The 72,089-nt window shown below is 37.9% G+C and overlaps 2 protein-coding genes and 1 long non-coding RNA gene across 5 annotated transcripts in view; all 3 read right to left on the bottom strand.

The window, feature by feature from the left end:
* LOC140335871 (uncharacterized) overlaps positions 1-12,792 on the bottom strand; it is a 15,313-nt gene extending 2,521 nt beyond the window's left edge. The window contains exons 1-3 of one of the 3 annotated variants that reach the window (XR_011921766.1): positions 12,682-12,792; positions 2,072-10,155; positions 1-480 (exon numbers count right to left, since the gene is read on the bottom strand). The exon at positions 1-480 is cut by the window's left edge and continues 2,521 nt beyond it. This is a non-coding gene — a long non-coding RNA (uncharacterized lncRNA). The remainder of the gene's footprint in view (positions 481-2,071; positions 10,156-12,681) is intronic. The other 2 variants (XR_011921768.1, XR_011921767.1) reach the window with 2 other exon arrangements.
* A 4,945-nt stretch (positions 12,793-17,737) lies between these two features.
* LOC140322082 (gap junction alpha-2 protein-like) lies at positions 17,738-19,617 on the bottom strand. Its single transcript, XM_072398724.1, has one exon. It carries the CDS (start codon positions 18,916-18,918, stop codon positions 17,902-17,904), a length of 1,017 nt encoding a protein of 338 aa, XP_072254825.1. The 5' UTR covers positions 18,919-19,617; the 3' UTR covers positions 17,738-17,901.
* A 6,330-nt stretch (positions 19,618-25,947) lies between these two features.
* LOC140335863 (gap junction beta-3 protein-like) lies at positions 25,948-40,125 on the bottom strand. Its single transcript, XM_072418854.1, has 2 exons — positions 40,042-40,125; positions 25,948-28,887 (listed from the first exon to the last, which is right to left on the bottom strand). Exon 2 carries the CDS (start codon positions 28,871-28,873, stop codon positions 28,067-28,069), a length of 807 nt encoding a protein of 268 aa, XP_072274955.1. The 5' UTR covers positions 28,874-28,887; positions 40,042-40,125; the 3' UTR covers positions 25,948-28,066.
* Between the last annotated feature and the right edge of the window lie 31,964 nt (positions 40,126-72,089).

Raw genomic sequence — 72,089 nt, 5'->3', positions numbered from 1 at the left:
TGGAGTTGTGCTGAGGCTAATGAGCAGAGTGGTTCCTGATCTCAGTCTTGCGCTGCCATTGGCTTTTAGGACTTTATAGCCTCTCTGCTCCCTGTAACCTCTGCCTGTTGTAGTGTTTACTCATGTTGACTTGCTGCTGGAGTGTGATTTTGTTTGTTTTACTGTTGCTGACTTTGCCTGTTCCTGACCTTCCGAGTGTATGCTGCCTGAACTGACCTCTGGTCTGAGACCTTAACTCTGTTTTTTACTTTTCCCTTGGATACCTTCTCTGGTGGACTGATTACCTGTGAAAAACCTCTGGGTTAGTTTTCTGAACTTGCCTCTGCTGGAATCTTGGTACTGCTTTATTTGTGGGCTCCTGGTCTTCCGTCTGTCCTTTGTCAGACACCATCCCTTGAGCACAAAAGTCCTGGGGGCAACTAGGTGCTGGGACAGTGCAACTGGCTTCTAGGTCTCCCATCATAGTCGATCTTTTCCAGTCTAGGAAATTAATATTAAATCAGGCTCATAATAATACACCCATTAGATTTACCCATTTATTTGAAAATTAAATCACATTTACCAGACAATATTATGTGATTTCTTACTCTTAAAGAGAAATTCCCAAAGATTTACTTATTTTGATTTGTCTGAATGAAAAGATACAAATAATGTTTCTCCGCCTATCATTAGTATAAAGCGCCTTAACATAAAAATAATTCTCCATCCAACTTAAGCATGCAAAGCTTAAAACTGTTTACCTTATCAGATGCCTCAATAAAGTAGGACCAAAAAACTGTTCTGGAAATGATTCTGGAAGGTCAGAGCTGAGATATGGACCTATTCTGAGAGGGAACACCCAACCACCCCTGTCATCTGAAAACTGGAGAAGGTAAAGAGAATAGAAGCCTCCAGTTTTTTGCTTTTTTTTTACTTTTTTGTATTCCGCCAGATTGACGGATGCAATCTTCTTTTTTCACTTGCCCTTGTGACGTTCTAAGGGAAAAATGATAACCGAAACATACTGTTTTTTAGTGAATACACCCCATGGGATCACCAGAATTGGCTTTCATTGTGATTCCATGATTGAGATCTTAATTGGTTAACTGACCATTAGTGTACACAAGTTACTGACAGTACTTAGCACAGTTTCTTAGCACCCGTTAACATGTTCATTTGTTTTCTAACATGCATTAGAAATATAACGGATCTTGTTATAGATACTGCATTCACTTTGCATACTCAATTTTCTTTGCCTATTTTTATATATACACTAAGGGTTCTATTTATTAAATCAGGAATTGGCATTCTTGTACATTTTCTAGTCTTTGGAGAAGTAATTAAAAGTGTAATTTTACTGACAGAGGTTCATCTCCTTCCCTACTGTTTTTGAAACTATGAAATAAAAAATGGCTCGACACATAGATTAAATGCTGATCTTATGACTTTATTTTCTGATTCACTAAACAAGTATGCTAATAATAAACTCTGTCTTTACTCTGATTTGATATTACCTTCATCATCAGCCAACTGGCATTTTTATTTGTAGGTTAGCAATGGCAGCCCACACATTTTCACAGCACAGGTTACCCTTCAAGCAGGGCTAACATAGACATCAATGCAATCAGTGTATCTGTTTTGGTAATCTGCATATTACAGGTTTACCAAATATCACCATCAGACAGAAAACTGTTTATACATTAAATTTTCAGATCAAAACAGTTCTGTGTAACTTATTAGTTATGTGCTGTGCCGGATGTTAAGTTTCTAAAAATAAATGCAGTTTTACACTGCAGATTTAAATAGAATGTGCTATGTTTATTTCAACAGCTAATTATTTGCAATAACCAGCACTGGCTATATAAAGTGAGATTGGTCAGCATACCTTTGTAAATAGATCCTTTATAATACTAAAAAAGGTCTCGTAAGCAACCAGTTGGGTTTAAATTGTGGTTCTTCAGGGGAAGAAATGTAATTGTAAACTTTGAGCAAGTTCAATAGCACCTCCTATCCTGAATGTACAAATGGTTTTTAAGCAGAAACTTGTAGAAAATACATTGTCTGTTTTGAGATAGATTGATCTGTTACTTACGCATTACAGGTATTGTCTGGATGAGCAAAGGAACACTTAAAAAGAAAACACTGACGTGAATACTATAGCCCCAAGAGCGATTACTGAACAAGATTTCTTTCCTACTGAAGACCGTGTTGTGAATCTTTCCTTGGAAACTACATTGTATGTAGGAGGTACAGAGAGAAAACTGCAAGACCCTTAACTCTTTCCATGGCCAGTTAAAGTGCAAGTTAACCGTGGTACTTTGTGGAAATGTTAATATGGAATAATAGGTAATTAGACACTGTGCCTACACTGATGTGCCTAAAGCAATTAAAATCATGTCTGAAAAATGTTCTAATAAAAACATGTCCAAATAACTGCAACCGATAGGGAGTGTGACAACTAAAAACCCTTAATACAAAATATTCTCATAAAGGCACCACAAAAAAAGTCAAAATGCAGAAGTAGTGTGTGAAAAAATAGGCACATGCTTATTACTTTTGTAGGGATTAAGTGGGTAGGTAGTAACCAGGTGCTGCTAATCAAACACGCTTGATTCATTATTCAGAAAGTGTGACCACCTCTATAAAAAATAATGAAAACTTGATGAAACTAAGATTGAACTGTTTGGTCTCAATTCTAAATCTTATGCCTGGAGGAAACCAGGCACCGCTCTTCACCCAATGCCATCCCAACAGTGAAGCATGGTGGTGGCAGCTTTTCAGCAGCAGAGACAGGTCTGGGTTGAGGGAAAGTTAAACGGAGCAAAGTACAGAGATTTCCCCAATGAAACCTGTTGTAAAGCGCTCAGGACCTCAGACTGGGCTGAAGGTTCACATGACAATGACCCAAAGTACACAGCAAAGACAACACAGGAGTGGCTGTGTAACTGTGTAACTGTGTGAATTTCCTGGAGTGGCTCAGGCAGAGCTCTGACTTGAACTCTATTGAAGATCCCTGAAATATCTCCTACTCATAGAATGAATTCTAATATTTTCTTTATCACCGTATTTCATTGTACAGTACCTTACCTTAACATTCTCAACATATCCCCTGAGGAAGCCTGTTAGCGAAGTGTTTTAGAACTCGAGACATTATATGCGCTTCTATATATTAGTATTCCTTTGTAAAGATTAATGGTCACATTTCCCATGATGTTTTAATGGGACTATCCTACTTTAAATGTTTGTAATTTTGTTATCATCTATCACGATTGTATGTAACCTTTTGACACAGAATACACCTTTGAATGCCAAAAAACCCAATATTTTCCTTTCCTTATTTCATTTGCATTTTTCAAACTACTTTGGGGTTGGCAGTGTTTGATTGACTCAAAGGAAGGTCTAATAATTTATCTTTATTTTATCTTTATCTTTATTAAAATTTTAGGATATGGAAAATTGTTTTGTTTAAATGCATGTCAGGGTGTTGGATACTGGGTGATGTGAAAATACGTAGGGGGAAAGGAGCAAACATTATGAAATTAGGAAAACATTTGCTTATTTGGCAATATACATCAGTGTTATGGTAATGTACTTTATTTCAGTGTTTAATCCTTGTAAAGTGTACTGCATGTCCTAAAGTAGAATAATATTGTGGATAGACTTTACACAACAACTGGTTCAGACAGGATACAAATATAATATAAAAAGCCTTTAGTTCTCATTTTTAAAAATGATTAGGGTTTTGCTTTTTATGTTTAAATGATTGTTAAATAAATATGTATTTTCTTTAATTGAAGTATTCTAAAAAGTCCACGTTTGGTTATGCAATTTCAAGAAGGTTCATTGTTTGTGGATGGTGTGACTTAAGAGATTGTTTATTTGAAAAATCACTTACTTCACACTTTTTAAAACTTTATGGCTCTCCTGTTATAATGAATTCACTTCTATATCTATATACAAAACTATTACACCATCTAATCTGTTTATTTAGGAAGTTTCTTTGTCCATCCACATGTTTACTGTGTCTATTGTCAGTCATATGAGGGCTAGGATAAAGCAGCTAAATGCTCATATTTTTGTTTGTTGCTTTCTACAGAGCCGATGGGAAATATCTTTCTTTTCATTTCTGGTCAGTCACCACCCTTTTTTCCAGTTCATAAGGGTACAATTTACAGGGATAAGAAAGTTTTTTTGCTAGAAATGATTTAGTAAAAGTTCAAGGAAATCTTGTGCAATGCAGTACACAAATTTATCTCAGTATTATACAAATACTACAGGGTGAACATTCTGCTGAAAATTCATGTATTGTTAGTTCATGTAGATAAGTGGGCTGCAAAGAGAACATATGCAAAGTTAATCGGTGTATACAAGTCATTTTATATTTGCTATTTTGCTATTGACCAAGATGTACTTACATAGACACTTTTAGATATAACATATGTGTAAAAGAATATAGTAGGACTGTAGATAGAGAATATAGTGTTGAGAATGAAAATAGGGTTGTAGATACACTATTTTTGTTGGATGTATGGTCCTCTCTAACATGCTGGCACCATTTAAAGGTAGGTCTGGAGTATGAGGGAAAAAGAAATAGGGAGAAGCACTAAATGACACAATTAAAAGGGGGGTTACAGAATGTGAAGGGCTAAGAGAGGAAAGGAGAAGTGTATGAAAAACTTACTGTGGGGTGTCAGTGAGGTGAGAGGAGTCAGTTGAAGATTAACTTGGTGGGTGAGGGTGAAAGTTCAGTTGTAGCCGGGAAGTGCACTAAAGAGGTCACCCACCCTCCCTAACAGGCTGGTTTTGTTGGTAGTTTGCTGATGCGATTTGCTTGTCATGGTGACTTTATGTGGAGGGAAGGGGTTGCAGTTAGTAAGACAAAAAAGGAGTAGGAGTAAGGTATGATATTTTTTAGGAATGTGTTAGTTGGTAATACGGTAGAAAAAAGAAGAGTTATTCCATATGTCTTCATAGACCAATTATTATACATCTAGAAAAAGTTAGCAAAATGTTTGTCTGCTGAATATTACTTTTTTATTGTGATATTGTTGCTAACAAAAGGCCATTATGGCCAGTTTATTTCAAAACATGTTATAGTGTGGTATTATTTCGGGAAGTGTTAATGTAGGGGATGAAACCACAGGGTGATCCCCTTTTCTACCCTGGTCAAGAGGTAGAGAATTCATTATTTATGGGCTGTTTGGCGGAGAGCAAATCAATACAACAAAGTCCTAAATAAATAGTGTCTGCTGTTAAGTCCAAAAACTTTGCTCTTCAGCACTCATTTGTTGTTGGTGGCTTTTTGGTGCCACTTCAAGTGGAATTAAAGTTCCACATTTAGGAATCCATAATCAGGCAGGTCATTATTGCACAAAGAAACAGGTGAGGTTTCTTCTGCAAAAATTTTACCTACCTGCCTGATCGCTCTGGTTTTCTAGAGCTAAGCTAAGCTGTGTATGCGCAGTGGCAACTTTGGTTGCCAGTATACCTGGCAATCCCGGTTACCTCTATTACCTGATAAAATTCTGACTTTAATATGGTTAGGTTTGCCTTACCATATGTTTTCTCAAACTGATTGGCAGATGGTAGAATTTTCCTTCCTTTGAGCCATCCCCATCTTGTGATAAGAAAAGCAGTGTTTATACATATACAGGGGATAGTATGTGAAGTTGGGACTTGTAATGATTATAACAGTAGGCAGCATGTGCATAGGAGGGGAGTGGATAATAGGAAAGTGGTCAATTACATAACATAGGAGTATGAGTGGGGTAGTATGTACAGAAGAAGCTTGTGTAGTGTACAATGGTGCTGGTATGTACATAAAAGAAGTATAGAGCTGTATGCATATAGTAGAACAATGGACAGAAAGTTCACAATGGGTGTGTCTAGTTACCTGCCTTTGCAGCAGGTTTGAATCTTAGTTGGGGCACTCTTTGCAAGGAGTTTGTATGTTCTCCTTGTGTTTGCATAGGTTACCTCTAGACACTCCAGTTTCCTCCCACATCCCAAAACATGCTATTAGGTTATTTGGCTTCCCTCAAAGTTAGACTTAGAATGTGCTAATTACCAATTACAATGGTAGGAACATTAGATTGTGAGCCCCTAGTTACATGACTATGAACTTTGTAAAGCATTGCGTAATATCCTGGCATTATATAAATACATGTTGATAACAATAATAATATTATTACAGTGGCCAGTGTGTGCAGGAGAAGAATGAGGGTTTGACAGCAAGAGATAAGTTGAAGACCCTTGGGGTGTGATCCAGGGCCATATGTTCAGGAGAGGAGTGAGCAAGGTTTGACAGCAGGTAACATTTGAAGGCTTGTACTACATAAGAGAGTGAGCAATATATGTGCAGGTGAGAATTATGGAGGATAAGACAATAATATTATGCACAGGAGGGTATGGCAAGGAACAGTACAAGAGGCTAGAAATGAAGAGCAGGAAAAGACTGTAAAGCATATTAGATCAGTCAAAATGTGAGCGATAGAATTTGTGAGGTTATGACAGAGGTATGTGCAGGGGAGGAGGGTGAGGGTGTATGATGACAGGCAGTATGTGCAGAATGCAGAGAATATGTAACTCTGCAAAGCTCCATAGGATTATTATTAATAGCTACTACACAATACCACAATTTTCTACACACTATTATTAGAAAATGTAGAAAAATACTCCACTTTTTAGCAGTTCATTTCCCACTGCACATAATAACACAAGCCTATGCACTGCCATTATTTGTTGTATGAAGTTTTACAAAAAGTAGTGCATGCAGCATTGGGGTTACAAACCTAATTTTTAATGTTGTTTATGGACAAGAGGACAAAAAATTTTGGTCACTCAATTTTTTTATAGAGTCAGAAGGTGGAGGAATTGTAGGTGTGGCTAACTTGCATACATTTTATATTTTATTAGTCCTGCCTATGGTTGTCATAACTTTCCCTCCACTTTCAGGTTCTGAGTAGTGAGGCTGCCACAACAATTGTAATGTTATCATGTCTTTTGGCACCCAAAGGAAATAAAAATGTCTGTGCATAAATGTAGAGTCGGTTTTGTTGACCAAAATCAGACAGTTTGAAACTTTTTATGTATAAAGAATACCCATAAACTCAGCATTCCTTTATATATATTTAAAATTTGATATAATGCAATAAAAACCTAAAATACAGATTTGATTTGGAGGAAGAACAAAATATCACATAATTAATTAAATCAATTACAAATAAATATAGACCAAGTGTCTGGAGTGTATATGTAAGAATAGAGGGCTTTGTCATGAATACGCATTAACAATATTTGATAATCAGCATCACATCAGTTCAGTTGTATGTGTAAAGGTAGGTAAACAAAAAATATAGTGTAAAAAATGTACCTGATTCATTAAAGCTCTCCAGGATTGGAGAAGGTAGACTATCATAGGAGAAACTGGGTGATGCAGCAAACCTGAAATAAATCTTGTAAGGTCCTAGTCACCAGTCCTCCCCAGGCACCAGTGCTGCTAACCTTCTTTGTACCACAAATATTTTGCAATGGATACTTCCAGAGAAATGGAATTCATGTGACAGATAGCCAATGGAACATGTTCTTACTACTACATCTTCAGGTCCCTTCATCTCCCCGTTCCTGGGAAATTAGGGTTCACAGATAGTAGGTGGCCAGCTGTGTGTGACAGGGTAGCATGGCATGATAGGTATAGTTTTTCTGATCTTGTAATAGCGCCGAAGCAATAAAATTTTAGAGGGAGTTAGCCACAAGAGTCACATTTTTAGTTACCTTTCTCTTTTCTTACAGACAGATTGGGGTTCATAAAGAGTAAGGGGATAGCTATGTGTGACAAGGTAGCATGATATGATGGGGGGAGGTCCTATTGGCACCCACAATTCTAGTTGCTAACATCCCTCTGTTCTGGATAAATTGGGGTTCACTGAATGTAAGTTGACAGCTCTGTGTAACAGGCACCCCAGCAGTCCTTTGCACCACAGGGTCAGCAGATTTGACTCCAGGCAGCAGTGAACGGTACTGAGTGTCTCCTCCTAGGCAGGGCATGAGGAAGGGGTAACCACCGCAACCTCACCACCAGTCTGAACGTAACCTTGAAGTTTTGTGAATGAGCAAATTTATATTTGGACTACCAGAGCACAAACCGAATTGACAATACCCTAATGCTTGTTGCCTTTGAATTGGCCCCCCAGAGGTCCCTGAAATGTAAACTCAATTTGGGGACCCTGGTCTTGAAATAGCCCACCTAATGTGAAGATATCTGTTTGTTATTTTGAGTTTATGCTTGTGACCTAATATAATAACTTGGTATGTTTAGAGGGCTGAAATTTGGTTTACATGCAGCTCTTAAGGTCCCCTGTGTACCCTGAAAATTTCACTATTACAAATTACACTTTACTATGACACTGGGTATAGGGGATATGAAGGTTTATACATGGGGATAATACCAGCTGTATGGACAGACCCAGCTGTCATGCTGCTGCTGGGATTATCTCACAGTACAAGGTGGGCAGAGAGCAGCCACAGCTGATTGCCAGATCTATAGTACACGCCCACTCTCAGGGAGCTCTCACTGAGCATGCTCAGGAATCTCCCTCTCCTGATAGCACAATCTCATAGAGATACATAGGAGATGTGCGCGCCCCATCCCCCACAAGACAAAGAGCAGAGGGGGAATGAGGAGAGGGCTGGATCGGACAGGTCCGCGGGCCATAGTTTGGGCACCCTTGGTTTATCTGATTGTTTTCCTAATGTGTACCTTCATAAGACGTTGGTTATTTACATATATGATGTTATTGTACCCAAGCTTTAAGATTTTTTACCACTAAAATCATAGGAATTATACTCACATTACTGGTCTGTGGTAGTGTGCGGACAATGCCAACAGCCTTCCTGCTCCCAGTCCTAAATCTTGAAACACTTACGTTAACATAACATTGAGCAATGACAACATTGTCGGAGTTTTTTATGACAATTGCCACAAAAAGAGGTCTATATTTTGCTACGGGGTCCCAAGAGTGTAAGATCCAAGGCCCTCAGTATAACATCAGAACCCAAGTTTCTCAACTTTTCCAAACATTTTTATTAATAAAAAAAATAAAAAAAAATTTGGTTTAATAATTTTTATTTTTAGTGTTTGCAAAGCTTATAGAGAAAAAATATATTCTGAATGAACGTATAGTTACAATTACATTAATCAAGCCAATTCCCTACCCTGGATAATAGGATCTAAGCTTTATACCTTGCTGAATAAAAACCTGTGCTGGCTTTTTGTATCTCTTGGCTGCATTTGATAGGGTATTTTGAAAAATAAATGGATTATGCTTCAAAGTTACACATAGATATATATTCTTTAGATATCAAGCTATGTTTTTTTCTTTTCCTTAACTAGGACTTCTTAAGGTTTTCTGAGAAATATTTTTGCCTGTAAAATATGTGTAGTGGGCAGCTGAGTCATTCATTGAACTATGTATGCACAGACATGTCAGTAACTGATATATACTGGGATATAGACAGAATTTATTTACAAACTTTTTTTGCCACCAATAAAATTATTTCTAATATAAGAAGCAGAATAGACACTCCTGTTAGTGATGACATGATAAAGACAAAGATTTTTTTTCTAAAGGCATCTGGGTATATACAATCTACACTATGAGGACATGGACTTTTATAACAAGTATATATATCAGTTACAGTAAAACCAAAAATATACCATTGCCCTAATGAAAAAGCACCTTCTAGAATCAACTTAAATAGGAGGCTAAGAATATAGTATCTTTTAGAAACTGAAGACATTAAAAAAGGTGTTGCTGCAAAAGATTTTGCTTCTTGTGAAGATTCCATGGCAATCCAGTCATCACAATTTTTTTGTGATCCTTTAGGTTGTGTTATGGAATATGTCATCAAGAGTAAAGTGGGAGCAGTGACCATAATGAGCTGAAGGAACCAGTATTGTGGATGGGTAATAGGGTATAGCCGATCATAGCATACTGTGTTACAGCCTGTATAGACAGTGTTGCACACAAAATAGGATTCTTCATCCTTCCAAACTGATGTCTCAGCAATAAATGCCATCAGCACCCGGATAATGAAAAGGATAGGAAGCCATGCTCTGCCAACTGCAGTACGGTGTTTCAGCGCAAGATTCAGCCATGCTAACAATGACATTTCACTCTGTGGGATGAAAAAAATATGTATGTATATATATATATATATATATATATATATAAATATATATAAGAAAAAAACTTTATTTAATAAAGGCTAATCTCATTTAAAACATTTATTTTGTGTTAGATCGGATTAGGGTTAGGGGTTATGTCAGGTTTTCATTGGCATTTGTGTCCCTATTTCCAAAGAATAAAAAAAAACAAGTTCGTAAAGGAGTTAGAAAGGTTTAGTATATATCACAAAGTTTTTATCGCTTTGTCACAAAGACAACTAAAGAAAATTCCTTCTGATGGAGTCACAGATATAAATCTTTCAGAAATTGTAGCTCTTTCAACCTTTCCAGGTTAAAAAAGTAAGACATTTATATATATTAGATTAATTTATGTTTATTTATTAAAGTATGCAAAACATGTGTAGTCACCCATCCAATCTTTGTATAATTATTGCAGAACATCATTCCAGCAACAGGGTGGATGGTAAGGGTGACTAGTTTCTATACGCATATCTAGTATTTAGTATTTGCTACAGGTTTCATTAATCAGCCTCTGTCTAGAAATATGTAAAAGTAAATGTAAATATGAGTAGTAGTTATGTTTACAAATCTGTAAACAAAAGGCCTAGATTAAACCATAAATGTTATTGTTATTAATATTTGCAGTGAATATTACCAGAAATATTTTACCAATGTTCAAGCTACCAATAAAACTAGGAAGAACATATATGGAAATATTGTCCTCTTATTTAACCAAACTAAAAAAAATTGAGACAGTCAGTGGCTATTCTTCCATTAGCTATTTGGGATTCCCCCATCTCTTAGATTGTAAGCTCTTCGGGGCAGGGTTCACTCCTCCAATGTCACTGTCTGTATTCGTCTGTCATTTGCAACTGCTATTTAATGTACAGCGCTACGTAATATGTTGACGCTATATAAATCCAGTTTAATAATAATTTAATAACAATTTGCAGTTTAGGTGCCTGAACTATTATAATTTCCACTCCAACTTTCTGCTTTGGGAAAATGTTCTCTTCTCGAAAGCTTGTTCAGTTTTGAGGTAGTTACAAAGTTAAAGGTATTTTGTAAAGCATACTTAAAATGTTACTTTATAATTTACTGTGTCCTTTTAAGTGTTATTTACCAATTGCAAATCAGAAGCCATCAAATTGCATTATAATACAGGCTAACTTTACCAAGGTAACATTACAAAAAAATGATCTCTAGTTTCAATCAGTAATTTTTAGCCAATGAAGCTTTGACAATTAGTCATGACTGAAAATGAAAAATATTATCAATTTTTAAAAGTTTGTGAAGTCAGCCATTTGTGTTTAATGTGGATGCATCTTTAAGAATTAGAATTACAAACCTTGCAGAAAAATTTAGAACAGTAAGAAAAGTGAGAAAGAGAGGGTAACAGGTTTTTTTAAAACTGGCATCACATTTGTTCACTTTGGCTTTTGAAACAAATCTGCTTGAATTTACTAACTCCACTGCACCCCAAAGGCAAAATGGCACTCGTATAACAATACCATCAGACATGCTGTAATGTGGTATCACCGTACTGTTCTGCACAATAGATAAGAAATAAGTACTCCTTCTAAGGCTACGTACACACTTGCAATGGTTCTCGTCCAATATTCAGTTCAGGGCCGATATCGGACAAGAATCTGGCATGTGTACAGCCCCATCGTCTGAACGACCGTCCTGATGGATGCACAGACGATGGACGACAAACAATCTTATTGGAAGTGAAGGGGGAAAGCGCACAGTGGGGTGCAGCTCCGTCATTCCCCTCTCCCCTTCCTATAGACCGGAATGGTGCTGTATATACAGCACTCGTTCATACATTGTGCAGTAGTTTGTCGTTGAAAAGGATCATGAAATATATATTTCCAAAGACAAATATTGCACATCTGTACCCAGCCTAAGAGCCCTTAGTTATGATACAAGCTTTTGGTTGACTCTTGGTAGTAGTTATGAAAATATCTATATACCTTGATGGGTGGGAGCCAGTCTGGAGAATTATTAGATCCAGGGCAGACTTCATTTGCACACAGGTAAAACCCACATGTATTACTGAGCCCCTACTACTAAAATTACCAAAATACAATTAATAAAAACCCGATTCAAAGGGTTCTATCTGATGTGCTGTAGGCAGAAGCTAACAATAGAAGAGAATAAATAATTTCACTACAGAAGGAGAGCCACGTTGCCTGATTGTAAGGCTGGATTTGACTTTTAATTTAATTTTTAGACTCAACTACATCTCATTAGTCATTAGCATGAGAACAAAGCCTGGGTGACTAGCACCTAATATTCAGAACACTGAAATCAATATATAGAAAAGAAATGGTAAACAAGAAGATTATTTGAAAGGAGGAAGAGAGAGAGCAGAAAACTGTTAAACAGTTCCTAAACATTGTAAGCCATAATCATACTTTTTGATTTGATACATTGAGTTGTATTTCTAGAAAAGTGCCAATAAATATTATTCCTAGCACAATATATATTTAAAAACCTGTTCTTTTACTCACCCGAAGTGGTTGAAAGATGCAGGAATTAGATAGTAGTTGTGCTTAGCAGTATGTTTACTGGCTTAGTGGAATGGGAAGACTGTTTTCAGATGTCTGGAGGAGGGACAGGAAGGGTCTTGCAATGTGAATTTAACTCTTTCTAGATTTTGATTTAAAGCTAAAATTAGGGCAGACATAACATCTTTTAAATATTAATGCGTTTATTTAAAACATGCATAAATGTATTTTAAATGCAACTACAGCCCCTAGCAATATTGTTGGAATCAGTACTCTTGAAGGATGTACCTTCAGCTGTTTTAGTTTGCATTCAATCAAATCACAGATATATCATCATACTATTATATTTAACATCTGAGTATGTAATTCATGGCGTATGTTTTTGTTATTGAACCACTCAACGATAGGAAACACTGACTTAATCAAACCCAAACCTTCATAGTACTTTTTTGCATTTCTCTGTCTTTTATGATAGCTTTAATTATTTCAGGTATGGACTTCACCAAAAACAAAATTCTTTATCAGTCAGGTTCCAGCTCTCTTGTATATCAGTTGACAAATCATCTTCAGGATAGAGCCCTGTTTCAACTGACAATTCTCTTAATTGGGCTATGTTCTTCATTGTTGAGGGATTCCTCAATTTGCTTCTTCTCTTAGTATGAACACAAAATTTTCTAATAATTTCAACCTAATTTAATTTTTTGGAGGTTCTTTTTAAAATGCCAGAATGTTCAGCTGGTAAATAGTTGTGTGACAAACATATCTGCGATTTGTTTTTTCAATAAAACAGCTGAAAAAACACCCTCCAAGAGTAGTGATTCCATGTTTTTGCCAAGGGGTGAGGGGGGCAAGTTAAAAGTAAAGTGGCTAGGTATGGAAAATAGGGTAAGGTAAGGTGAGCTTGCATTTGCAGGAACTAGTCTTCCATGTTCTGGGCTGTGAGAAGGAATGATAGAATACTGGACTCTTGGAGGGGCATGTACAGGGTCTCTTGCATCAAGACCCAATGGTAAAAGTCGGTTCATGTCCATAGAAGGATAGTGTTAGCTTGTAGCTTTATCCATTTAGAGAACCTACTAAATGCTACAGAACATTGCATGGGTGCGCTGGCAGAATGTAGTTTAGGTTCTTAAAATGTGTGAATGCCATGTGTCACCTTCCTGGCTTGTCATTAAAGCACTACAATTGCCTGCTACTTCTTACAGAACTTTTGATGCACCTTCTTTGTCCAATTACAAGCTGCGAGCATGGAGGCAACCAAATATTATACTTAACTGAGAAATGTTAGGTTACCAGCAAAGCTTCAACCTCTGGCAGGGCTATGAAACCTTTCAGAACTGGTTGGAGAGAATAACAAATGTTTTAAACTAAAAAAAAAAAAAATTACCATTGTATAACCACTATGACCACTAATTCCTGCATGTTTGTTAGTTTTATTGTACCTCGCATCCAGGTCTATTCTCAATGCAGATATTAGAGCTGGGCTCTATATTTCATGAGGCAAGCACTGATCAGTAGAAACAAAAAATAAAAATGTACCAGGAGGAGGGGAAAGGGTTTTTTGGCAAAGGCATTGCATACCTCCTGTGCCAAAACATATTAACACCTGATGGCTTTTTGTTTTTTTGTCTTTAGTTCTGCTTTAACAGATGAACTAATAAAATGGTAACATGTAAAATGCTTTTCAATTGTGTATTTATTGACAATTGGCTCAAAAGTGGAACCCTGGTAAAAAAACACATTTAATTTATGTAGCTGGTAAAATAATAAATGCATTTTCATCTATCCACATATTTCCACAGAGCTCAGCCTCCTGTAATCCCTGCACAGCCTTAACAAATGAACATGAACAAATCATAAAATAGCTAGGAAAAGGATTTTGTAGGGTTTACACGTAACTCTTACTCCACTGGCAAAATGTAAGTCTAACAATCTTCGAATCTGCCAAATAAAGGAATTGTTTTATGTGTCTGTAGAGAGTGCTATCTAAGTAAGAATGAAAAATTGTAATAAATCAGTGGATCACAGACAATAACAAGTAAACGGCAAGGTTTCAGACTTCTCTACTGTATCCAACTAAAAGAAAATATTTTTTGGGGGGTGGAAAGTTGGCAGTGTATGGTAACACAGAATTAAACATAAATGGAATGCTTAGAATAAATAAATTACATCTGTAACAAAGAAATTTGTGCCTGCCAAAACCCGTGGTTGTGAAGATGACTTGATTCAGCAATCTCCTAATGGACCCAGACCCTCGAAGGTTGCGATGCAGCTACCACTTTTTCACGTCAGTGAACCTGGGGAATGCCACATGTAGTTTTAGCCCCATCTGCAAACCAGGTCTTCTGAACCTGCTGGTTCTTTACAAACCAGTGCTGCGGTGCCAGTGACCAACTTTCCTTGCAAGCCACTCCAGCACAGAATTGCTTGATCCTACTGCACATCTGAACCCAGCCTAGCTGTATTTTAAAAATTTAATACAATTTAGGATGCAAAACATAGCTCATGACTCCAGCTCATTGGCTCATGAGCTCATTGACTCCAATGCTAAGGATTATTATTGTGGTCACTGATACTGATGCTGGGTTCTAAAACATCACTATTATTAGATCTGGGTGTTTCCATTTATACCTATGTTGGGGGGCTGTATTACTTTCATTGACACCAATTCTTGGGTGTTGTTATTGTGGCCACTGACAGAGATGATGACTTGAGACTTGAGATGATGCACCTCTTTGTAGAACAACATTATACTTATCTGTACACCAGTGATCTGGTGTAGGTATGACCTGGTGCTATTTAACAGGCTTCAGTCTTGGAAATCAGCACTGACAACACAAAAACTGTGCAATTTTCCAACTGCAGTACAAACAGGCACAGCCTACATGAGTAACAATTCTGCCCTGAACACAAGAGAAGTGAAGCATTGTTGCCACACTATCATAGAAAGCTACATTAGTTATACCTAACTGGCAGGATCGAGAGGTATTTGTGGGACCTATGCAGGAAATGTAGGCGCCGTAATCAAACTAACATATATTTTTTTTTCCTAAAAAGGCCATAATTTTACTTTAAAGTAATTTGATAGGACTTTTTAGTTTTACGCAAATAAAATCAGAGGAATTCTTTAGTTAACTGCAGTTGCTCTTTTTGATTAAAAGTTTGTTTGCTAACCAGTATTATCCAGTTGCTGCTTTAGCAGGAAAATAGTTTCCCCAGCCAATAAACCAGTGCGTGTTTATAGACATGTTTTAACATTGTTGGCACCCACTTATAAATAAAAAAATAAAATAAATAAAATTGGTTTATAGCACCATCTGCTGGCTTTATAGTCAATGTATCTATGCACTACCAATGGAGCTCTTTTTCTTCCTAAGTAGGCATAACTAATGGTATTCAGTAAAATTATATTTCTGTATTGTCTAACCATTACTAGCAGATTTAAGGAGAACCTATCATGAGTGACCTTAATAAATTATCTGTATATTGAGTCCTTATTCCATAAAAAATATTAAAGTATGGTGGGGAAAAGTAACAATTTAGATTTGTGTTCCTTTTTCACTGTCCTAGTTTGTACTATTTCTTCTCTCCTTTCCTGGAGCCTTCTCTCTTCTTCCTTGGGTATCTAATTTGTTGGGCACTTCCCTGTCTCCTTCAGTTTTCTGCATGCACTGCTGCTGTTTTTTTTTTTTTTGTATCATTATATTCTTTTTCACACCAATGCACTGCCACCTATACATTGTTGTTTTCTCAAGCCCCAGAATTCATGCTGTACTGTGCAAGTGTCTTCGATCTTGCTCAGTACAGAGCATTTGAATCAACAGCGACAATGCTTATAGTCTGCAATTTTTACTAGACTGTAGGGTAAGCAGGCACAGCCTGCAATACAGAGGAAAATCTGCTCCAGGTTCAGAAAAAGTGCAGCATCATTGTGCCACCATTAGAGGAACCTACAGTGTGTGGACATCACTATCAGGGTTAATAGATAAATTTGGGACTTTGCAGGGGGAACTATAAGTGTAGGTGCAAATAAACTTTGTATGTGCATATGATTTATTAGGAGGTAATTGTAATACATTAATGCAATTTGAGAAGACTAAATTTTACACAGCTAAAGATTTTCAGCTGCTTACACTCTCTGGGCTTTTTTAAACTTCTCACATTACCTACTCCTATTTGGCAATAAAAAATATACCTGAAAAGAAAACATTTAGAACAACTGCCTTAGCCTCATAAATGGTCATGATATCACTGTACTTTCAGAGAAAATTGTTTTGGAACAGAGAGCAGGCAAGGTGAGAGGACACTCCAGTACATTTTTTGTGTTCCACAGGAACTTTATTAGAAGAGTGGTGATGTTATTCTTGCCTAGGCACTGTGGGGAGAAGAAACTGTGTTTCCCCGAAAATAAAACAGGGTCCTAATATTATTATATTTATTTTTCTCATGTACAAAAAAAATCCATATTTTTTCATGTACAAAAATCTGTATTTATTTATGTACAAAAATATATATAATGGTTATTTATACCATTATGTATATATATACATAAGCAAACAAGTGCAGCAAAAAGAAAATGTGCGGACAAAAACCTTATGACCCATAGAGTAACATGCAGACACAGAAACAAAACTTCCAAAGCTTTGTTGACTACAAACAGTAACCAATATAAATCTGAGTAAAAGTAAAAAAAAAAAAACAAAACAAAACAAAAAAACAATAAATATGCATTGCTCCTGAATGAAATACTAGCAAGGACCCTTTGAAAAGAGAATTCACCAACCTCCTATTAGTCGTAGTGTCACACCAGGGTACCATAGGTTAATTACCCTGTGATTTCTTCACCCCTTGCTCCAGTGCTTTGAAAATCTCCTGCTCTCTCCTTCCTCTTGTACACTTGTTAGAGTCTATGGTGAAAGCAGGATGTTCCTGCTTATTAGGAACTATCAAAGAAGATACAAAGGATCCGCACTAATCTGTGACTTGTGGTTGTGGTTGTGATGAGGTAGTTAATATACTAAAATAACAGTTAGGAGCACTTGAAAAAAAATATAGGAAATAGTGAAACTTTTTTTTTTATTTTGCTTATATAATGTGAATACAAAATATCACCTGAGACATCAGGTTTGGTCAATTTAAAGACCAACAAGAAAAACCCATGTGCTCAATCGGTGAAGCTAATACCACAACATGAAAAAAACAGAAATCAGACTTTGCAAATAGTTAGACATACTCTTTGCTAGATGTCTGGCAGCTAGTTGAATTGGAAGTCAGGTTGGCCTTTAAACTAGGAGCACTGGTAACTACCCCAGATAATCCACTTTGGGACCAGCACTCAGAGGATGCCTTGGCTTTCTCTAGACTGTTCACCTGCTCCTCTGTAATAATACTAGGCCAGTTGCTACTTTCAGCTACTTTGTTGTAAATTGGCAGCTCTGTTTCCTGGTCACTTGCTGTAGGATGATGGTAGGTATGAAGAGGGTGTAGAAGATTGGTTGGTTGTTTGTTTGTGTAGCCCCTGACACGATGGCAAGGGACTTCAGTTTTAACAGAATGATGAAACTGTTTGCAGCCAAGGTGAACAAGTTCCAGCAAATTCAAAAGCAAAGAAATGAGGGACACCACAAGCATAAAGATTATAAAAATCGTTTTTTCCATAGGTCTGGAGACAAAACAGTCAACTGTTTGGGGACAAGGCTCCCTACTACACACAAAGACCGGAGGCATCACAAAACCATAGAGGTACCACTGACCAAGAATAAATCCAGCTTCAAAGAGGCTTTTGAAGACGACACTGATTGTGTAGGTACACATTAATGCTCCTTGAATTTTAACCTTCTTATTCGGAGAATCATGTTTACTTTCATTCTTCACTTTAGACCCTGTTGCTTGAACAGCTTTTACTCCAATATTCCTGTGTTTCAACTTCTCCTCTCTCCTGGACAAGTAAATAACGTGGCCAAGGTAGATCAAGGTTGGGGTGCTGACAAAAAGGAACTGCAGAACCCAATACCTTACATGTGAGATAGGAAATGCCTTATCATAACATACATTGGTGCAACCAGGTTGTTGTGTATTGCAGAGGAAATCAGACTGTTCATCTCCCCATACCGAGTCTCCTGCCAGGCTGAGAATTAGAATCCTAAAAATGAAGAGCACAGTCAACCAGACCTTTCCAATAAGAGTCGAATGTTCTTGGACTTCATCCAGCAATATTTTTAGTAGGTCCCATCCTGCCATTTTTTACTGGAAAAAAATATCAGATATATCAGTTTATTACAATGAATGTCGCTAAAAATATGAAAAAACACTATTATTTGTCATATTGCACATATCTCCTTGGACTGAGTTTATAAAACCTGAATCATAAGTAAAGTATGTTGCAAAGAGTCCTTTGTAAGATTGACATGCTAAGTACTATTCACAAACTTTTCAGATATTCTGTGCACAAGTTTTCATTACAACAAATTTCATACATAACAATAATTGCAACCACAAAGAACAAGAAGATAGACTGCATGTGAAATAAAATAAATTGAAATACCCATTTAATGTACAACACTCTGTAATATATTGGCACTATATAAACACTGTTTATTATTAATAATAATAATAATAATAATGGGTTCAGATATGGGCACTACATGACTCCAGTGCATATTACTGTAGTGGTATGAAGTCCTGAGTTTTCACTGCACCAAAGGTCTATTCAAATCGGTGGCATTATAACCTGTAGTAAAAACCAAAATGAGCGAACCACAGTATATTGGATTTTGGTGCACTATTTTAAATCGCATTAAGGTGTGTTTAAATTATACACTTTATATATAATGTTTAATAAAGCATACTTCAATGCACAGTAATGCAAAACTAATTCATTTCTTTTTATATTTCATCATATAAAGCATACGTAAGCTTTTATCGTGATAAATTGTCAAACACCCACCTGTCAGGTGGAAGAAATTAAACTTGGTTTAAGGCTTACTAGTTGAATTATAACTTTTTCTACTTTTACCAACAAGCATTCAGCTATCATAAAGCACATTAATACAAGTTGCTCAACATGCCCAAATGAAAGCAGATATAGATTATATTTCATAGTAAGAAAATAATCATTTGTTAAACAGGCAAATCTTTTCATCCCTACGGCTAAAGTATAAAGTACACCTGCAGCAGTAGCAAGTTTATCAATATCTAAACATTGATTTTTTTTTTGTGTTTCTAACAGACTATATTGTACTCTATAAATTATATGATAATTCCCCAAAAAAATGTTCAAAAAGCATAAAGATATACTCGGACTATATAGACTTGTAGAAATATGTGTTCTCGATGCTAAAGCAACATTTAGATTGTAGTTTTCAGTGGCAGATTAATTCTGCTTGATTGTTAAGAGTTATAGAACTATATAACAAACTTTTATGCACAATTTTGCAGGCTGCGACAGAAGGGTTTCATGCAGCATTTTTTTTTTCATAGTTCAAATTGTTGTCACACAAAACTGTGCAATGACAATACTTTCAATAAAAAAAAATACTTTGGGGGATTTTGTAGTTTTCTTGCTTATTGCATTTATTCAGAAAAAAAATATCCTTACCTGGGATTCTTTTTGATCAAATGGTGTCTGGGCTAAACTAAATCTGACAACTTCTAATGATTGTAATGAACAGAATTGCTGCCACCTGTTGTGGCCTTTAAAGTTTTCCCACTTTTAACATGTTTAGGGCAAGGTGTGCAGCACAGGTTCTGAAAATATCAACATATAAATGAATCAACAGAATACATTGTTGTTTGTGATAATTAGTTCTCACTTTGGTAAGTATGCACATATGAAATTTCTGTGGTATTTCATTCTTGTAAACTGACCTCTTGAATTTAACTCTTGGCTGAATATGGAAACACTGCAGTATACTTTGTACAATAGGAATAATGATTGCTGTATCTACAGCCCTGCCATCTTCTTTCTTCTGGGTTCTACTTACATCACCCAAACTTGCACTCCACATGTGTCTTTCTAAACATATAAAAAAGTGCTGAAACCACTGTACATGCATGAGATAGAGCACTTGTTTGTTACCTTATAGAAAAGCCCCTGATGACGTATATCTGATCTTGGGGTTGTACAGAAGGAGCAGCATTTAGCCTTCTGGCATATGTGCCAAATATTTTCCAGGAGACTGGGGGGTTACCCCTTTAGTCTTTACTGCTGCAGAGTAAAAGGAGGGATCCCCCAAAAATGTAAAATCTAATCTAAAATATATAGAAGGGATAGATACCCATTCATATAATGCTAACATGTGGTGATAGGTCTAATTTGTCATTTACACATGCATGTATGTCATAGGTGCATGCATTCCTTTATCTGTGTGAAGGGTATGGGCTACTTAGTTTTGTGCTTTTTTTCATACATACACATCCTGCACTTTCTATCCTAATGAGAGGAAGGAGAGTGGGGTATGACTGTGGTTTCTACAGATTTGCCATGGTGGAAAGTAAAATTAGACAGTTACCTGGAGGGTTACTGTTAGACACTAGAGTTTGCTTATGGTTGGGCACCAGGCAGGAAGGGGTTAAGGCACCCCTGGAGAGGGGGAGGGGTTATGCACCAGGAAGGGGTAAGATTGTCCAGCAGGACAGGATTTTAGCACTAGTAGGTTGGAAATAATGACAGATTAGACTATTTGGGTAGAGCATGGGTCTCCACAAAATAAAATTACAGATAGTCCGTGGTAGATGCAGATGGTGCAGCACTTCAGGTACAAAAAAAGCTGCGGTGAAACTCCAGTGCAACTCGATTTGTTCACCCCAAATGCCCTACTGGCCATTCACAGCTCCAAAGCCATGGACAAAAGGTGCTTTTGAGCTTGAATATACTATGATGATATCAGGTGCATCATCATCATTTTATGATGATCTGTTCAAGTGATTTGGTTATGTCACATTGCTGTCTATGCAGCAAGAGGAATGTGCTTGGCAGTGCTATACAAATCTGACATTTTTGAGGTGTTTTCAGTGATTGGTGTCACTGTTCACTGCACCAGATCACCCTGGGATTCAAACCCAGAGCTATACAATAGAACTGACCTGCATGGAATATTTTAATGCTAGAATAGGTATCACCACCTTGTCTTATGACTGTATATTAGGAACAGCTCCCTCACATCAATTTATTTCCACTCAGGCTAAAGGAACAGCAGTAACTAGAGAAGTGTTGAAGCCACAAAACTTTACCTGCAGGACCTAGCAGCTCAGACCTATGTGTGCACCTGTCTTCCTCCTATATACCTCACCTTCTAGTTCAGTCCTCTCTGATCCTGCACTCACTCACCACAATGACAGGGCCATAGCCAGGGGTCGGGGTTTAAGTGAATATATACACTGTTACTAAACTCTCCTTATATAAATGCTGGCAGCCATGATGAATGTTTATAAAGAGTTAGGTTGATGACTGCAAACAAACACACAAATCTAAAGTTTTAATCTTAAACTAGTTACATGCTTGGTAATGATGTAATGATGCAATCCACATACAGGCAAGATACAGCAAGCATTTTCTAAAGATTTCAGAAATGTTTCCATTTAACAAGTTAGAACTCCTGTTTGGATTCTTTTCTAGGTAGGTGACTTAGCTGGAGCTGTGGGATTTGCATGGCAATTAAAGAATTTATATATTCAAGAGGGGTCATTTGCCTAGAAGTCAATGACTGCAAATCTTGTCAGTACAGGTTTGCTTTAATCCCATTTCCCTTGCAGTCAGGGTCAGATTTTTTAATGGAGAAACTACATAGCAACGGTAACTATGCTGCAACCCCACCATCAGTCTGAACATAGCCTTAAACATAACATTCCTTCTGCAGTTGGGAGAGAGGGTGCTGCACAAGACAGCCAGTCTTGGGGAGAAAAAAGTACAAATCCAGCCCTGCTTGTAGTAGAATGTAAAAAGAAGCAAATGATTTGCAGCTTGCACACAAACTTTAATGCACAATTACTTTTTTGTAGTATTTGAAGTGACCCTCTCACCTCAGATTGTCAAACATGATCATCTGGTCTTACTTTTCTGGTGGCCCATGTGTTGAATGTTGTTTTTTTCCTTCCCTGGCCTCTGCATTTACCTAACACTTGAAGGTGTGTAGTCCTCACCGCCCAATATTCTGTGTTCCCCTGCCAGTTTATAAATCCTGTGGTGGCATACAAGACAATATGGAAAAAAAGGAATATATTTACACTCAGAATTTAATACATGCAGGGGCTAGGAAGCACCAAGCAAAAGAATGTCAATAAATGGGCAGCCAGAAAGGTAGGTATAGAGGCTATGGTGACAGGGTCAGTTCAAGGTGACTGCCCTATTTTAAAAAAAATATTGCTGCTTGAAGTGATTAGCTTATTTTAAATCTTCAGTCTTTTACACATTTCAGGTGAGCCTTGTGCGGGAACTGTAGTTACTTATCTAAGCACAGTGCAGCTTTCAAGTGTGTCAAATTCTGAAGATATTTCAGATAGCTTATCTCTTTGGATCAGCAGAAGTATCTGCCTTCAAGTGCATTCCACTTTGCCAAGTGACTTTCAGATACTCGGCCATGACCCGTTGTGCAATTCACCTGGTTTACTGCATCACAAAATGGGCCAGACAGATGTATGGTTATTTAGGCTGCTTGGTTGGCTGTTTGACTGTTTGCCCAGCTTCAATTAAAACATTTATTACTTTATTTATTATCTACAAACTCTGGACCTGTGCATACACTAAGCATTTTCATTTATTGGTATAGGTATGATAGAAGGGAGAATGTAGAACAACCTGGAATGACTGTCAGACTCCCCTAAACTCTGTCTCCTTATCTCACTCCATGTCCAACTTTGCTGTTTGCAGGTTGAACTGGGACAGCAGGAAAATCTACTATATGCACTTTGAATATAGACTGGTGATTTGCAACGGGGATAGAAGACATTTTATATGTCTCAATATTTGGTTGACAAAATAATAGCAAATCATGCGTGCATTTATTATTTCTGTACATACATGTTCTCACTTACTCACTTCTTAGTCACTGTTACAGCTTTTCAAAAACTTTAGAAATCTCTTCTTCCTTAAATACATTTATTGATGACTTCACGGATCAGCAGAGGAGATGTGCAGTAACATGTCATCTTTAAAGCTGACACAGAAATCAAGTTCACACCCAGATCAAAAATGTGAATGTATTTTAAATATCATGTCTCTCCCAAACTAAATTTAAAATTGTTTGTTACTATCTGTTTCTGCATATTTTGTCTGTTTTCTAAATGTCCCTGTTGGTGTCATTTCCCTGTAGCCAAGCTGTTGTATGCTATAGGCATTATCTAGTTCCTTTTCTTCCTGAAATTTGGTATTTTTGCTTTTTTTATGGATAAGAAATCAGCTTCTAGAAAGCACAACCCCAATGTAATGCCCTATTTTACTTTAAGGGATGGTTGTAAACTTTAAGGTATACTTGAGTTCCATATAGTCCCGGTTTTGTAATGCAGGTTTTCAAAGTACCTGTCTGTTCACTTTTTTTCCAGAGTCTTTTTTGGGAGCTTGAAAACTTGGTGTGCTCTACTATGCCAAGTGTGACCATAGCTTGCATGGCCCTTGTAAGCCAAAGGTTATAAACATTTTCTAGAAGATTAGAAAAGAACATATAGGAAAGAAGGGGCAAGTCAGCGCAGAGTCGTGCAAGCTCTGGGTAAAGTCTGCGTCATAAATATATCAAATTTTCAAGCTTTGCTAGTAAAAAATGCCTGCAGTCAGATTCAATTTATTCTATGGAAAGGAAATACAGGTGTGTTTTAAGAACTACTAAATTCAAATAAAGAAAATCAAAAGAGAGTTTACTGACCCTACTGCAAATAAAACCTTTTTATTAGATAAATAAAAGCAGCATAACATCAAAGCACTCTTTTCCCCCTGGTTTACTTTCCCCAACCTCATGTTCTCTCTAACCTGATAACACAAACTTCAAACCCCCATAGGGATTCTATCCTTCTTTCACCTAGGAGATATGTTCCACTGGCAATTCAGCAAATTTTCTGATATCTACAAATCAAATCAAAATCAAAGAAATTTGTCCTCAGTTTACATAAATTCCACTCTTCTACAATGAGATTACTTGGTTTGAACTACTCTGGTGGTGGAGATTTAGGTGTGTGCACTTTGGGAAGAAACTTGACATCAAATTTGTTTTTCCACTAATTTACGTTCATTTAATGTTAGTGCTCAACTTCAAAGTACTCTCCTGTTCGTTTGTGATTCAATCCAGATTATCCAAATTCCTCTTGGCATGCTATCCCCTATTTTTCGGCAGCATTCCTTCATGTTTGGTGGGAGTGACCTATATTTTCTTTTCTGAACTACAGTATACCTACTACTTGTAGCTTTTTTTATCAAGCCTTCCTAAGGGACCTAATGACTGCCTTGCCTAACTATAAATCCGCCTCGCGTACTTTTAACCACATCTCCAATACATCCTCATGACTACTAAACAATGTATAACTAAAGCATGGAAAACAAATTCTCTTAGTTATTCAGAGGCCTAAGGAGATGTCTCCTGTACCTTCTCATGAAAAATGTCTAAATACAAAATTCCATGCCACAATTTGAAGTAATTTTATCCCTATAGATCCAGTGGGTTTTTTCGACTTCCTCTGACTATGATCTTTTTGTACTTTTACTTTCTTGTTTGAGACCTTCATCAGTCGCTTCCCCTCCCTCATCTTCCCTCATACCCCTCTCCTGCTATTTTTAATTTTTTTTCCTCTTCTTGTAACATCTCAGGTGTGACATTTTCTCTCTCTTTTCCTTTACCTGACTTTTTTGGGGTTAGTCACCTGGAGCACAGTGTAACTCCTTTACCCCTTAGTTTTTGTCTTTTGCATATTTTTTTTTTTCTCCAGTACAGAAACACACCGCTGGGAGCTCCTCCCTCTGGCATTCCTCTAGGCCCCATGTTACTAAAATGTTCCCACACAATTGTTTCCCCTAGAGTCTAGGGGAAACAATTGTGTGGGAACATTTTAGTAACATCTTCAGTGACTTTTTTTCATAAACAAGTATTACTTGTTTATGAAAGAAACATACACCCTTTGGTCAGTTGCCCTTTGGGGGAACCAGACAGGCTTGATATACTGTGTAGACATAACAAAAGAAAGCTTTAAATTCACCTTCTGCATATAAATTATTGATTTCCATTCAAATAAACTCTGGAACAATAAAAAGGAACATATAAATAAATAACAGACAATTGTTGCTTACATAAAAAAATTGCAATTTTATTAAAATATACACATTTTTTATAAATAATAAATAGAAGATACAGAAAGAAAAAGGGTCTAATCTGATATACGATCTTTCATATTACAGAAAAATATATTTGCATGTCTTTTAAGATTGTTTTGTGTTGCAAATTTATTTATATATATTATGGATACTTGCACTTATATTTTCATAGAAACCCAGCTAGGATAAGTAGATCACTTGCTGTTTTATAACGTACAGAAAGTGTAGCAATGTTAGCAAAACTTTCTGCTGTTATAGTAACACCCTATACATATGTAAGGGTGATTGCTTATAAATGGGCAGATCTCAGTCCTCGGAAACACAAGAAACTAATGAGTGATTTATCATAATGTGAACCTTTAATTTGCCTATACCCTAATTACACTATTTTATATATATTTTCTTTTCCATTGCTTTGTTCAATTGTGTGGAGCAAAAGGAGCTGAGTCTGTAAAAGTGCAGTTTCCAAAGGGCTATGAACTCTCTTCTTGCAACACTTTTCTTCAATTCTGCCAGATAAATGGAGCACAAAGGGAGCAATTTAAAGTGACTGTGTGAACTTTGAGCTATAAAAAAAATATATATAGTCAGTTTATCTAATTAGAATTTAATAATTATTGAGCTTCCTAAAAAAAATCTTTCAGAATTTGTTATACAGCATTCTGCAGCATGATGCAACCTGTTTTTGTCACATTTGATGGCTTAGTGTTAAGACATACTGTGTTTAAGGTTGGACAACATGATCATATTACATTACAGTTTATACAAACATATAAGCTTTTCATAATTATCTAGTCTGGTCTTGAAAGTAGGAGAGTAGATAGTATTAACATAAAGAAGAGGTCAAAAAGATAGAATATGTAAGCAATGCTATACATGTTTCCCAGTAGTATTACTAAAACAGATTTTTAGGTATCCTTCCGCAGACAGTCAATCACTGTTAGTCCTGCTGTGAACAATAATATTAGCTAACACAGGAAGGCAGGAGGGAAAAACATATCTGTTGATTGATAACTGTAGTCTGTAGACATATGACTGTTATAAAGATGACTCTGTAGTGTGAGTAGCAGCAAAAAAAAAAAAAAAAAAAATCTCAGTTATTTTGTTGCTGGTATTTCTGAAAGCAGAGATCAGTACATTTATATTAAAAATAGTTACATTAAAAAGCTGTTCCTATGCTTCAATTCTTTGCTTTTTGTATTCTCTTCCAGTACTGTGCTGACTTTTTGACTTTCAGATAAAATCACAACTATAGTTTGTGAATCTGTGTGCATTCTATTCAAAGGTAATTTGTAATAAGACATTAGTGTCCATTTGGTTGAATTGCGCTTCGAGTAAGTACAAATGCACCTCCAATAAACACAAGTTGTTGGATCTTGTTCATACAGTCTATAAAATAAAACAAATATTCAGATTATTTATTTTTCTATTAGCATGGCCAGGCTCTCTGCAGCCATATCTGTTGTAGATCGGCAGTTTCTGGCAACCACTAAAAGGCATAATTGTGAGGAAAAGGTAACTCATCATATTAGCATTTTTTACAGGCTGCAGAGGCTTGCACAAATCTGTAATTTTAGAGAAAATGCAGTTATTTTTCAACTTCCTTATCTTTCATGTAAAGAGATTAGTCAAGTTTAGATAGGAGTATATTGTGGCAGTGTTTAGTTCATTTGTTTGAAATCTTTCCCCCACTGTTGAGTGAAACTAACATAAATCCATCAAAAACCCATGAAATGCAGAAGCTTGTATCTGATACTCCTTGATCCAAAGAGCAGGCAGTTATATATTTTTACTGTAGTCCATCCTATTTTGTCAGCTTTTCGTGTGATTTCCATTACAGGAATAGCTATGTCTTGTAAACATTAAAGCATGGCAAGTATATTTTAGTAGCTCCAAAAGAAGGAGAAATTTTAGGTAGACATCCTCGTTTTCCTTAGTTTTTACCCAGCAGTTCCCTGTGATGCATTCTCCAAAATGGTTGTACTCTTGGATTGGTCCAAGTTTGGCTTAGTGGTTGAAACATAAGTCTTTCTTTCCACTGGTAGTGCTGGATAAGGTCTGTGATACAAACATATATTATGGACCTCTGGAAAGGATTTATAAAGATGTTAGATTTGGTGCAGAAGCTCTTATTGATTCAACTGTCTTATTGAGAGGCTTCTTCTCTGAATTATCTAAGTGGATATGGCACTGGCAAGTAGAAGCTTTGCTGTAAGTAACCGAGTGATTGCTGGACTTTTTGTATTTGTTAGCACAACGGAAAACCCTTTTGGAGATCAGGTAAAATATCTCACAAATGCTGAGGACAATACATATTGCAGAGGCAGCTACCATGAAGTATGTAAAAACTTTTTTCTCAGTTGGCCTGGCGATGTAACAATCCACAATGTTGGGGCAGGGGTCGACATTAGTGCACTTGACAAGCCGAGGTATGTCAAAGCTGTCCCACATTGTATGCAGGATGTAGAGAAAGGTAATTTCGATTCCAGTTTTGAAGAAAAGACTCAGAAGATAAGTCCACCAGAGACCTCCATGTTTCTTTCCAGTATTCGAATACAGCTTAGAACAGTTTTCACCATTTTTTAAACGGTTCTTTTTTTCTCGATCTTCTCTATAAGCAACATGCATTATTACTAGTAGAGAAGGGCAAGTCACAAATATGAGCTGGAGAGCCCAAAGCCGAATATGAGAGATGGGGAAGTAGTGGTCATAGCAGACATTGGTGCAGCCTGGTTGTCGGGTATTACAATCAAAATCTTTTTGCTCATCTCCCCATACTTTCTCTGCTGCAACCACATACACAAGAACTCGAAATACAAAGACAACCGATAGCCAAATACGTCCAAAAGCTGTTGAGTACTTGTTCACTCCACTTAACAGACCCTGAAATGTCTTCCAATCCATTGTGAGTTAGATCCCTAGGGAGACAAAAAAAGGGGGCAGGTATTAGTATTGGAACTAAAAATATACAGTTTAGAGGACAAAGCAAAATTTCTATTAATTTTTTCTTTTCTAAAATGTATGCAAAATAGTTAGAATTTAAAATAGAATAATATAGTTTGTTTTTTGATTTTTAATAGGTGTTGTTTAATAGCATTGTTGTTTTTCTGTGCCTGCACCTAATATGACATCGTCATGATGGACTGCTTAGTTAAAATAGCCTCATTATTATTCATGTGGAAATTTTTTTATTGAATGTTAGAAGTAAGTCTGATTTCCTTCACTCTCTAAAACCAGACGCCTATGGTAGGAGGATCAATTAGATCTTTTTGCTATACAAATACTCTTGCATTGTCCACAGAGCAGTTACTTAAATCAACCAATCAGAGATCATCTTTACAGGCCGGACAGCAGTGAGCTGGGATTTGTTTAAATTCTTTTTTTTTTTGTTTTTTTTTTGTTTTGTGTTTTTCCTGAAAAACAACATTTTAGCTTGCTATAGTAATTTTTAGATTGACTAGATCAAACACACCCATACAGTACATATGTTTAAAATATACCTTTACATTCCAACCAAACATGTACAGATATTGGTTCTCACGGGATCTGCTTCATCATCTGTTTTATTCATACTCCCTTTTTTGCTCATAAGGCACTGCTAATCACTTCTGACTATGACTGTGGTTACTTACAGCAGAGTATTCAAGTCTTAAGGAGAACAAAGTGGAGCAGTGGAAAGTTTGTTATTCATTTGCACCAGTGAGTCGCTTAAAAATTCATGCATGGTGATGGTCTAAGTGGCTAACAGTGGCAAAGAATAGAACTGCTTTAACACATAAAATAGAAAACTTTATAGAATATAGATATACAAATAAAAACAAAAACAAGACTCAACTTGTATTTTTTCAACGATGACTACAAGTGTTTCTATTGATGGTGTTTTCCAGCATAATTAGGAATTTACCATGGCCATTAACTTCCCTGTATAATTTATAGCTAACCTACTTTCAAGCAGATTTGACAGAGTGTGGTAAAAAAACAAACAATTGCATTAGATTGGCATTATCCATCTGAAGTTTTGAAAATGTTAGGAATTTTTTTTTATCCTTCCAAAAAGATTTAAATCACACACAGACATCTTGAGTTTGAGGCTTCATTCAATGTACAATTTGTCAGGATAGGTACAACATAGTGCTCTTGACACCTTGACATCAATAATTTGCCCCAAGCTTACGGCACTAATTTCCTGCTACTACTTATGGGAGAGTTAAAAACAGTGGTGAAAATTTAATGTAACCCTTCTTTAAAGTCCAGTTTCATCTAATAATTTTGGATGAAAAAGGTACATTTTAAATCCTCTTTTAGATATTTATAGCTGTGGCCAAAATGAGAAGCTTTTTCCAGACTTATCACCCATTTGCAAATGGCACACCTTGTGAAATAGGGCAGGAAGTGAGAGGAAATATTTACAATGAGGCACAGGCAGCAATTTAAATCTGAAACATTTACTAAGTCTATGACTTTCTATGTCATTTTAGCCCTAATGTGTAAAAAGTGAAATAACTGTGTAAAACATTGATGTATAAAATATCCCTCTCCAAGTATAAGGACAATTTTCTAATCAGCAATGATATTTGATCAGCCCATACAGCTAAATGTAATCTACTGCAGATATCAAAAAGTGCATAGAAGAACAAATTAAATGCTAAAGGGCTTTCAAAGGAATGAAAGAAGTGTTTTCTTATGTAGGAAGGTCAGAAATAAATGATAAGTGCTATATGATAACATAGATGAGAGGAATGGAAGTTTACAGTTATGAACTAGAAGATCATTCTGTAATGCCTTCTTATCTGGACTATTCCTTCTTTGCATTGCAGGAATGCTTTTAATCATAGTAGTCGCTTGCCTAATAATCATAGGGAAAAATCGTTATCAAACATATTATTAAAGTATATTTTATCCTATGTTTTGGAGCATCTTAATAACAAATTCTCTCTTGTTTGAACTTCAAGCTCTTTGTTAGAGCACAAAATTCCGTAATTACAGGCATCAATGTTTGCTGAGGACCATGCATTAGAGAAATCTCTGATGACACTTATTAATGCCTAAAATACAATTTAAAATGTATACAACATTTAAAGCAAAGGACACTGAAACCAGGGGTTTCTTCAAAAAAATGTTGGGAAAAGCTGAAATGGTAAAAAATATTCCTTACTTAAGCAATGGCCAAAAATAGGAATCTTTACAATAAAATAGTTTACAATAAAAAAGAGCATAGTTCCTATGAGATTAGTTTGCCTAACAGTAAGGTGTAAATCATTACTTCTAATGCTCTTTTTAACCATGACACACAAGCTTAGCCCTTGATAATGGGCACACTTGCGCCATTATGTTAGAAGACCTCAGGCACCATTTATTGAACCTTCATAAATGGCACCCAAAGGGTTGGGTAGAATGACAGGGATTATGGGACAAGCTGTCATCAGCCAGAATTTACAGTACACAGTGTCACAGAAAAAAGGGAGCCCAAGGTTGTCTTAAGGACGAGACACTACTGCCGAAAGCAACTGACGTGAATTTAATTGAAAGGTGAGGCCTATTTGGTTACTTTGTTGCAGTATTTTTTTTGTTCTAGATTCTTCTTACACTAGTAGTTTAATGGGCCACTAAAATTGGCCAAAAAAAAATAAAGAAAAGTGATTAAAACACTTGGGAGCAAGCATTATATAGTGCCTACTCCTACCTCATCCCTTTAATGCGCCCTGTGAAGGCCCCAAATTCTGGGTACATTTTTCCCAGCATCACACAGTGCTGTGCTCTGTATTAGGTTGATTGAAGTGAGGCATAATATAGAAAAATAAGGTTCCAAACCCTTTTCATTCCTTCCCCATACATGTTGGACTGGCTTGTAGAGTCAGAGTGGGCACGTTTATTATAATGACTAAAGTCCTACCAATGTGCTCTAGTGACCTAATAGTTCTTGGCTGGGTATCTAAGATTCTTGTTTGTGACAAATAAATATTCCTGCACGTGCAGAACTGGCATTGTGTTCACAAACTCATTCTCAACACGTGGATTCAAGTCATTCCCTTTAAGTGAGCCATGCCTTTTGGGTGCTCTGAAACTTGGCATGATGTTACAATAAGAGTAATTTAAATTACATGATATTTCCCGGACCGGTGTGAACCTGATTAGACAGAAATATGTCCTAGAGTTTTACCTAGAGTTATCTTAAATTTAAATTTGCCTAATTTGGGCATATATATAAATATACTAAATAAACAATTTTACAAAAACAGCTATTATATTATTGTGTAAGGCAAATGACTGTAGTTTATCACTGAACTAGGTGTGTCAGAGTAAGTATATTTTGAACTTATCTTTTCTTTATTCACCTACTTGAAAATGAACCTTACACCCAGTTTAAATAAACAAGTGAAGTAGATCAGACATTATAATATCAATTAATGTGATAACTTTTGTTTGCTTTTAAAGTCAGTGAGTATATCATTTTCCTGAGCTATAACAGGCCATCTGAGAAGAGCAAATATACTTTGTAGTAAAGAAATTAATACATTCAGCGATGCTTTATGTAACTCCTAAAAACACACCGCATATTGTCATAAAATATTTAGCATTATAAACGGTACAGTTGTTTCATAAAGTAAGAAACAATGTACGAAACATGGGGAGCCATAGCAGCTGATTATTATTTATAATATACCTTCCTACTTCAGAATTAAATCTGATTGGGTGTTACGAGTCACTGTACTTTGTGCAATACATACCTTTTTTTTTTTTTTTTAAATCCCTTTAATTCCTACAGAAAAGTACCTGTTGATTCTTCAGAAATGCATTCAGTTACGTCAGTTAAGTCTTTGGTTGATTACACTGAGCATTGATGTAGAATGGGTGAAGTCCTCTCCATTATCTTTGCAAAATTTCTCAACCACTTTTACAGCCTATAATCAATCTGGAGTCCAGGATATGAACTATGGGAGGTCCCAGGACAGCTTTGAATTTATTACTAGATCATTTTTTGTGTATTTGTGTATATTCAAGTGTATATTAAACATAGCAATAAAAAGCAAATAGGTATATTGTTAGGGTTTACTCTTTATTTTCTCAAACTTTGTAGAATTTATTTTAGATATAAAAATTATTTTTCATATTGTATTACTTTTCCTTTCCAACCAGGGCACCATTCAACACAGGGTTCTTTCGCTGTAGGGCTGCTGTGGTATTTTTTATTATATAGTCCCTATCCTGCAGTGCTGGTGTAGTAATATTCATCACATAATGCTTCTCATGCAAAGCTGCTAGGGTAATACTGATATTATTATGCTGCCTTTGCAGAACTGATGTGGTAAGAACCATCATATGGTGCTACCATGTTGTGTTATTTTTGGATTTTTCATTGGCTTTGGGCTTTAGGGGAACACAGAGGTCAAGCTGTACCCCTAAAAGTCTAATCTTTAGTTCTGCACTACAGTAAATTTTAAAGGCTAAGGATTGCTCCAGTGTTTTTGTTCAAAGCTGATGCAAATTAAAAAGTTAAAAGTAATAAAAAAATCCTAATTTTACTTTAGAATTTAAAAAAACAAATTGCATTGTTTAAAGTATTTATTTTTTTTGTTATGGCAAACAGTATATCTATGTCTGATTTTTGTCTATTGGCACATTGCTGCACAATGGAACATATGTTTAGAGCATTCCAGCTACCGTGGTCAAGGTTCATGAAGCAGCAAATTACTTGAATTGATGTAGAATGATGGTGCTTACATTGTAATACCCTTACTCACTGTTCTCTGCACAGTCAAGAGACATTTTATTTGGGAAGGAGTGGAGCTGTTAAATGTTTGCTCATTGAGAGGCAAAAATGTGAACCAGGGAACAGCAGCTAGAAATGCGGGTGTACAGTTTCACTCATCAAACTTGTTGGGCAACTTTCCTTAAACGTAAGCTTTGTATTACAAAGGGAAAAAGTCCTCAGAATAAATAGCTTAAAAAAACTCACCACACCTAAACCGTACAGCTGTGAAATCTGTGAACCTCTGGCCAGGTCTGTGGACATTTATACTCATTCTCCACTTTATTCGGTACTCCTTACTATTAGTAAGATTTCAGCTGCACATTCTGCCAGTCCACCACATCCCAAAGGTGCTTTACTAGATTAAGATCTGGTGACTGGAGACAGATAACTGTACTTTAAACTTTACAAGAACTAGGGGCAGCACGGTGACTCAGTGGTTAGCACTCCATTCTTTGCAGCGCTGGGTCCTAGGTTTGAATCCAAGTCAGGACACTATCTGCATGGAGTTTGCATGGGTTCTCACCGTGTCTGCGTGGGTTTCCTCCGGGTACTCTGGTTTCCTCCCACATCCCAAAAACATGCAGTAAGGTTTATTGGCTTCCCCTTAAAAAAAAATTGACCTTAGACTGTATAATGACATGACTATGGTAGGGACATTAGATTGTGAGCTCCTCTGAGGGACAGTTAGTGACATGACTATGGACTTTGTACAGCGCTGCGTAATATGATGGCGCTATATAAATACTGTGTGTGTAATATAACTCAGTTAGAAAGGATTTAAGCTGTGTGCGTTATCTTGCTGGAAGTAGCCATCAGAAGTTGAGCACATATGTGCAGTAATAAAGAGATGTATATTGTCAGCAATTACACTAAGATAGGCTGTTTTTTTAAACAATGCCTTACTAGTACAAAAGAGATCAAAGTATGCCAAGAAATTATCCCCCATGCCATTACACCACCAGTCTGAAACATTAATACGTGGCAGGATGCATTCATGTTTTCATGTTGCTCATTCCAAATTCTGACCCTACTAGCCAAATATCACAGCAGAAATCGTGACTCTCCAGACCAGACATAATTTTTCCAATATTCTCTAGTCCAATTTGGATAAACCCATGTGAATTGTAGCCTCAGGTGCTTGTTGCTAGCTTTTAGGAATGGCATCTAGTATGGTCTCCTGCTACTGCAGCTGCTTCTAGGTTCAGGTGTTTTGCTTTTAGAGATGCTGTTCTGCAAACTTTAGCTGGTACTGTTGCCTTTCTATCAGCTTGATCCAGACTGTCAATTCTCCTCTGACCCCTGGCATCAACAAGGCATGTTTGCCCAGAGACCTTTTCTCTTTTTGAAACCATTTCGTGTAAACCCTGGAGATGGTTGTGCAAGAAAATCTCAGCAGATTTTCAGTTTCTAGGTATTTAGACCAGTCCATCTGATACCACACTATGTTAAAGTTACTGAAATGAACTTCAGCTGGTCATCTTGATTATGCTAAAATCCAAAGGGTTGCTAACATAGGATTGACAGATAATATTTTTCTTTTAAGAAGTAGTTAAACAGATGTACCTATTAAACTGGTCAGGGAGCGTATTTTTGACATATACCTAACAAACACTAAATCAGCTTACAAACAACCTGAATTCTGTAGGTGCAGGCACAATAGAGCAATTTGGCCTACAAAAGAAGCACTGACGTTATTAAAAAATAAGTGCACAGTAAAGTAAAATTAATGATTTTAAGGAACTAAAATCCACAGATCAAATCCCCAATGGGCTTCTGTTCCACCACAGTGCTGCCAGCTTCTTCCTTCTTCTATTTGCGTAGATGATCTTTGGCTTTCTTGATTGGCCCGGCCAGGATAATGCCTGTGCAGGAATTCATCACTGGCACACGCAAGGGAAGCCTGGATTACCATAATTCCCAGACAACCAACTTTGAGCTGCAAATGCAAAGCTTGGCTAAATTTGACAACTTGGCAGCAGGCAAGAACGGTTATTGTACAAAGGGCGTCACCTGCTCCTTTCTGAAATAAACACTTGCCTAAATTATGGATTTTTCAAAATAGGAAAATTTTTGTTCCTCTTTAAGATCTTTGCACACTCTTCTTCCAGGTTCTTCTATATTTATTGGCCATTTTGTGATAATGTAACTCACGCGCACCCACTGGGCATGACTGAGTTCATGGTAAAAGGCATGAAAAAAATAACTCTAAATCAATGTGCACTGATCCTTTTTTTATTTTCTTTGACATAAACTAACCCATCACACTCTCTTTAAACCTTGATGTGGTAGTGTTTGTTTACATCCCAACCTAAACATTTTTGGGGTCTTTGATTTGCTTGTGAATTAGCTTCCTATATTCTTCTATAGAACTGCTCCTAAAGCTGAAGAGGCTAGGGGTGTGAGGATGCATTACTACATATGCCTAAAACTACAGGTTAGTGATGGCTTGTTTTAAAAAAATCAAGGATTTTTTGTAAATATGTAAATACGTAATGTCTAAAATCTTGCCAAAGTTGTTTTTGACATTTAAATTCTACCATTTTATTATAGGAATATTTCTCCTTTGATTCAGATAATGGGGCTGATTTACTGAAGACATACTTGTAACCTTTGTCTTACCTTACTTTTTTTACACACACATCTAGAAAAGGGCAATTAAAAGAAAAGTAGTTTCACCTAGATTAGTAATGGCCAACAACTAATATTACTATTGATAATATTATAGTAACATTATCCATTGAAATATTGTTCTCCAAGTTCACTTAATTTTTTTTTTTTTAATAAACCTGTGACGTAATTTAAACAAAAAAACTAATGGCACCAGTTGGTTGCAATACAATACAGTACCTACCTGTTGCAGAAGCAAATCATCTATTCGCCTAGATCTTCCTAGCATTGACATACACATAACAGCTACATTAAGTTGCAATTTGCAAATAAATTGGCAGACCTTCATCCCCACATGTCAATGTCTGGGCTTGCTGTGGGTAGCTAAGGCATTGTTTTATAGCTTAAAAGCTGGGTGGTGGTTCTTTTCCTCACTACCAGGAATCTGGTAAACCTCAAGAGGCCTCAGGTGTTTCTACAGTGAAGCCATGTGCTACCAGCTAATTTGATAAGACACCTGCTGCTGTTGACTGTGATGTTTTGTTAAATTTTAAGGCTGAAGCTTTCTTCTACAATCTAAAGCACTGGAGCAAAAATAGTATTACCACTTTTGGGTATTTGAAGATGTATATTGTTGGTAAATGTGTGAGTCAATTACGCTACACTGGTGGCAGACATCCTGGTTTGTTCTGAATCAACAACCCCACCCGTCTCATTGAAAACTCTCTTTGACATGACATTTGAGGGAGGAAAATTACAGCATCTGGAAAATGTACTCACAAAATGCTCTACAAACAGCCATTTTTTGGCCCAGAAATGTATTGGGTTGAGAGTTAAGTAATCCTTATGCTGTTGCTTTGGTTTGTAATTATTGGCTATCATGGTAAAAATTCTAACATTGGTGGTGGTGTCTGGAGCTGGGTCTGGCAGCTGGCTGTTGCAGTGGAGAATAGCCTGTTAACAAGATGAAATATTGGTATATACTTTAAGGGAGAAGGTTTTCCTAAGGGGGCTGCACAAAGTTTGTTCATAATAGGGATGTTTTGCCCCCTGGGTCTTGGAGTTGGTCATCCAGTATTCATTTCTCTGATATCAACAATACAATTGTCTATGTGAAACACGCCAGCATACAATTTGCAATAATTATCAAGCTGAATCTGCTCCCTCTGCTTCCCAGTGTGGTCCTTTATGATCCCATAGATGTCTACTAGACTTGTGTCACTACTACGACTGGTATTGCCTCCTGTTTTTCCTTCTCATTCACTTCATGTAACCCACCTTCCTCTACCTCCTGCTGTGGTCAAGGCTCCCCAGAAATGTCTCACTCCCCACTAACACTTCCATTGTTGCTAGACAAAGTATAAAAGTCTTCTTCCTGTACCCATGCTGCATCAAACCCAGTATGGCTTTTGCAAAGAAAATGATACTGCTATGTTCCTGCCTAACAAATTTAGTTGCCTCCTTCATAGGCTTCAACAAGCAGCATGTGTCTCTAATACTTCTGCCACTGCCCTGGGTCCAAAAAGCCCTTTTTGATACATCATATAGTCAATAACTTCTTTCCTTTGCTTGTACGGGAGTTCCAGCATATGTATTAAATTCCACTGGGTAAGCATGTTACAGATCATTTTGTGGAATGAGAAATCATTTCGTCTCTGCAGGGCCACAAATGCAGTTTTTCATTTTTTTATGGCCACATACAATTTTGGCCATGGCCCAGACATCTTGCAGGCCACAGTATTCTTTTAGAAATGTGTTTACCACCAGATTCAGCACATGCACAAAGCACTTTTCCCAAGTACTTTTCCCCAAGTAGCTAGCAGCATGCACTCTTCACTTTTTTTTTTAAATCACATCTGTCCCTAGATTAGCTTCCGGCTTTGTCCCTGACTAGGAGCAGCAGAAAATATTACCAGTTTTCCTGCACACAATTTATCTGAACTCATAATTTGTGCTAATTTATTCCTGTCAGGATATTTGATTATGAACTTTATATTCCATTTATTAACTATTTTTTAATGAAAATAAATGCATTAAAAAAAAGCTTATAAACACTTTATTTAAAAATGTATATGATGCTGTTTGTGGCCAAAACCACATAAAATTATCTGAGAAAGTTCTTAACCAGGGCAGGCAAGAGTTTGTTACACACTTTAAAAAGAAAATACAGCACCATCTACTGGTGTGACCCAAGTATAAACCAAAATACTTTTTTTACAATGGCATCTTGATGTGGGGAATCCCTGTTTATATTTGAGTATATACAGTACCCTTTTCAACATAATGATAATCTTGTGTGCCAAATATCTTTATTTCTAAATTATCTGTCCTAAGAAATAGATCATATTCAAGCAAACCTTTAGGTTTGGTTTGCAGGAATTTTACTGTGAATAATTATTGTCCATAAGAACTTAGGATAAAAGCAACAGTATAAGACATGAAGTACACTCAGAAATATATTTACTTTAATCCCCCAATGATGTCACACTCCTGTACAGTCTTACATAATTCCAAAGCCAATAAAACATGAAAGGGATTCTAAAGCACCACCTACTGATTGAAAAGCAGAAAGCAAAAGCAAAAACATGCCATATATCCTGTTTAATGTTGTACTAGTACTAACCATAATAAACAAAAACATAATCGGTATTAAATCTAAATCATTATTTTACCACTAGTATCTCATATGACATTGTGCAGGTCAGTCTGCACTTATTTTCCTTATTTTCCACTTATTAAAAAGTGCAACTTTTTAGGGGAATACATTTTTGGCATTTATTTAGCAATATATTTATAAAAATTATACTATTTTGTGATTTTACAGCATCATATTTTTCCTACTTTTACATATTTACCTAAAGTATCCTACAATTTGCATGGATAGCTAAATGGAGCACTCCCCAAAGTGCAACAAAATGTGACAAAAATATTCAGCAGATCACAGAACTACACATACATTTGTTGACATCTTGATAAAAATTACTGTTAGGAAAAGCATGATCACCGAGAATGTGATAGACAATGACAGGAACAAAACAAACAATAAGAAGCCATTGGTTCCGCCTAAAATTGTGACATCAATAGCCACATATATTTCTGCCTTTCTTTTCTTTGCTTTGTAAGTTAAACCTCAATACTTTTATAGGTTTATGTCTCCTTTATTGATACATACAAGTCTATCATTCCTTCAAATATGTATGTATATGTGTTGTTATATATGTAATTTATATTCCAAGTTATTCTGATGATATACTTTATAAATTGCGATTAGGTTACACATTATTCTTTGTTTTTTCTCTGCAGTTCTTTCCACTGTCATGTAATATATCCTGAACTTGTGTTAGAAAATCAATGCAAACCTTTAGGGGTCAAGTTCTTGTGTGACACAACTAAAGTTGAATTGCCACTTTCTAAGACAATGTTTGTATATATGAATAAATAATTTGTAAATTTGCCATGCATTAGAAAGGTTAGACTAAAACGTTTTGAAGCTTAGAAATGCTGAGATTAGGTAAGGGATCAGCAACAGAGCAAGGAACACTAAAGTTTACTATGTACTTCGATCAAGTTACACATTGCACATGTTATACAACACAAATCAAAAACATTCAAGCAAGTACTTATCATTGGCGAAATCCTTAATGTTTACATATGTTTTAAACTCAACGTTACACAGTTCTATAAAGGAAATTGTTAACTGAAGGAGTCCTACCTGTGTGTCAGTGGAAAGGTCCTAACACACCTGGATCTATTTCGGCTGCAGAGTCACACTGTGTCGTCTTACTCAGAACTGAGGTGTGTCTAAGGAATACCTTAACAGGTTTTACCTTGTCAAGTGTAGAGGCAGAGACTACAGCAGAGGGGGTTGGAGCTCAGAAGAAAGCAGAAAGTTACCTGTGTATGTTAAAGTCTTTGAGAAAGAATTTTGAAACTGACACCCTCCTAACAGCCACCCTGAACTGATGTGCTTCAGGCATGACAGCTGCAATATTCTTTTTATTTTACTTCTAAAAAATCTCAGCCTTCATTTGTATAAAGCAGCTAATACAGTTGCTAATAGCAAAGAAGTGTTGTATCTTCACATAATTAAATGGAAATATATTCAGTTTTCAGGTGAAAGGTCTTGATTAACCCATATGCCAATGGTGACTTAATATTGGTCTGGTATTTTTAAATGGGGATAAATGGCTGCATTTATACATCCCTTTTAGTAAAGCAATCTTTTAGTTCTAGCATAAACTCAATGTTCCCATGTTTTGCAGAATGCTTTTTGAGTAAAGTTACTCTTGAACTTGTTTCATGTTGAATGAGTTTAATGATAAATTGTATCCATTTGTGATGTTAGAATAAGCCGCATTGTGTTTTAACCATAAACTATAACTACAAGTATACCTAACTGTACTCAAAAATGTTTTGTACACTATAGAAAAAGGCTCAAACTCCTTTCAGGTTTTTACTACTATCTAGAGCTCTGATAGTGAGAATTCCTTTTACTTCCTGTTAACTTCTTGAAAGTTGGAGAAAAAAAAAAATAGACAACAATAAAACGCTTAAAGAGGTTCCTCTCCTTTTACTTTAAGACATTGTTACTTCTATCTGCATCTTCGAGAGTTTCCTCCCCTTCCTGTCTTGGTAAGACACATTTTACTAGATGGGAAATTAGGGGATCCCTTTGTCAAACAGAGCCTTCAACTTCGGTAAAAATTGTCAGGAAGTCCATACTTTCTAACTCTATTCAAAATAAAAAATGGGTATAGATATACTTTAAAGATTATTTCAAAGATAATGTTTTGACCTGTGTTTCTTAACCATTTAACATGGGGTTCTCAGGGAAACTCTACTATAATTACTAATATATATATAATTATATCCACAGTTCACAATACATTAACTTGGTCTCTGGGAAGTATGTCACCTTTCCAGACAGCCAAAAAGATCACTGCTGTCTATTAAATCGACCTGAGCGGCACAAATTACCCATAGCTCAAGGAACCCCTAGCTACCTCTGGAGGAACCCCAGTTGACAAACACCAAGATAGACTATTATACAAAACCTCGATGATCCAGCAAACCTGGAATGAATTTCTAAAAATCATTTGTTGTAAGTTGGCAGTTTTTTCAGTCCTGGGCTAAATCCATTCCAGGTTTGCTGGATCACCTAGGTTCATCCATATTAGTCTTTCTTTCCCAGTCTTGGAATGCTTTAATAAATCAGGCTCTTTAGGAGAATATTCACCTAGATTAGTGAATGTGGTGAAATTCACTTTGCTATACATACCCAAGAAAAAAAACAAAACAAAAAAAAAAGAACATGATTTTTTTCTTGTACTAGAATGGATAGCTGAAGTCATCAAAGCTTTTTGTCATTCATGATACTATAACTTTTGTTTAGTATGTATTTCCCAAAGGCATACTGAATGTATTTAAATCTAGGGTATCTTGTCTATGTACACACTGTTTTATGTTCCTTTTATCATTTAACAATAGACAGTACATTAAAGGCACACAATGACTAAACAGAAGCATTTAACAAAAAAAATATCTTTTGGGAAAAAAAAAAAGGGATCAAAATTAAGCTCTCACGATGAAACCATTTTTTATACTTTAGAGCCTTTTACATTTGGGTTTTAGATTCTTCTTTTATGAACATTGACTGACATAACTTAGACTGGTATGGAGTGTTCCTCACCTGTCCCCAGCCCATAATGCTTTGCAAGATACTGGTGTTCTATTATTAAAGTGATATATTACGTCACAGAAATTAGTACAAAGGTCTAGTCAACCAGAATTCTAATAAAAGTAGATGGAGATAGAGAGAAACAATTTAAAGAGACCTTTTCTAGATGAAAGGCAAGTTAGAAGTTTTATCTGGTATGTAAATGTAAAGGGAAATTATAACACATTGTTCAATTAGTACAAATTTTGAATAGAATAGAATTCCATATATAAATATTATATATAAAAGAAAGACCAGGATTTGCAGCACCAAATGATTTATTTCCCAACAAGGCGATTGCTGACTGATAGCTGCTTTGTAATTATGGTTTTCTCATTAAACAAATAATTTGGTGCTGGAAATCCTGAAATTTTTGTTTTTGGACATTTTGGGTCATTGGGTTGGATACTATTTTCAAATTAAATACATAAAAGGTTAACTGTTTACCTGGCAAAGGATTTGCATTTCTGCCCACCAAGTTCTGACATATACACAGCTTTGCCACACAGCACAGCTCTTTCTGGCAGGGCAGGATATCAAATTTTGTAAGTCTTGTGTCTGCCTCCCAGTATTAAACTAAAGCTACGTACACACTTCCAATTATTATCGTTGGAAGACGAACGATCCTGCACGTTATCTACGAACGATCGTATAGCACCGATCCTGCACATAGAGATAACGACACGATCGTTCGTAGATATTGTACACACAATAGATACGATCGTTTGAGCGATAGACGAACTATGTGCACGACAGGAAAGTGAACGAACGTTCGTTTATTACGCATGCTCAGACCATGGACGATCAACGAACGATCGTACACACGAACGATGGTCAACGATCGTCGTCCAATCCGATCCGCCGGTCCGGTCGTTCGTTTCCAACGACTTTCCTCGTTCGTCGGCGTCGTTGGTTACTTTTTTTACGAACGATTTTTGCCCAATCGATCGTTCGTCGTTCGTTCGTCGTTCGTTTTGAACGATAAAAATTGGAAGTGTGTACGCACCTTTAGCAATGCAAGAGAAACAGTACACTGATAAGATTATACTTCTGGAATTCTGCTCAATCCTTTCATAAGTACATGCTTTGTCAGACCATAACCTGACTGGCTTCCTGTGCTGTTTCTTCCTTTCCCAGTCTAAGTTCTGCTGTACAGAGAATTTTAAGGTGGTAAAGTTTAGGTACTTTTATTGCATAAAAAACATGCAGTTGTTTTTCACACAACACCATGGTACTGAATAAGGACACTGATGAATAATATAATAATTACCCAGTATGTTCTCTTTTTACCTCTCTCTGCAGTAAAGGAACAATTAGGGACATCAGGGAGAGCTGTCCTCGATCAGTCTCCTTTAGATCCCTGGAAATGATCATGGTATGTCTAGCACACACCCTGTGCTCGGTAAATGCTAGACTTATATTTCTCCCCTGAGGCTTAAAGCATAACTAAAGGAAAAATTAAAAATACCATATGATACAGTCTGTTGGTAGAAACAACACCTTCATTTTTAGTTTTTTGTGACCCCTCTTACAAAGTTGTATAACCTGTTGTTCAACTTCTTTTAAAGTGGAACTAAACTCACAATTGCTCACCTATCCCCGTTCCATCTCAGGGGACCACCATCTTTCTTCTTTATTTCCTAAAGACGATCTTTGGCTGTTCTGTGGTAGCAATCAGGCAGGTGAGAGCAGTTAATGCAGAAGGACATTGCTAGAATTAGGCCTTAGTTTGTTAACCACTCTTGTAAATTTGATCTAAATCTACAAGTAACACTCATTTTTCCACAGGTGTTGGCATCATAGGGTGGCTACATTTATTCTACATAGACACAGTTATAAATGTAGCCACCCTAAGACATAAGATGTGTAACTAGCCAGACAGGACCAGGTCAAAATTAAGAAAACTGGTGCGCTTCAATATATTACCATTTTGTTCACGGGTTTAGTTACACTTTAATAGAGTTTGAGTTTTTGTTAGGCTGGGTACACACATACAATAATTGTCGTTGGAAATGATCTTTCACCATCCTTTCCAGCGACTAAAGACTGCACGATGCATTAACGAATGCTGTACACACATCACTATTCTGCTCTATAGAGAGGGGAGGGGGGGAATGACACAGCTGCACCATGCTGCGCGCTCTCCCTCTTTGCTTCCATTAAGATCGTTCGTGGATCCACCAGGACGGTCGTTCAGATGATGGAAGATGGGTGCTGTACACACACCAGATTCTCGTCAGATATCATGTGTACGTAGCCTTAAGGTCATTTAAAGCAGCAAGTCACCTGGCTTCCTAAAATTTCCTGTTGCTACCCCTGTCTACGATAAAAACACTTTACAGAAAGTAACCCATCAGGTTTTGTAGTGTAAATGCAATCAGTCTGGTAGCACCTCCGACAGTCATGGATGCAATGCATTCATAATATCCTATTCCATAACTAAACCACTACTAAACCAATAATTATCTTTGCATAAACATTCTACAGCTTACTATGTTACCTGCATGGTCAGGGTTGAGTCTGATATGTTGCACGTGCTTCTAAGCTACAGATTGATAAAAATACAGTGGTAATGCTAATAAATAGCAGTTGAGTCCCAATAAGATTGAGAGAATTTTGGAAAATTTGCTTTGCTGACAGTCAATTAATTTGAGCATAATTACCTGTTTAAAGGACGTACTTACATACGTAAGTACAATTACTGTTTGCCAGGTAAACGCATAAAAAAACCCTACCTGGTATGTCTGGATACAGAGATCTGACCAATGCAGCCTAGTGCCCTTCCAGGCCATGCCAATAGTGGTAAACAATAGTGACATTGTCCCCTGCCTACCCAAACTACCTAGGAGGTGGTCAGGAAAGAAGATACTGCTAGTGAAGTCTAACATTTTAAATCTAGACTTTAATCACAACCATTGACTGCCATTGATCTGATTCCTGTCATCAGAAGCCCCACTAGGTAGGCAGGAACAACTGTCTCAATGTTTTATAACTGTCTAGTATAGATTGGATGGGCTCTAGATCTAGATTTAGGGGACAAACAGAACCATTTAAAGTGTTTAAAGCTAAATATAAAATACACAATTCAAGGCAATTTAGTATTCATTAATGTGATTGAAATTCATTAATTTTTAGAAAGCATGTTTAAAAAATAAATCTGGGTCTGGGGATTGGCTAATATTAGCCTAATTGGTTAGCAAAAATTATAAGTATGCCTTTAGAGTTTATGGTGATGGAGTAAACTTACAGCACATGTACAGTGAGTTGTGACCTAACGTGTGTTTATGTGATACACCAATGCAGGTAGATGTGAATGAATCCATGTTGCCTTGTGAACCAAAACTAAAGTTGTGAAAGGTTTACCTTGATGGACAGCAGCTGGAAGTAAATGTATAAATGGGTGCTCTATGCTACGTTTTCTTCTTGAGCTAATAAATAAATATGGCATAAATGGTAATACATCACTGGTGATGCAAAGCAGGGTTTTTGTTTGTATATTTCTTTTTTATGCTGTTACATAAATACATGTAAACACTAGTAAATGCAGGACAGGCTAATCTGCCTGGTTTTGATCTGCAAGGGAGTCCTCATCTTCTATGAACTTTGCAACGCATACATTTAGCACTCAATCCCATAAAAATGTGGCATCAAACTCATCTAGACGTGACCGACCATCTTCCTATTTGTATAGCATTTTACCTGTCCAAACATATCAGTCAACGTATGGTTTTTTGGCAACTGAACTGTGCTCTCATTTCTTATTCCCAGCCCAGATGTAATTAAAAAGCTAGTTGACCTGGTATGCATAGTTCCTAAATGCTTTGTGTACATCTATGCCTTCCATAATAAAACTGGGTGTTTCTCAGGCTGCTAGCTCTACCTTAATTCACTGAATCGCCTATTTTTTGATGTATAAGTAAACACATCAGTAATAATAAGTTTAACTTTGGATTACTGCTGTTTTCAATTTGAAATTTGATACAAGATTTTTGGAGTACAAAGGCAAAAGTACACTTTCTGTCATAAATGGATACCTAATTGGCACTTCTGGACTATTGGAACAATCAGTTCTCTTCCAGTATATCATTACTGTTCAGCATAATCACTTCTACTAATTTTAGTGGCCAGTTTATGCAGCCCTTATTGCAATAGAAAGGAATATATCATTTTTTTTTTTGTAATTATATTTTTATTGAATTTTTAACAGGGTACAGAAGGAAAAAATACAGGGAGGAAAAACATAGGGGGGAGGTAACACATGTTCCAGAATCACACAAAAGAAAATCATTCAATATACATTAATTTTCACAAGTTAGCATAGAAATCTCTAAAGGAGTAGTAGCAAGTAAAACCTGAGACCTAAGTATTGCACGGTTAAGAAATAGAGAAATCACCCCCCTCAGCTACACATATTTGCATAAAAATGGTCCCATGCCCCCCAAACCAACTCAAATCTGTCCATCGTGTCTCTAATGAGTGCCGTGAGATACTCCATAAGACGGATCTCATGTATTCGTGCGTGGAGATTCTCCAAAGAGGGTGGAGATGTTGATTTCCATCTGGAAGCTATCAATGTACGTGCTGCAACCAAAATATGGGATATTAGTTTACGGGAAGTGCTTGGAACATTTAGAAGAGGTCGTCCGAGAAGATGATGCAGGGGGTCTAGTGTCACCTGTTCATGAGTCACCTCTGAAATCAGATCATTAACCTGCGACCAATACGGCTGAATAATCGGACAGAACCAGAATATATGTTCTATTGTACCTCGGCATGTTCCACACCTCCAGCACATAGGATAGATAAGTGAGGCCATCTGGGCCTGGGGCCTTAGATGATGGAAGTTGGTTAATAATTTTTGCAAGTTCCTCCTCTGTAATGGGGCGATTAAGTTGCTCCAGGCATTCAGGTTCAAGTCTAGGAAGATCTACTTGTGCTAGGTAAGAATTTATATTAGGAGTCAATAGTCTCCCCAAAGGGGCTTGGGCTCTATGAACCGTTTGATACAAGCGGGAGTAATAGTCCTCAAAGCAAACAGCAATTTGAGAAGGGTCATAACGGACCAACCCGCCATTATCCTTAACTGCTCCCGGGGAGGAATTTATCTGCATATCCCTCAGTTTTCTGGCCAGCAGGGAGTCCGCCTTGTTACCCTTATGGTAATACAGCTGGCGGGTCCTCTGCATCTGCCAACCAACCTTCCTCAGTTCAATAGCTCGAATTTTGGATCTAAGGGCGGTAATTTTCCCCAAAAGTCTCAAAGAAGGTTTTACCATATATTTAGCCTCAACAGATCTCACGGCCTGCATTGTAAGAGTACGTTGCAAATTAGTGTCCCTTTTAAGCTTGGAGCTCAGAGCTATGCAATGTCCCCTAATCACTGCCTTATGCGCCTCCCAAAGTGTGGAAAGGTGAGTGACAGATCCTTCATTTTCCCTGAAAAAGGTTTGTAGATTAGCAGAAAGGGAGGATTTGGTTTCCGGTTGTTTAATTAAATACTCATTAAGCCTCCAGTGACAAACTCCCGTCGGCTTGAGTGAGAGTACCACCTCCAATGTGATGGGGGCATGATCCGACCAGGAGATCGGGTGAATCTCCGCGGAGATACTGTTTCTCAAAAGAGGTAAATTAGTGAACAAATAATCTATGCGGGTATGAGTTCTATGGGAAGAGGAGTAGAAGGAGTATTGTCTGCCAGAAGGGTGGTGGATACGCCAATTATCGTAGAGTTGGTACCTCCTGATCAATTGTCTAAACTCCCTGGATTGATTGGACCCCTGCCTTGATGGCTGGGATTGGATCAAAGCATGTCTATCCAAGGCCGGGGAAAATGTCACATTAAAATCACCTCCCACTATTAGGTAAGTGTGGTCAAATTTCTTAAGGAGAGACAAAACTTTGCTAAGGAAGTGGATCTGACCCTGATTAGGAGCATATACATTGCACAGCGTGATAGGCATTCCCTGTACAGAGCCATTCAGGATAATGTATCTCCCCCCCTTGTCAAGTATAGAACGAGATAATGTAAATTTAACAGAGTCTTTCATGAGGATCGCCACTCCAGCCTTTTTCTTACACTGGGAATTAGCCTGGTACACCTGAGGATACAGTCTGGAAGCAAAATTAAAATTACCTGAGCTATCAAAATGGGTCTCCTGTAAAAAGACTACCTCTGAGGACAGACGTTTAATCTCCCTAAGTGCCAGTTTACGTTTTATGTTAGAATTTAAGCCCCGGACATTAATAGATAAAATCTTAGTAGCCATAAGGGATAAAAAGGAACCACAGTACTTCCTCCAGAACTTCCGCTGTAACAAAGCATTTTTGTGATGACCTGGAGAAAATTCTGCAAGACCGGTTACGACCAGATCTAGTGTTACCATCAAAAAAGGGAAGGGGGGGTAGAGGAACAAGGAAAAACTTCAGAGCAATCCGGGAGAAAACAAAAAACCAGGGAAAGGAAGCAAACCAGCAAAGTAACAATCGCCCGTAGGCGACCAAGAAGGGAATGTCATCTGGCAGTCCCCACCCCCCACAAGGTGAGGACAGGGAACTACTGCTTATAGCAGATGAACAACTCCCTCCAGAGGGGCAAAGAACCCAGAAGGCCAGCGAAAATAAACCGTGAATCTGCATAGATCCTTCCATAAAAAAAAAAAAGAGTAAGTTAGGCCGACGCCGGCCGCCATCAGTAAAAGCCTCTGGGGTGAGCCAGGTACATCCCGGCTAATGCCAGGCACTGCCCCAAGTCCCCCCCAGGGCTGCATCAATATCGGGTATTTCTACATGGAGAGCACCTAAGCCTCCTAAACACAGCAGTAAAACCAGCAAGCTATTATAATATTAAGCACTCACATTTAAAGGCAGCAAGTAATACACAAGCATATCCTGTCAATGAGAGGGAAAAGCACATCTAAGCATTGTGTGTAGTTTAAAATGTAAAGCATAAACCTCAACAATAAAGCATTTTAAGGTAGTAAACCAGTAAATGCACAGTGTAGGATGGGCTGCCGCAACTTCAGCGGCGTAGAGTAGGAGATCGGTCAGGTGGCGAGGCCGCATCCCTGCGGCGAGCTCTGGATCTCTTCCCCGAAACCACCGGCTGCCACTGGGGGGAGTGGGGAGGGATCAAATCCTCTCGCTCCCATCCAGGTAACCTCGGGCGGGGAATCCCCAAATCTCTGCAGAAAGAATGTAAGTCCTCCGGGGACCGCAAAATAACAGTTCTCCCCTCCTGCCGCGCAATGAGGCAGAAAGGGAAGCCCCATCTATAAGGGATGCGGCCATCTCTGAGGATAGTCAGTAAGGGCTGAAGAAGGCGGCGCTGCTGTAATGTATGCCACGATAAGTCCTGATAAAGTTGGAGAGGTGCCCCATCGAATTCGAGATTGCGCATATTTCTAGCGGTGGACATGATGTCATCCTTCATTTCAGCATCAGCTAGTTGGCAGATCACATCTCTAGGTCTGGTGGCAGAGCCCGGGCGTTTGGAGGTTCTAAAGGCCCTTTGGATATGAACCTCCCGGGGAGAGGGGCGTCCCAGAACCTTGGCAAAGAAGGCTTGCAGCACTGGTTTAAGATCATTGTCTCTGGTCGCTTCAGGGAGCCCCCGCACTCTAATATTATTGCGGCGTGACTTGTTATCCATATCCTCTATCTGACGCTGTAGCTCTCTTATTTTCTGATCACTTTCTTCCGCTTTATGTGAGAGCGCAGTTATATCTCCCTTAGCATGTAACACTGTGTCATCCAGATCATCCACTCTACCAGCCAGAGACTGGAGATCAGCCCTCAAGGCCCCAATTTCTGAACGGCAAGTTGCCTGTACTTCAGCAATCAGTTTTTGAAAGTCATCTTTAGTTGGGATGATCTGCAGATATTGCTGCCAGGTAGGGTTATAGGAACCATCCAATAAGGGAGTCCCCCCGTCTTTCCGCATGGAAGGGCTGGATAAGGCCCTGTGCCTCATGGTCTCATCTTCTCTCTCCCCCTTGCTAGAGGGGGGCGCCCTTTTGATGGGAGAATTGGGGGCCATTAAAGATGAATCTGGGGCCAACCGCCTCCCAGATCTCGGTGGGGATAGAGCCCCATGGTGTGGAGGGACCCCCTCTCGCTGTGTCATATCTATCCCCTCAGTCACTGTGTCTCCAGCCCCTGCCACCTGAAAGGCCTTCTCTCCCTGAGGGGAGACTGCGGGGGAGAGACTTCCCCCTCTATAGCCCGCAGGACTCACCGAGCCAGGGGAAGATGATCCTGAATCCCGGGGAGAGGATGACCGCAGGACCCCCTCATCCGTGGAACGTGTTGCACGCTGTGAGTCCCAATCCTCCGGGAGCTCCTCTCTCTCCCCCCGCTGCCACGTGTGCGGGGATGAGGTCGGCGCCATTTTGACAGCTGGAGAGGACGCCGGTGTGTCCTGTATATAGTCCCTTATGGAGGACTGCCCGGACGCTGGAAGCGGTGCTGGGGTCGGGGGGAACTTCCCCACTCTGGTCCTCTTCTGCTTGCCCATGGATGGGTAAGTAATCTCCCGATTTTCTGCGGATTGCGGCCGGCGTCTGAGGAGTCCTGGGATTACACGGCCATCATGCTTGCCGGCTAGGCCACGCCCCTCTAACATTCCTTTTTTAAGAGGAATACTTGAGTGTGTCATTACCTGCTCAAAGCCAGAGACAATTTTCCTTATGCGTGTCATGCATCAAACAAGCGGAATATATCATTTTTTAGTAAAGATGGTCAGTGCACAGTCATGCAATCAGGATAACTTTTGCTTTCATTGTGACCCTGTCTGCAGACATTAAACAATGGGGTCATGGGTTATACATGTAGTAGCTACAATAAAATGAATTATTTTACATAATTTACAACCTTTGGGCACTGTTCACATGCTAGTGTGAACCAAAATAGGACAGTAGACAGAGCCTCTAGGAAATAATCAAAATGTCAAAGGAGAAAAGAGCAAGCAAAATAAAACAAACAAATGGGCTACCGCAATAAAAAGCATAATTTCATGTAAAATATAAGTAGGTGCTCATTTCTTGGCTTTGCTATCCATAGAGCCAGCACATTTCTTGTAAGGTATAGCATGTAAACCCTAACTAAATGAAAATTTGGATTTCCAAACATAAAGTAAAAAATTGCATTCTCCTATTTCTTCGTTCTTGCATTCTATTGTTCTAGCTGCTAATATCCATATTGCAGCCACTTCTCTATTTACATATATTTACTCCAATGATGAATACATGGCAATCCCCAGGATAGGTTTCCTGACAAAGACAAGTGGGGCATGCCTGCAAAATGTGTTCTGAAATGGTTACTTTTAGTCTCTAACAAAAACCATAGTGACATTGCAGGAACAAATTAGATAAACTAGGACAGAGTTTTTATTTAACCAGTAATTGGGTGATAAAAAGTACCCTCAATTGAAAGTAAACCTACCTTCGCTGGTGCTGCCAGCATCTCCACCCAGTCCTCTTTCTTGTTTGGTACCTTCAGCTATCTTATTTGGTCAGGCTGGAAAGACAGAACTCTCATACATGTACACAAGATTTTATTCATTCTAGCTTTTTGACACAGTAGTGCTGGACAGATGATGAGCAGTGCCTTGTTTCCTCCAAATATAACGTTATGAACTGAAGCTTAACAGTTCGAACTTGGTATCCTCTGCTCTGGGAATCTTGTTCCTCATGGTCTGACAGGTGCTTTTTTGCAAACTACAAGCAGCTTTTATGTGTTTTGCACTGAAGAGAGGCTTCTGTTTAGCCATTCTGCAAAAGCCCAGATCAATGAAAGGATGGAGTTTTGCTTTTCCTTAGTCCCATATTCACACAGAATCTCTGGAGCTCAATCAAAGTGACCATTGGGTTCCTAATAAGCTCTCTCACCAAGGCCCTTTCCTTTGATTGCTCAGTTTGGACAGGCCACCAGTTTGAATGAGTCCTGGTGAAAAACTTTTTCCATTTGAGAATTATGGAGGCCACTGTGCTCTTGGCAAAACTACGTGCAGCAAAATTTTTGTAGCCTTTCCCAGAAAGGCCTTTCCTGTGCTTTGCAACAACCATGTCTCTGAGCTTCTGTTTGTTGACCTCATTGGTTTTTGCTTTATTATGCTATGTCAGCCATGAGGCCTTCTCAGTATGTTGGTTCCAGGGCAAGTACATTTTGTACTGCATAGATAGATAGTTTTGTGTGGCGTTTGTGTTCTTTTATTTAATGCTCCAGGTTTAGGGCATCCAATAAAATGTTGCTGTAGGAAAATGCTTATCAGGTCATGCAATGCGCCACTGCAGTATCCCACACCGCCTACCTTGTCCAACAATGTCACTTGCAGCAGCAAGGAGAAGAAAGAGGTAGCAGCAGCCCCTGCTTCCCTTTAGCTGTGCAGCCCGATGTATTTTATCGGCATCCCCGGCACATACTGTGAGGCTGTGCACAGCAGATGTAGATTTTAAAGGCACCTAGTTCCTTACTCCATCCTGCACTGTCGTTGGCTGCTTGGACTTTATAGCCCCTCTGGTCCCAGTCACCAGTGCCTGTTGTAGCGTTAAGCTGGGCTAACTTGCTGCTGGAAAATGCAACAAGTCTACTGAGGCAGAGCGGGGGGCTGCTGTAGGTAAAGAGTGCGGAGTTACATTGGGGGACTGGTGTCTGGTGAGTAGTGTTGCTAGACCAGGACCTTACAGTTGCAGGTACTATTGGACATTACTGTTCAAGCCATATCAAACATATTCAACATATCAAATCCAAGCATCCCTCTCACCCAGTGGCAAATAGTTTTAATTTTTCTATTTTTCTCTCTACTTTTTCTTTTAGGGGTTTAATCAATATCAACTACATTTTTGAAAGTACATGTAGCAGTGTAACTGCTAAATATCAAGAACGTTAGCCAAATATAGCAAAAAAAAGTGCAATTGGGTGTCATAAGATTATGCTACGCAGACAGATGATTTCATATACATGAATGTTTAAGTCAAACCTTTCCAATGTATATTCCACTTTACTGCGGTTGGCTAGAGGGCATCTGCCTGCTCGTATGACCACTAGATCACATAATGGAACCAAATTTGGTGTATCAAGCAGCTGTCATCTGATTTCAAAGGGCAACTTCACAAATTTTACACATCAAGTATAACCGTGGTGGCTTCATGTAAATGTAATTTGCTACACAGTAGAGAGTATGATTTACAACACTTTAATTCACACAAAAAACGCAAAAAAACTCCTTCATTTAGAGTTGTTTCAATTGGAGAATTTCCAGTGACATTCATTTTAAACATTTCCTGAGATCAGTCCATTACAATGAACTATTAACTGCATGCCTAATAGTATAGTTTTTTTTTAATTAGATATAGCTAATTTAACTTTGCTCATAGCATACTGCAATGCAGAAATGCAACTTTTATTTGAAAGAATGAAATAATTTACATCAAAGGTAGGTATACTTTGAATACAAATGTTCTTCCCTATTGATATTTGCAACCAAATAAATGCAATATATTTTCCCAAAATAATATGGGAAAATTCAATGTGACAGGAAGGTAGTGACACATAATCTGTGACTCACCCACAGAACACAAAGAAAGCAGGGTAGGGAGAGCTGTTTATTGTGAAAGAGTTGCTAGGCACATCTGTCTCCATGAATGTCATCAGCAAACGTCTTGTGTTTTGCAATGTCTACGATTCAAGTATATGGAATAAAAATTTGAAACACTTTATAGCAAGCATGGTATATTAGTTTTTTTTTTTAATAATTTGTTTTGCTTTGGTAGATGTCCCACATACCAGTGGCCAGCACTTCATGACTTTCTTGACAGCAGTTTTGCCATTTAGCCCTAAAAATGTTCAGAATTCAACTTTTTGTTTGATTTGTTCATAAACCCTAAAAATTTGTTTTTTCCGTACATTTGTGTTTGGCACATTTCAAAGAGGTTTTGCTAAATCCTTGACAAACCAAATCTGAGCAATTTTCTGCCTACAGGTGTAGCAAGGAGCAGTGGTGGTCCTATTAAGAAAAATGTTTAGTATATTAGTTGTTATGTTCCTGTGGAAACACAGGAGTCCTAGCAGGTTACCTAAAAATTAATGGATGAAATGGAAATATCAATTTTTCTATGGGTAACATAGGAAAACTACTGAAAAAGTGGAGAGATGGTTTTTTCATATGTCTTCCAGGGCAACATTAAAAATTAAATAGTTTGTTTGGGGTTAACCTAATGCTGTATAAGATTAAAAAGCATAGTTTTCCTTGCATCTTGGGTGGCCTGGTGGAGGTGGGGGGGGGGGGGGCTTTTCCAGACATGCTCCTCAGGCTGAATGAAGGTGAAAGTATCAAGTAGCCTCCCTTACTACTTGTCCTACAACTATAAAAAAAAAAAAAAAAAAACAATATTGAGGAACTTGGCTTCTTCCCTATTTCTGGTACTTCTGAAAGGATGTGAGGGTTTTATGTTGGGGTTATTTATAGTAGAAGCTGGAAGCTCTCTTTTATGAGGGGGGCAGCCAAATATCTCCTCTCTCCCAGACAAATGAGGACAGAGGAATATTAATATCCCTTACCCACCCCCACAAAGAACCAAATGTAATAGCCAAGATACTTGCACACAGCATGACTGCGGTATGCAAGAGCCCATTTTTATCAACACACACCTTCCCCCCTAACAACCAACCCCTCTTATAAATCACAACAGACACCTGCGGGTATGGTGAAAAGGGCCTTACGGACGTTTATTAATCTTACAACTTTTACCCATATAAAACCGAGACTTTTATTTACATTGCAACCATGTATAACATTAACAATGAGGTGACACAAATTCCTTCCTTCAGGTGGCAGGTCCTCGCAGGCCTTAACTTCTTTACCACCGTTTTACATCTGTATCTGCGTTGATTGATATATCTATCTCCCAGATGCCACTCCATGGTCTCGGGAACAATATCAATCACGCATATCATCACCAAACTTAACACCTCTTAACCCTTTAAAACATTTTGGAGACCCCATACCATCGATGGCTCTCCACACACCAACACTTTTACCAATCTAACTCCACCGCACCCTGTCCCACGAGGACCTCACAGCGCCAACACCTATGAAAACTCACCTGCATCTTTAGAGAGGGTTGGTGGGGATCTTGATTGCATTCACTTTTCAGAAATTCTGACTTTCCCCTTTACTCTCCCATCCTTATATACTCATCTTTGCCCACCCATAGTTTTCCTTATCTTCCTATCCTATAATTTTTTCCCCCATCATTCCACTCCCCCCCCTTCTTTTATTTACACAAACTTCTGGCCATCCCCCCCCAGTCATGCTGGCCCCTTGCCTAGCAATATCAATCACGCATATCATCTAACATCTGCCACTTACAATCCCCCAGCGGCTGTTTTAGACATACGCACCAATTCGCTGATCCAAAATGCCCCAAAGAAGGCCAATACAAAGGCCGCCCGAAACAGCACAGTCTCATATTCTGACACACAAGTCCTCCCCAATCGGCACCATAATGTGTTTAGCAGGTTAAAAGTCCGGGCGTCAATTGACACCCGGCCATTCCGATATCTCCTCAGTGCCTGCCGCACAATAAATGATTTAGTAGCATTCTGTATACCCCAACATTTAAACCAAAAGGCCAGACCAGCCATTTGGTTTAAATGTTTGTTCAACCCAGAAAACCAACACACCCTGTTCAATGGCCTTGCAAATAAAACTTAAAACCAAACATGCATAATCATCAGTAGAACGAGCACAACTAAACCACAAAAATTGCTCTATTCTTTCCACACCTTTGTGTAAGCTGACATTGTAGAGCTAGCTACTGACCACTGAAGAAGCGACATCACAATCCATGCACATCCACAGTGCCCTCCCATTACACTCCTCCAAGAATTTCTGCCAAACTACAAAATCCACCCTCAACTCAGCATTCAGCCTGACATAATGACTCGGGAAGTTAAGCTTACCCAGCAGTGATTGCAGCTGACATAAAGTAACTTGCGCTGTCCAGAAGCCTCACGCACCTCCCTCTTCAAATCACCCAATTTAGCCTCAGGGAGCCTGCTTTCCATATCTAAAGTATCAATGCTATGCCCAAGAAAGACAGCTCTGTCACTGGACCCTCTGTTTTTTCAGGTGCCAGTGGCACCCCAAACCTTTCAGCAACATATTGTAAAGCACCCAGCAACTGCTAAATCGCACACCACCCACTCCAGAAACGTACTAAACATTTCAAACAGTGGGCAGGAAACCAAAGCACCCATGGGAAGATACCGGTCCACAAAAAACCTACATTCCCATGTGCAACCCAATCACTTTTGATTCTCAGGGCGGACCCGAAGCAACCAAAAGGCAGCCAACTTCGCTATCAAAAGAAGCATACAAAACTGAGCAAAGCTCAGGATCAATCGCCGCATTAACTGAACCCTCTATAGGGTGTGAATCAATCTGAATTTATTGGCCTCCTTTGTGGGTACTAACCCCAACAGAAACAACACACGATCACCAACAGGGGGTTCATACGTCCCAAACTCACCTCCTTTTTCAGCTTTTCCCTTACCGCTTCTGGGTATCACTGCGATGACCTAAAATTTTTGAGTACCGACGGAACCTGCACCAAATCGCATGGCATACCTGGGCCGCCATCAGGTCTGGGTATCTATTTAGGAAAGGGCGCATCCTTTCTATGTTCATTAGTGTCTTCCCTTTTTCCAGGACCATCCCCCCTTTGGCGGAGCTATATCCCACAGCACGATGGCGCCGTAACTCACTCACTCACTTCTCACCTTTCCTACCCTCGCTGCCCCCCGCCCTATTCAAATTAAAACATTTTAGTGAAAATATTTCAACGTATTCCCCACACCAAATCTTTTCCCACACTTCCTGTTTCAGGTGAGACCCCCAAAGGGCCCTTGAAACATACATATACTTCACCACGCGCACTCACCTGATCCAATTCTGACAAATTGGTACTGCTAGAACTTTGTCCCATGCCATTGTCGCTCATGGTACCTGCTCCCCCTCCCCCTTTTAAGTGCTCCCCTCCCCAATCCCCCATTCCCTTTCTCAAATCTCCCCTCGGCTCCCTGACTTCAGCCCCCGAACGGGGCACCACTCCACCACGCCTCCTCTCACTTCGCCTTGGTACCGGAGGGCTGCCGGCCGCACCAGGGGACAGGCCAGCGCCTGCTGCAGACACATCCTCCCGCTGGGCCCCCACCTCGGCCGGCTTTGGAACCTGTCATGAGGTGAGGCCATGTGCCCCGCATCCCAGAAGAACGGTCAATAGAGACCCAGGGCTGCGCCCCTTGAGGGCTCCGCCTTTCAGGGTGATTCCTCCCAGAGCCCCCCGCCACAACAGTAGACACTGCAGACACATCCTCCCACTGGGCCCCCACCTTGGATGGTCCCTGGAACCTGCCATGAGGTGAGGCCACGTGCCCCCCGCATCCCAGAAGAACAGCCAAGGGAGATCCAGGGCTGCGCCTCTGAGGGCTCCGCCTTTGAGGGTGATTCCTCCCAGAGCCCCCCGCCACTCCAGTAGATGCCTGTTTGGTGGGGGAACCTGGAGGGTCCCTGGGGCTCCGGTGCTCCATGGATAAGGTAACAGATCTTGACTCCTTTACTTTCCCCTTTACACTCCCATCCCTATACACTCATCTTTGCCCACCCATTGTTTTCCTTATCTTCCTATCATATCATTGTTCCCCCATCACGCCGATTCCCTCCCCTCTTCTATTTACACAAACTTCTGGCCTTCCCCCCTCAGTCATGCTGGCCCCTCGCCTAGCTCCTTTACTCACTGGCTTTTTGCCTACTTTACTTAAAACAAAAACATGACTACATACTGACATTAAAAATAAAGGTAATGTTTGGCAGGTAATGTTTTCCCATCAAGAAATGATAGATATCCTGTGATGCATAATTGGGAACAAAATCCTGAAGTGATATCATTGACCAAAATGATTGGAATTGCAATGACACCTTGAAATGCTCAGTTGGCAGATGGAACTGATAGAAACTAATGCTGGACACATTTCAGGGAAAAAGTGCCAATTAAAAAAAAAAGTACTTTTGCCAAAACTGTACATTAGCATACAAGTTTACTTTACATCATAAAAGTGATTTTGCGAAAATGGACTGCTCATTCTTACTTGTGTAAGGTCACTTTAAAAATTGGTCAAACAAATCAGTAAGCCAGTCTAGGTGTAAAAGATCTTCCCAAGTTGAAAACCTGTGTTTGCCCCTGAAGCTAATCGGATTCAAGAACAAATGATGGTTTGATACATGATCTAACAGCTGACATATTTCCAGTAATAATCATCATTGTAGGGGCTTGCCTGTGTGATCACCTCTTATTAGTATGTGAACACAACCAGTTGCCCTAGGGCTGCTTTTCTTGGTGTTTTGGCACTGCACCTTAAACATTCTGTATAATACTCCCTCTGTGCAGTAGACATGCAAGTTCTTGTTATGATCAGAAACTATTATGTTAGATATTATGTGCGTGCAATGAATAAGCACTCTATTCTTTGCTTCAAATCGACAGAGCCAAGTGCAAACATGTTAATGTTTTTTTGGTGTTGTTATGCTATGACTTTATTCTTCAAATTAAAATACATGGAAACAAAGGTAAACGGTTCCTTGGGTAGGTTTTATCCACACCCTGTACAATACATCTAGTGTATGCCATTGCATTTATTATATCTGGCAAGTAAAGTCACTTTTTTAGACCTGACACAGGTTTCATATATACTGCATGTATTAACATTATTGTATACACATCTGTATAAAGACATTCAGGTGAAGGTGTATCATTCTGTATACTAGTGCTATATCAAATGTTAAAGTGCACCATCCTGCTTGGATTCTAGCAGTTTCTGCTTGGATCTTAAAAGAAAAACAAAAATACATATATTTGTTAAAAATATTTATCCATTAAGGTCTGAAGTTTAAATAAAGCAAATAGATTAAACAGCATATTACAATACCCACGTGAAACATTGTGTCATATTGGTCACCATAGCCTAGAACCAAAGTCACGCCATAATGCTAACCACAGTTACTCTAAACCTAGTCAGCCTAGGACACGAGTCCACAAAGACAGACAGAATGTATTGTTAGTTTATATCAGATTGCAGAATAAACAGAACTTTATCTTCTAAATTACAAATTTAGTAATTTAACAAATTTAGTAATTTAACAAATGTATGTCATTTAGTGAATGTTCTGTTGTTGGCATGGGTGTTTGAAGCTTACATGATGTTAGCTTGTTATATTAAATACCTCATAGGAATTGTGAGTTACTCTTTCTACTTTCATGACCAGGGTGGCTCGGACGTTCTATCTCTTCCCATCTAAAACACTATTGGCAAAACCTTCCAAAAATACACAAACACCAAAACTTGGACTTAAAATGGCTGGAAAGCAGCTTTTTATTTAACAAAATATGAATTACCTATTCAAATATCAATAACAAATAAATAGCCAATACCAAATAAATAAAATAAATAACCCAATTATAAACCTTTATATAAAAGCATAAATTAGCATAACATCAATAAATATAATCTAATTACCTAACACTATAATTCCCCCCTTTTAACAATACATAACCATAAACAACAATACCCCTTATGTTATAAAACTCCAACCTTCCGGGTATAAACCCGAACAACCCATCTGCAGGTCTCGGAAGGCACAATCCGCACCCATCACAAATTTAAACTTGTGAGCGGTAACCCTGAGTGTGGTTCAAGGTAAAAAAAAAACAACTGAAAGCAGTAACCCTAAACCACACATAGAGTAGCTAAAAAAATTAAAAAATAAAGACTTACTCGGTCCCATCGGCGTCCTCCAGTGTCCTGCCTGTCCAATCCCAACTTCGGCTGCGTCCTCTTCCTTCGAACCTGTCCCCTGGCGAATGCGCTGATATTCCCCAAAAGCTCCCGGTAACGTCGGTGCGTGGCGGGAGTTTCAAACTATTTTGTACTGGGTTCAATACAAAATAACTATTTTGAATCTAATACAAAGTAATCATTTTATTTTTATATATATATATATATATATATATATATATATATATATAAAAATATGTGCACCCTTGCTTCACCAGATTTTTGTGTTTTTTATGTAAAGTTTATTAATAAATGTAATAAATATTGGACATATTTTGGTCATACCAATTTTAGACATATAAATTCGGACAGAATAGTAATCGCCCAGAAGGGTTAATTCCTCCAACATCTCAACCTTGGCCCCTAGCTCCCCAGCGCCACCTCAGGAGCCATGACCTTCAGTTCCCTCCTGCCAAAATCCACCACTTTAACGTGCATAGGATCCTTGCTTTCCAAGACCCCAACCGCCAAAACTACCAAACCTCCAAAATTTTTAAGCTATAAAAACAGGGTGGGTGGGCTTTTTCTTTTTCTAAAACAGGCCTTCCCACTTCTGTTTACCCCCTTATAAACCATCCTAATCCCCTCCTACGCCACTCTGCATGCTACCACTGCCCCTCCCAAACCATTACTACATTTAATTAACCCATACCGTCCCTGGGCCAAGTCCCGCACCCTGTCATGTAGGCCCTGCGCCTAATATTTTACAGCTAAGGACCCCTTTATATGTTGCTAAAAGATGTAAAATAAATACACAATTTCTTGCACCTAGTCCAAATTCTTATTTTGATTTGTCACTTTTTTTAATTGGCATTTCTGAAAACAAAGTGGGAAACCTTACTAAACATTTGGCCAAATACGCCTAGCACCATATAGTTATTGAATTCATTGTGACAACACTGAAAGTTAGTAATGTTGAAGAAGTCTTTAAGTATGCTGGAAATGTCTGTATAGAACATACTGAAAAATTACATTGGCTTGTTAGTTGTAGTACAGATGATCATGTTAAAGTGACAAAAGGCAAATATATATGCTGATTCTGGTTGTTTTAGTAGGTTACTTCCCTGGAACAGCTTCTAACCTACAATGGGATGGTATGTCTGATATGAACATAGTGAGTTTAGCAAGTCAACACAGCATGTAGAAAGCAGTAATAACCTCAGTGCATCCACTTTCCAAAACATTCCAGAGCACTCAAAATTTGATCCTGACAGGTTCCTTTTAAAATATCAGATATGTGCAAAGTACATTATTTATTTGCTTCCTCTGTAAGAAGAATCTGGTTTTTACACAGGACAAAATAATAACAACCTTCTTATATCTTTATGCTATGTGATCCTAAATCTTGACTTGAGGTATAAATTCTAGAGCAATGTTTCTCAGGGTTCCCTGAAAGCATAAGGTTCCTCGGGAGGTTGCTAGGGATTCCTTGAGAAATAAAAAATTTGTGACTCTCAGGTCAGTTTCACTGACACCAATAATCTTTTTGGCTATATGTAATGGTGACGTTCTTCCCACTGGCCAGCAATGTAGGAGACATTTTTCCTATTGATCACAGCACTAATGAACTGTGCGTTGTGAATATAGTAGTTATAGCAGTGGTTCCCTGAAGACCTGAAAGTCATTTCATGGGGTTCCCCCAAAGACCCTAAGACCGAGAAACGGTTCTAGAAAATTCATTATTTTTTTGAATGTTGTTTAACCACCCGGGCGTTTCACTGATGTCTGGATTTCTGTACCAAAAGCGCTACACTGTTTTTCATAAAAAATTTTTTTTAAATTGTAGACCTGTAACTTACAGAAATATGTCCGAACAAGGGTCTAGTAGATATCCTGAATAAAATAAAGTTTGAAACACACAATCATGTAAAAATGTATTGGATTGGATACAGGACTTTGTATTGAATCTAATACAAAATATTTGAATTTCCCGCTACGACCCCCGTCGATGGACGTATGCACTGAGATCATCAGCAATCGCAGAGGGACGCGTACACCAATGCCGGGTGTTTCAATTCTTTCCATACTTCCATGCAAAAAGAAAAAAAAAAAACATTTTTTGCATGGAAATTAATTTTAGATTGTAGGCTATAATTCTTAGGCGTAACTCACTGAAATATGTCCAAAATTTTATAAACTTAATAATAAACTTAAAAAAATTTTTTTTTTTATAAAACATTATAAAAAAAAAAATCTTTAAAAAAAAAATAGTGTGTAATGTACCTGTACAGTAGCTTATATAATATATTGCATTGTAACGCTTGTTTATAGTTTTAGCTACCCCCGCCTGGTTCGGGGTAACCGATAGTAGCAAGTTTTCTTACCCCGAACCAGGCGAGGGCTAACTGCCCAGGTGGTTAATCTGTTTGCTTGAACCTTTCTGTTTTAATGATCCCACTGCTGACATACATGAATTTGACTAGTGTAGCAATCCCAGTGATAAATTTAATGCTTATAAAACAGTTCTTTGCAACAGGCAATGCTATGAAAATGGTTTATACACTTGTTTAATGTTATGCAGAAGAAAAACCTAACACAAATATCTTGTAAATCCTTATGCTATTACTACATGGAAATGTTTGTGCACCTTATATTTGCGTTATGCTAGTTGCCTGTTGGAACACATGCTTCGATGATAAAACATTTTATGTGTTGTCTGCAAATAAAGAGGTCATGCCCTAAATTTTGGCAATATATGGTAGTAGTTTAAATTTATTTTTATTTGAATATTGGATCTCTCTCTTTCTATCATGTTCTCTCCCTTGCTCTCCCCTCTCTTTCTCTCTCTCACTCTCCCACTTGCTCCTTCATATATATTTATATATACACTAAAACGCTTAGACAGTTTTTTCAAGCGTGTTTTCAAGCATAATATATAAATAGTTCAAATTTACCAACAATCTACATAAACCAAAAACAACATAATCTTTTAATTATTTGATGTAATGACAGAACTCTCTTGTAGTTTTTTTAAGCAACTTGGTATTCAATTGGTAAATTGAACCACACATCCAGAAGAACTGGTCACACTTCTTATGTGGACAAAGGCAAAATCAGTTGCTTCTATGTTTCCTAATCACAGACTTGTTAATGTTGGGATCCGGCCTTAAAATTTGTACCTGGGAGTAACCTTGTTCATGCCCTCCTGTGTCGTGTTGCTCTGGTAATTCCTGCCATTGTTTAAAACACTGAACTGAAAACATAAACCTGCCAGTAGCGTATGACTTTTTCTTGCCCAGTTTCGTTCTTGCTGATTCTGCTTGATTGAATAGATTTTATTTAACCTACACATTATCCTGTGTGATTGGTTTTTGATTTGTTTAATTGTTTATTAATGAACAAAACCATACGCCTGAAAAATCTTAAAAAGCCTAAAAAATATGTATCATGGGATGCCAATGAAAACAGTTTATTTGTGTGTGCTATTTTGTAAATGTAAATTTATGTAGTAAAGAAAAAATACCGGGCCATCCTCCTGGCACATTGGATATACAGTAGGCATTACAGATGGCAACACTCAGCAGGCTGTGCATTTACCTGCAGTGTTACCATCCATCTAAATAAAGTATATACAAAGGAAAAGGAGTCATGAATGAAGACCTAACTGCAGTTCAGCCCCAGATGGTAGTAATCAGAGATTGTAGCTAAAAGTATTGGTGCTATACACATTAATAATAATACATTTATTACACAGAAAATGTACTTTTTTCTGGTCCTAACCTGGTTTAGAATATTGCAATGTAAATGATCATATATAAAATTACTATTCCTATTTATGTTGTAAAAAAGTTGATATTCAATGTTTTTAATATGTTTCCAGAATGACTACTATAGGTGAACTACAAGCTCATGGATCAGAACTTCCTAAAGTTTTCAGGTACAAGCACTGACATTTACTAGAAATATGTATTCTGGATGCCATGCACAGTCTCTCTCTCTGCACCATGGTAGAGGAGCTCCTTGGCAGGAATCACAACCCCTCTTCTCCAAAACCAACATCACAACCTTGCCATAATGACACCCAACATATCAAAAAAAAACTAGAAGGAATCCCTTACCACAGTCAGCAATGGCAGCATTGTGTCTTGTGGAAACTCTTGACATTCCTATGTGGACTACCTCCTAGAGATTGTGGGCAGTGGGAGACATAGATTATTGGATACATTTCACACACAGCAGAAAGGGTAATGCTGTGTGCCGTGGCAGTATCTATGTATGCTGCGAAGTAAAGTCATACTAAATGCTCAATACCCGAACAGAAAGATCAAATATGCAATAATTTGGAGGCGCATGAGCCGGCGTCTATGATGGTAAGCTGCTAGATGGCTCGGCTCCCCCAAGGCTCCGTATCCGGCTCCTGCACCTGCAGACCTAACAGCCAGTGTGACTGACTGAGCGGAGAGAAAAACAGCAGCAGCAGCAGCACATGCGTGGCATCTTCCCCCACGATGGTAGGAAAAACCGTAGGGAAAACTAAAGACAGCCTCTCCGATCACAGACGTCACAGGAACAAGCTAAGACAGCAGAACGCTTGTCCGTGCCGCACACAGCACGCTTTCCACTAATGGAATTACTGGGGTTCTCCGAAGGCTATTCAAGGTAGGAAAAGGGGCATGGAAGCTGGGGAAAGGAAAGGGACATCTCCTCCTATGTCCCTGGAAACATCCTTGGAAAGTTCAGACTCTTTGGGGTCATCACAAAGAGAGGATTTCCCTCAGGGTCATCCACTTTTACATAGCCCTGTCCCCCCTCTTCTTTTAACAAAGAGTCTATGCCTCCGACGGCTTACTTGTCAACAGAGGAAGGACACAATAAAATAATAACAAAAAAACCCCCAGGAGACTGCTTTCCCTACAGCTTTGACCACGCTTACTGAATGTGAATCAAGACTCTATGCACTCCTGGCAGTCCTTTTACATATTAAACTGTCAAAAACACCCTTAGCCATTACTACTGAATTTAGAAATGACCTGCAGGGGATTGGAAGCAGAATGAGAGCTATGGGGCAAAATCTTGATAATGCTACTTTTAAAGTTTCCCAAAATGAAAGCAGATTTTTACACTGGAAGCAAAGATAGAGGAGCTACAATATAAAATCGATGATTTAGAAAACCGTACCCTACCTTGAAATAGATACAGAGATATAGAGTATAGAGAAATAGAGTATACAGAGCATTAAAAAACCAAAAATAGAGGACTCTCCTAGAGACATAATAGTAAAGCTATACAACAACTCTATAAAAGAGATGTTAATAAAAGCTTTGAAAGGGCAAGATTCAGTGGTCATGGAAGGAGTTACAGTTCAGATGTATTCTGACTTATCACCATTCACTATCCAACGCAGGAAAGTCGTGAAACCTTTACTTCAAAGTCTTACTGCTCAAAAGATAAAGTTTTGCTGGGCCTACCCCTTTCGCCTTTTTTTTCAATATCAAGGAAAGACATTTTCTTTTACATCCTTTGATGAAGGGGAACAGTTATTACAAAAGCTTGAATTACCATCTCTCATACCGGCTCAACCAGATTCGGCAAAAACAGATCAAATTTCTTTATACCCAGTATGGCAAAAAGCTGGTCAAAGCTTTAAGAAAGGACTTACACCTGCTGAAAGATATTGATCCAATGTTGAAACTTAAGCTGAACTAATTTAATTTACTGGATTTTTAGAGAGAGAGAGAGAGAGAGAGAGAGAGATGAAAAGGTTTAAATAATAACCTATGTAATGTGTAAATGAGAAAGACACTGTGTATAAATGTCTAGCTTAAATGTAACAGCATAATAATGGGTAATAATATTAGGTCTGACAAATTTATTAAATTAAGGTAATTACTGAACACGTTTATAATCAAAGAAGGTTGGAAGAGCTAAGGGGGTAATACATGACCTCATTGTAGGGCGTGTTACAGGTGGGGAGTAACTTATAGTGGCACTCCCACTGGATACCCCCTAAGAAGATAGGACAAGGATACTTCCTTATAGATCAGAGTTCTTGGGTGGGGCCACACCCTCAGATGTAAAGCAAGGATTTGGGGAGGGGTTGAACCTGAGATCTCAAAAAATATGGAATTTGAAGAAAAATCTTTTCTCTTGTTATTATATGTGTTTGTATATGAGTGAGTTGTGTCTTAGTGTTCCCTCCCTTATGTGTCTCCTCCCTCTTTTTTGAGATAAACAAAAATAAGCCTATGATCATTATCTTTCTTTTTAACCAAGAAAGTATCACAATCTATAGCAGTCTTGACTCATAATGTCCAGGGACTTAATTCTCCAATTAAAGGGGCAAAGGCTTTTAATTACTACAATTCCCTCAGAATAGACATCCTGGCATTACAAGAAACCCACTTTACATCTAAATCTATGCGCCTCTTCTTTAATAGAAGATTCCCTATAAATTATTGTGCATCTTCAGATAAGAAAAAAGGTGGAGTGATGTTATGTTTTGCAAGACACCTTAACTTCTTAGCTCAAGATGTAAAGCAGGACCCAGAAGGGAGATACTTGCTAGTAAGAAGATCGATTTCAGGACACAAGATAACAGTAGCAACATAATATGGACCCAATGAAGACCAGGTTAGCTTTTTTACTGCGTTATTACATAAAGTTGACTCCTTTGCGCAAGGCTCCCTCATAGTAATGGGTGACTGTAATTAAGCGCTGGACCAGACTCTAAATAAAACTAGCACTCCTAAATATCGCCATCCATCTAAAAAGAGTCATAAGCTTTCTAAATTTTTTTAAAAATATGATCTAATAGATATCCAGTGGGAAATGAACCCCACTGAAAGGGACTACAGTTTTTTCTCTGCAGCACATAGTCAATATTCCTGAAATGATCATATCTTTGTCCACGCCAAACTGATTCCATTAGTATGTAAGCAAAAATTCTCTTAGTACCCTGGTCAGATCTTGACCCGGTGATTATGAAATTAAAGGGATTACGAAGTGCTCAGGCGGGATTTGGTTTAAGACTAAATGAGAATCTATTATTAAATTTAGTTATACAAACCAAGATAGAAAGATTAATTACTGAATACTTTATTTAACCTCCCGGGGGATACTTCTAACAATTGGGAAGCTCATAAGGCATATATATAGGGGGGAACCTATTAAAGTGTGAACACAACAAAAGAAAGATTGAGATAAAGTTATAGAGACAAAATTGAAAGAGTTTCATTTATTACAAAAGAGACATAAACTAAACCCTCCTTCGGTATATGGTAATCAAATTGAATCACCACGCACAGAGCTAAACATGGTATTGACTACGAGAGCAGAGAAATCACTGAAATGAGCCGTGCATAAACTATACACTTAGGGTGACAAGCCAGTAAAATTATTAACTAATAAGCCTAACCCTAGACCCAAAAATTATTCCCTACCTAAAATAAAAACAAGAGATGGTAATCTTACACAGAATCCGGAAAACATTTTACGGACATTTGAGGAATTTTACTCATCTCTTTATGACAAACAGCAGAATATATCACAGGCAGATTTGAAAGCGTTTTTTGAAAGGATCAACCTGCCAAAACCTTAGAAACATGTAGAATTATTGGATAAAATAATAATGGAGGAAGAAACGTGCAAAGCTTTGAAATTACTGAAAACTAAACTAACTGAAAAAATTACTATAAAACCTTCAATTTGCAGCTACACATGATCGAATAATTATAATTATCACCGTGGAGGTAACCCTTTACTTAGGAAAGCTAATCAAGATTTCATAAGTGTTATATCGAAACCAGGAATGGACCCCTTAGATATGGATAACTACAGACCAATATCTTTAATCAATTGTGATCTAAAATTGCTTACCAAGATATTGGCGATGCGATTGAATTCTTTTATAGGGGAGTACATTCATCTGGACCAGGTAGGGTTTATTCCTCTGAGACAGGCCTCTGACCAAACGAGGCGTACTATAGACTTAATAACATTACTACGCACAAATTACTACCGAGGGAATAAGGGAGAAGTGATTTTACTGATTATAGATCTTCAGAAAGCATTTGACAGAGTTTCTTGGTCTTGTTCAGCGTTTTACCCTTCATGGGTTATGGTAATTACTTTGTAAATCTACTGAGGGCACTATATGAGAAGCCAACAGCAAAGATATCATTGTGAGGTTTTACCTCTTCACGGCAGGGAACACGGCAGGGATGTTCCACTTTTGTTTGCTTTGGACACGGCAGGGATATCACCACTTTTGTTTGCTTTGGTGATTGAGCCCCTGGCAATGGCAAATCGGGATCATCCAGATATTAGGGGAATATGGTGTGGTATGAAGGAAGATAAGTGCGCTTTAATTGCCGATAATATCTTGATGTACAATTTACCACAATACCCAGCTTATTTAGAATCCTGGATGCATTTGCTGTAACTTCTGGGCTACATGTCAATAGATCCAGATCACAGGCATTAAACATTAACTTATCTTAACAGCAAATTATAAAGATAAAAGATAATTTTAGTTTCTGTTGGGAACCCCAAACACTTCAGTATGTAGGGATTCAATTGTCTCATACATATAGTTCATTATTTCAAGCTATTTACACCCCCTTAGTTAAAAAAATTTCTGTAGGATTTGAATAAATGGGCATATCCCCTCCATCCTGGCTGGGTAAGATAGCAGTAACCAAGATTAACATTCTCCCTCGTATCCTATATTTGTTCCGTAAGTTAACAATCCCTGTGCCCCATATGTTTATAGAAAAATTGCAGAGTAAGATTATGATTTTTTTGGGGGAGGTAAATTTAGTAGGATTCAGAGGCAAACATTGCTGACACCCAAGTCCCAGGGTGGTTTAGGACTGCCTGCATTTAAACATTATTATCCAGCGGCACAAACGTCTTAGCTGTGGCAATCCACTTTGCAAGGCATAAGACCCCAATGGGTAGATATGGAAGAGTCTTCTATCATAAAGGGAAGTATAGCTTTATTAATGTGGATCTTGAAGAAATCAAGACAATATAGGAAATGCCCAACATTAAACCACTCCTTAACATTGTGGGATAAGATGAAATTAAAAAACAAGGCTTTGCTCAAAATATGCCCCTCTTACCTCCTTATGGAACAACCCAGGAGTTCTCCCCGGGGGAAAACAGAGCATAATTTCGTAGGAAATTACACAAAGGAACTTCCAAGTAAAGAATATATTCACTATAGGCAAATCAGGTCTTTTATATACTCTAAGATTCACCAAGAAGCACTCTCTCTACATCTTACACCTTTCGAAAGATCTTGCAGATCATGGGTGAATGATGAATGGAAATGAAGGGACAAATCTTGATAATATATGGTGTAATAATGCTAACAGAAAACAAACTGAAATATATGGAAGCCTGGAATAAGACTTAGGCAAATCTTTACCAGGGAGGATCAGAATACCATGGCCTACTCCTTATCGAAAATACAATTAAATACAGCCCTAGCTGAAGCCAATTACAAGGTTATGCTCCGTTGGTATCTGGTCCCTGAAAAGATCTCCAAAATCTACTCCTCAACTTCCTTTTTATGCTTTCGAGGATGTAAGACCAACGGTACATTACTACATATGTGGTGGTCCTGCCCTGTAGCTCAAACATTCTGGGACAAGATTTTTGATATAATATCGTGGGTGTTGGAGGGGAGGCTAAACAGCACCCCAGAGGCAGCACTGTTTAGCAGTTGTGATCTAACAGCATCTAACTCCAAATCAAACTTGTTAAATTGATGCTCTTAGCAGCTCGGATCACACTAGCCAAATCCTGGAAATCTCATGCCATATCAATGGACCCATTTAAAGCTAAAATGGACTGGATTATGGTCAATGATAAAATGACCCATACACTCAAAAAGACTTTAGGTAAATTTGAAATGATATGGGGTTCCTGGAAAAAAAGTATGCTCAACCATCTTTACTACTTAAACAAACTAAAACAGTTAAAGGTAAAGGGTTTATCTCTTTATACTCCTATTTTATCTTGTTTTGTCTTTTTTTGTAGGTTTTAGTACATTGTTTTAGGGTCAGTTTTGAAAGGTCACTGTTTTCGGATTATTAATCTGTTTAAATATAATCACAAATTATTAAAGCAAACCTAGATATAAGGTTGATAGCTCTCTTAACACTCAAAGTGAAGGTTTAATAACTAAAATGTAAAAGAGAGTCACATTATTGACCTATACTAAAAATAGGATAAGAAAGAGGGTAATAGTAAATAATAGTATTTTGTATACCAAGAGAAGAAAAGGGGGGGGGGGGGGAAATGGGGGGTGGGAGATATATATATTTATATGTAAGAGTATCTCCTCTTAAATTCGTAAAATAATTGGCGCTGACCTTACACTTATATTTGTTTTTTTTTCCACTAAATGGTTTCATTAATGATTTTTTTAGACACATTTGTAGGAAAAATGGAAAACCCTTAAGAAGATGTGATTGTCTGATTACCATGTATTTGTTTTTGTTTGTGTAATATATAAAAATGTTTATTGTTTAAAATGTAATAAAAGATTAAAATATCAAATATGCAATAGTTTAAAATAGTCCTTGAGTCATTTTATAAATATAGTTTATTTCTTTATTATTGTTGTTATCACGCACCATTATCCTGCGTTAACCGCCTTTTATCATTTGTCTGCAAATAACTTTTATTTTTTTTTTAGTTCCAATCTTCCTTCCTCCTTCTGAATGTAAAAAATTGTTGGACAGTGTTATTCAGCATTTTTCCTGCTTTACAGAAGCCTGGTAATAACTTTTGACATATTTTACTCCCTTTTACAATTGAGTGCAGTAGATAAGAATAAATTCACAATACCTTTTTAAAGGGGCTGCTTGTTTCTGTGTAAACCAAACCAGACATCACTATAGCAAAAACACCAGGCATGTACAAATGGATGCATTATTTATTTTATACTTGGCAATGAGCGAGAGAAGGAAGCTGTGTCTCTTAATGGTTCATGTGACTGCATTACCTCATCATGTTTTAAAAGTCTGAGGATGCAAGTTTGAGACACAGGACAATTCAGGCAGAAGGAGGAAGTGTTGTTACTATGTTACAGGATGTGAGCAAAGCAACATCCTGGAGATCTTTATATGCTTTACCACTATACAACCAAGATGGAATAATGAAGCATAGGGCCCTAGACAAGTTAGCAACTTTTTCATCTCATCATTTTAACCTACCTAGTGCTACATTTCTTTCCGGTTTTATATGTCTAAAAGCGGTACATTGTTTTTCATGAAAATGTATTTTACAGTATATTATAATAGTATGAGCATAATAAAGTTTGAAACACAAAATCATGAAAAAATATGAAATTAAATAAATAAAAAAAAGATATATATGTATATGTATGTATATTTTTTAAATTTTGTATAAAAGAATAAATATTATAGTTATACTATTGTATATACTGTAAAAAAAATGTTCTTGAAAACAATGTACAGCTTTTACACATTTAAATCCAATGCATTGCATTCAATACAGTTATTTTGTATTGAATACAATACAAATGGATTTTGAATTTCCTGCCCGCCCCGCCGGCAATGTACTCGCAACTCCCCGGTGACTCGGTGTGTGCAGAAGACGCCGGAGGAAAAAGGAAGAAGACAGGGATCGAGGCAATGGGCGACGCGGGACGCCAGTGAATCAGGTAAGCGCTGTACTTACTTACCTTCCCATAGGTTTACCTACTCCAAGTGTGACTCGGGGTTACCGCTTTCAGCAACTTTTTTCTATCCCAAGTCACACTTGAGGTTACCGCTAGGGAGGTTAATTGACATTGATAAGAGTAACAGTGGGCAACCATGCAGGTTCTCTGGCTACTCCAGGAGTATAAAGGTTGTATTTGAGGTATCTGGATATCCTATGTTCCCTAGGTCTCTGGTGACTGGGAGCCACCATTTATGGTATACTTTAAATGCTAGCAACAACAGTCCAGAATAGTAACATACATCACACAAAGGTTTAGTGGAATAGTCTGCTACATCCTTTGGGAATATATAGCAGCTGGTGACTTTCTTCTCAGGGTACCTAGATATACTTAAAATTTTCTAAACAAAACAGGAAAAACAAACAAATCTATTGAATTTCTTTTTGTAGATAATAGTGGTTGAAGTCAGGTTTTGTACAGTTTGCCTTGGCACACCTGTTAGAGTTTAATGTTCCAATAA

This window comes from Pyxicephalus adspersus, chromosome 1 (assembly GCF_032062135.1).
Source record: "Pyxicephalus adspersus chromosome 1, UCB_Pads_2.0, whole genome shotgun sequence".
Taxonomy (NCBI): Eukaryota; Metazoa; Chordata; class Amphibia; order Anura; family Pyxicephalidae; genus Pyxicephalus; species Pyxicephalus adspersus.
The sequence above is the reverse complement of the archived record's forward strand: the minus strand, read 5'-3'. Positions and strand labels throughout refer to the sequence as shown.

What these genes read in the sequence shown, in the direction of transcription:
- LOC140322082 (XM_072398724.1), bottom strand. Translation starts at nt 18,918, where the DNA reads ATGGCAGGATGGGACCTACTAAAAATATTGCTGGATGAAGTCCAAGAA.
- LOC140335863 (XM_072418854.1), bottom strand. Translation starts at nt 28,873, where the DNA reads ATGGATTGGAAGACATTTCAGGGTCTGTTAAGTGGAGTGAACAAGTAC.